Source organism: Lepidochelys kempii, chromosome 7, assembly GCF_965140265.1.
Source record: "Lepidochelys kempii isolate rLepKem1 chromosome 7, rLepKem1.hap2, whole genome shotgun sequence".
NCBI lineage: Eukaryota > Metazoa > Chordata > Testudines > Cheloniidae > Lepidochelys > Lepidochelys kempii.
Window position 1 is genome coordinate 57,434,210 of NC_133262.1, and position 71,899 is coordinate 57,506,108.

At 46.2% G+C, this 71,899-nt stretch overlaps 1 protein-coding gene and 1 pseudogene across 4 annotated transcripts; both read right to left on the minus strand.

Annotated features, from left to right (window-relative positions):
- Window positions 1-16,948: 16,948 nt before the first annotated feature.
- LOC140915177 (cytochrome P450 2H2-like) lies at window positions 16,949-40,067 on the minus strand (annotated as a pseudogene).
- A 9,280-nt stretch (window positions 40,068-49,347) lies between these two features.
- On the minus strand, window positions 49,348-63,109 carry LOC140914639 (cytochrome P450 2H2-like). Of its 4 annotated transcripts, none has more exons than XM_073352988.1 (9): window positions 62,735-63,108; window positions 61,286-61,448; window positions 58,789-58,938; window positions 57,506-57,666; window positions 56,394-56,570; window positions 55,871-56,012; window positions 55,198-55,463; window positions 52,477-52,618; window positions 49,348-49,914 (listed from the first exon to the last, which is right to left on the minus strand). In XM_073352988.1, exons 1-9 carry the CDS (start codon window positions 62,912-62,914, stop codon window positions 49,733-49,735), a joined length of 1,563 nt encoding a protein of 520 aa, XP_073209089.1. In that variant the 5' UTR covers window positions 62,915-63,108; the 3' UTR covers window positions 49,348-49,732. The 4 variants fall into 4 exon arrangements, with proteins under 4 accessions (XP_073209089.1, XP_073209090.1, XP_073209091.1 ...); XM_073352989.1 differs by having other exon boundaries at window positions 55,198-55,385; window positions 62,735-63,107; XM_073352990.1 differs by lacking the exon at window positions 61,286-61,448.
- Window positions 63,110-71,899: the final 8,790 nt, after the last annotated feature.

The following is a 71,899-nucleotide window of genomic DNA, read 5'->3' on the forward strand; positions in this document are numbered from 1 at the left end:
CCTCATGGGGCTTCCTCCAAGCTCACGTTGATGTTTGGCCTTGAGGAAGGTGCTTTACGACTCTCTTGCTTTGCAGTTTATGTGCAGGGGCAATGACATCGCATTGTGCTCTATTCTGTAATATACCCAGGCATGAGTCATATCACTGCCTTGGAATTGCATTATTGGCACTTTGTTGTAGGTATCATAGATAGTAGCTTTTATAACATAAAATTAGCCAGGTTTGTACTGTTGCCTGTCTGCATCTGCCTAAGCAGATATTTTGCAAAGTGGCAAAAATTTGGCAATTTGCTTGGAAGCATGTTCTTTACAAATTGTCTTAAATGTTATTCATTTAATGACAGAGAAAATTCATTAAGAGGTTGACCATGTGGGGAAGGGCAGGGGGACCAGCCCACAGCAGGTGACCCCGGCAACAGCCCAGCCACGGCAGGGGAGGACAGGGACCCCGTGCAGCAGCCCTGTTGCAGTGGGTGGTGGGGGACGGCAGGGGGACCCCACAGTAACCTAAGCGCTGTGGGTGCTAGACCCTCCTCCCTCCCCATTTTGTCAGGGATATTTTTAGTAAAGATCATGGACAGGTCCATGAATTTTTGTTTATTGCCCATGACCTGTCCGTGCTTTTTACTAAAAATATCTGTGACAAAATCTGAGCCTTAGTTATCAGTAGTTCATAGTCAAGCTGGAAGGGCATATCCAGTGGGGTCCCGCAGGGATCAGTCCTGAGTCCTGTTCTGTTCAATATCTTCATCAATGATTTAGATAATGGCATAGAGAGTACACTTACAAAGTTTGTGGATGTTACCAAGTTGGGAGGGGTTGCAAGTGCTTTGGAGGATAGGATTATAATTCAAAATGACGTGGACAAACTGATGAAACGGTCTGAAGTAAATAGGATGAAATTCAATAAGGATAAATGCAAAGTACTCCACTTAGGAAGGAACAATCAGTTGCACACATACAAAATGGGAAATGACTGCCTAAGAAGGAGTACTGTGGAAAGGGATCGGGAGGTCATAGTGGATCACAAGCTAAATATGAGTCAACAGTGTAACACTGTTGCAAAAAAAAAGAAAACCTCATTCTGGGAGTGTTATAAGCAAGACACGAGAAGTAATTCTTCCGCTCTACTCCACGCTGATTAGGCCTCAGCTGGAGTATTGTGTCCAGTTCTGGGCGCCACATTTCAGGAAAGTTGTGGACAAATTGAAGAAAGTCCAGAGATGGTCCAGAGAAGAGCAACAAAAATGATAAAGGTCTAGAAAACATGACTTATGAGGGAAGACTGAAAAAATTGGGTTTGTTTAGTCTGGAGAAGAGAAGACTGAGGGGGGACATGATAACAGTTTTCAAGTACATAAAAGGCTGTTATAAGGAGGAGGGAGAAAAATTGTTCTCATAAACCTCCGAGGACAGGGCAAAGAAGCAATGGGGTCCTGCAAAGGTAAGTTGCTCAGGTTTTGGCTTCAGCCCCAGATGGCAGGGCTTCAGATTTCTGCCCTGGACCCCAGCGAGTCTAACACTGGCCCTGCTTGGCGGCCTCCCTGAAACCTGCTCATGGCCCGGTAGGGCACCACAGTCCTCTGTTTGAGAACCACTAACCTATCAGATAATAGCCTGTGCATACAGAGGTAGATAGAAATATGTTTTTATTTAGAAGGTTATATTTAGTTAAGTACAGTTAGTAGTAAGTGTGACAGGGTCGGGCCAGGTGGCTACGGAAGAGTAATTTTTTTATTTGCATAACACACTTACAAAACAAAACAACAGCATATGCAATGTGTAACACAGCAACCAATCACAATTGTTTTCTCATTAGCTTCAGGGGAGGGAAGTGTTCAAGCTTGCCTGGGCCCAGAACGGGAGGCTTCCTCGACTCTCGGGGTCTTCCACCCTTCCGAGTTACCTGGTGGTCCAGAGCGAGGGGGCTTCATCGACTCTCAAGGTCTGCCACCCCCTCAAGTTACCTGGCGCCACGCCCGAGTGTCACCAACAATTCCCTTCTCTGAAAGCACCCAACAAAAGAGGCAGGCTGTGGGGTGGACAACCCGGGGAGGGGGGCACGTGCACCCATGTGTGAAAGGACCCCTCTAAGGTGGTGGTGTCCGCAGCAGCAATGGCTGGGGCTGGGGCCCCTTACTCTCTCCCCCAATCAAAGGGTCAAAACAAAGGGAGCCGGACGGGGACACCGAGCAGAGAGCCTCGGACAGCGCCCACCACTCCTCAAAAGCATCAAGGGAGTTGGTGGACGCCGCCTAGAGGAACTCCGCCCGGATACGTGACTGTACCGAGGATCGGAAAACGGCCCCACAGTCACAGGAAACTCCATCAGCCAACCTCCTCTCTCTGGTTTTATAGATGGCCGTTTTAGCCAGGGCCAGGAGGAGGTTAACTAGGAGATCCCGCGACTTTGTGAGGCCACGGATGGAGAGTGCATAAATAAAAAGGTGAGGGGACAAATGCAACCAAAAAAGTAATAAAAGATTTGTGAGGAGCCAGAACAGGGGCTGCAGCCTGGCGCACTCCAAATATACATGTGCCAGGGTTTCCCTCACACCGCAAAAGGGACAAGTATCTGGGATGGGGTTGAACCGCGCCAAGTACGTGCCCGTACTCACAGCTCCGTGAAGGAGCCGCCAACTGATGTCCCTGACAGGCCTTGGAACCAAGGTGGAATATAGGCTGGCCCACCGGGGCTGCTCACCCTCCAAAGGTGGCAGAAGGTCTCGCCACTTTCTGTCGGGGCGGGACACTAGGGTGAGGGCGTGAAGGGTGTGGAGCACGAGCATGTATAGATGTTTCCTTGGCGCGGTTTGGAAGCATACCGGCTTCAGTTCATGCAGCCGGCTCACCGTAAAGGGATGAGGGAGTCGATTGGGTCTACGGGGCAGGGTCCAATTAAAAAGTCTGGCGGGCCTGGGGTAGAGGGTGGGCGGGGTGTGCACTCGAGCAGGACCTGATCGAGGTAAGCTCTAGCAGCGGGCGGCAAAGCGGCCTTCACTTCCTGAAGTACGCACCAGGGGGTACGAGGTCTGGAGAGCGCCATGCGCTGAGCGAGCGTCAGGGGATCCAGCCAGTCTCCCCGGTCTTAGTCCAGGAGGTCTCCAACTCTTGTGACTTCTGCCAGGATCAAGCTCTGGTGCACCGAGCGGGACTCCACCACCTGCGCACGGAGCTGGGGGTTGTGTAGCAGGGGCTCTGCGAGGAGATCTGCTCCCTCGGTGGCCGCCAACGACCTGGTCATTAAAAACAGTTTCCAAGTCCGGAGGAGGTCCTGGTAGAAGGCCGGCAGCCCAGAGAGGTCTTGCGGAAGACCTCCCGGACAGAGATAAAAGAGCTGCCGGTCATATAGGAGCCCTCGGATGCGGCGCAGGATGCTCCACACCAAACTGCCTGCACCATAAAGGAGCCTCTGTAGGGCCTGGAGGCAGAAGACGCAGACCTGAGTGTGCAGACACTTCAGGCCCTGTCCTCCTTCCTTCAGGGGTAGATGAAGAACCCCTACAGGGGCCTAGTGCATTCCTGACCAAAAGAACCCCAGAATCGATGTCCGGAGGTTGGTCAGGAAACCTGAGGCCGGGACCAGGGTGTTGAGCTGGTACCAGAGCTTGGACAGAACTAGTTGATTAAGCACCAGCGCTCTCCCACGAAGGGAGAGACATCGGAGTAGTCCCGTCCATTTCCGGAGCTGCTCTATCACCCCGCCCTCTAAATATTCCCAGTTCTCCGGCGGAGAGGGATGCGTGGCAGAAAGGTAAACGCTGAGGTAGAGCAGCGGACCCATGCTCCACCGGATGGTCTGAAGCACGGGTAGGAGGGAGCTCGCCTGCCGCCAGTCTCCTACCGCCAAGCCAGAGCTCTTGACCCAGTTGACCCGGGCAGAGGAGGCTGCCGAATAGATGGCCTGGCAAGCCTCCACCCGCGCCAAGTTGCCCAGGTCCTGGACCACGAGGAGCACGTCATCAGCATACGCTGACAGGACCAGCCGCAGCTCCGGCTCCCGCAGCACCAACCCTGTCAACCTCCTGTGGGGGAGACAAAGGAAGGGCTCGATCGCCAGAGCGTACAGCTGGCCTGAGAGGGGGCACCCCTGCCGTACTCCTTGCCTGAAGTTGACCGGTTCGGTCAGGGTCCAGTTGAGCTTAATGAGACACTCTGCAGAAGCGTACAGCACCCAGAGAAAACCCACAAACTGGGGTCCGAAGCCAAACGCCCGCAGAGTGCTCAGGAGGTACCCGTGGTCCACCCTATCGAAAGCCTTCTCCTGATCTAGGGACAGGAGGGTGAACGACAGACCGTCTCTACGCCCAAGTTCCAAAGGTCCTGAACCAGAAATAGGTTATCAAAGATACTGAGGTCTGGGATGGTGTAGGTCTGGTCTGGGTGGATAACGTCCGCCAGCACAGACCCTAGCTGCAGCAAGATTGCTTTCACTACGATTTTGTAGTCCGTGCTGAGGAGCGAGATGGGACGCCAATTTCGTAAATCACGGAGGTCCCCCTTCTTCGGCAGTAAGGCGAGCACAGCTCGCCTGCACGAAAGAAGGAGGACCCTGCTCTGCAGAGACTCGGCCCAGACGGTGACTAGGTCTGGGCCGAGGACATCCCAAAACACGCGGTAGAACTCCACGGTCAGCCTGTCCATGCCTGGAGACTTATTAGTGGGCATACAACGGAGGGCTTCTGAGAACTCGGCCAGAGTGAGAGGCAACTCTAGCTGGTCTCGGTCGCTTGCGCTGACCGTAGGGAGCTCCTCCCAGAGCACTCTGCAAGCGCCAGGGTCGGTCGGATCTGGGGTGCCGTCTTCTGCCAGGAGGTAGGTGACGTGTTTCTTGGCCCCCCTCATTTTCTCCAGGGCATAGAAGAAGAGGGAGCCGCAATCCATCTCCCAAACGAGGCGGATGCGGGATCGAACAAAGGCACCCAGGCCCGATGGTCCTCGAGGGCCTGGAGCTCCTCCCGCTTTTCCCGGCACACTCCGCAGAGGAGCGGGTCCTCGGGGCTGGCGGCCAGATGCCTCTCCAGCTCTAAGACCTCCCGTTCCAACTGCTCTATCGCCTCCTTTCTCCATCGGCTGGTGCCCCGGGTATAGTCGCGGCAGAAAAGCCGGTTGCGCACCTTCCCCAGGTCCCACCATCGCCGCGCCGAGGGTAAGGCACGCCGCTGTCCTCACCAGGCCAGCCAGAATTCCCGGAAGGATGTCACAAAGCCCTCATCCTCCTACAGGCTATTGTTAAAATGCCAGTAGGCCGGCCCCGGCCTCTCCGCACAGAGGGAGGCTGTCACGGTGGCTAGATGATGGTCAGAAAATGGGGCCAGCCAAATGCTGGAGGAGTGGGCTCGTGAGAGATGGAAGCATGATAAATAAATGCGGTCCAACCGGGAGTGGCTCAACCAATGGGCTTCCACCCGGACAAAGGTGAACGTGGAGGTGTCATCCGGGTGGTGGTCGCGCCAGATGTCCACTAAGGAATGATGTTCAACTATCTCCCAGAGGGTGTCCATGGCGGCCGGGCTCTGCTCGGTCCCCAAACGGTCCTGTTCATAGAATCATAGAATATCAGGGTTGGAAGGGACCTCAGGAGGTCATCTAGTCCAACCCCCTGCTCAAAGCAGGACCGATCCCCGACTAAATCATCCCAGCCAGGGCTTTGTCAAGCCTGACCTTAAAAACCTCAAAAGAAGGAGATTCCACCACCTCCCTAGGTAACGCATTCCAGTGTTTCACCACCCTCCTAGTGAAAAAGTTTTTCCTAACATCCAACCTAAATCTCCCCCACTGCAACTTGAGACCATTACTCCTTGTTCTGTCATCTGCTACCCCTGAGAACAGTCTAGAGCCATCCTCTTTGGAACCCCCTTCAGGTACTTGAAAGCAGCTATCAAGTCCCCCCTCATTCTTCTCTTCTGAAGACTAAACATCCCCAGTTCCCTCAGCCTCTCCTCATAAGTCATGTGTTCCAGTCCCCTAATCATTTTTGTTGCCCTCTGCTGGATGCTTTCCCATTTTTTCACATCCTTCTTATAGTGTGGGGCCCAAAACTGGACACAGTACTCCAGATGAGGCCTCACCAATGTCGAATAGAGGGGAACGATCACGTCCCTCGATCTGCTGGCAATGCCCCTACTTATACAGCCCAAAATGCCATTGGCCTTCTTGGCAAGAAGGGCACACTGTTGACTCATATCCAACTTCTCGTCCACTGTAACCTCTAGGTCCTTTTCTGCAGAACTGCTGCCGAGCCATTCAGTCCCTAGTCTGTAGCGGTGCATTGGATTCTTCCGTCCTAAGTGCAGGACTCTGCACTTGTCCTTGTTGAACCTCATCAGATTTCTTTTGGCCCAATCCTCCAATTTGTCTAGGTCCCTCTGTATCCTATCCCTACGCTCCAGCATATCTACCTCTCCTCCCAGTTTAGTGTCATCTGCAAACTTGCTGAGGATGCAATCCACACCATCCTCCAGATCATTTATGAAGATATTGAACAAAACCGGCCCGAGGACCGACCCCTGTGGCACTCCACTTGATACCGGCTGCCAACTAGACATGGAGCCATTGATCACTACCCGTTGAGCCCGACAATCTAGCCAGCTTTCTATCCACCTTATAGTCCATTCATCCAGCCCATACTTCTTTAACTTGCTGGCAAGAATACTGTGGGAGACCATGTCAAAAGCTTTGCTAAAGACAAGGAACAACACTGCCACTGCTTTCCCCTCATCCACAGAGCCGGTTATCTCGTGATAGAAGGCAATTAGATTAGTCAGGCATGACTTGCCCTTGCTGAATCCATGCTGACTGCTCCTGATCACTTTCCACTCTAAGTGCTTCAGAATTGATTCCTTGAGTACCTGCTCCATGATTTTTCCAGGGACTGAAGTGAGGCTGACTGGCCTGTAGTTCCCAGGATCCTCCTTTTTCCCTTTTTTAAAGATGGGCACTACATTAGCCTTTTTCCAGTCATCTGGGACCTCCCCCGATCGCCATGAGTTTTCAAAGATAATGGCCAATGGCTCTGCAATCACATCCGCCAACTCCTTTAGCACTCTCGGATGCAACACATTCGGCCCCATGGACTTGTGCTCGTCCAGCTTTTCTAAATAGTCCCGAACCACTTCTTTCTCCACAGAGGGCTGGTCACCTTCTCCCCATGCTGTGCTGCCCAGTGCAGTAGTCTGGGAGTTGACCTTGTTCATGAAGACAGAGGCAAAAAAAGCATTGAGTACATTAGCTTTTTCCACATCCTCTGTCACTAGGTTGCCTCCCTCATTCAGTAAGGGGCCCACACTTTCCTTGACTTTCTTCTTGTTGCTAACATACCTGAAGAAACCCTTTTTGTTACTCTTAACATCTCTTGCTAGCTGCAACTCCAGGTGTGATTTGGCCTTCCTGATTTCACTCCTGCAAGCCTGAGCAATATTTTTATACTCATCCCTGGTCATTTATCCAATCTTCCACTTCTTGTAAGCTTCTTTTTTGTATTTAAGAGCAGCAAGGATTTCACTGTTAAGCCAAGCTGATCGCCTGCCATATTTACTATTCTTTTGACACATCAGGATGGTTTGTCCCTGTAACCTCAATAAGGATTCTTTAAAATACAGCCAGCTCTCCTGGACTCCTTTCCCCCTCATGTTATTCTCCCAGGGGATCTTGCCCATCAGTTCCCTGAGGGAGTCAAAGTCTGCTTTTCTGAAGTCCAGGGTCCGTATTCTGCTGCTCTCCTTTCTTCCATGTGTTAGGATCCTGAACTCGACCATTTCATGGTCACTGCCTCCCAGGTTCCCATCCACTTTTGCTTCCCCTACTAATTCTTCCCGGTTTGTGAGCAGCAGGTCAAGAAGAGCTCTGCCCCTCGTTGGTTCCTCCAGCACTTGCACCAGGAAATTGTCCCCTACATTTTCCAAAAACTTCCTGGATTGCCTGTGCACCGCTGTATTGCTCTCCCAGAAGATATGTTCCTCGAGGGTGGTATTAAAGTCCCCTCCCAGGACCAGGCACTCATGAGAATCTAAGGTGCCGAGGAAGGCGGACGCCCGCTGGTAGAATTGCAGCTGCTCCGGGCCCGATGTCTGGGCATAGACGTAAACGAGGTTAACCACGAGCCCCTCCATACGGACACGGAGATGCAGCAGGCGACCCGGCATGGCCTCGGCGACCCCTAGCACCTCGGGCCGTAGGTCGGGGGAGAACAGGGTCGCCACTCCAGCCTGTCGAACCGTGGCATGGCTAAAGTAGACCTTGTCCCCCCACTCCAGCCGTCAACTGTCTTCGGTGGTCGGGTCTATATGGGTCTCCTGCAGGAAAACCACAGAATACACTCCCTCCTGAAGGAAGGAGAGCACCTGGGACCTGCAGAGAGCCATCCTACAACCCCAGGTGTTCAACGTTGCGATGGTGAGAGGTGTCATGGGGAGGGTCGGGGGGGTCCTCACTGGCAGGGACGCTCGCATCTCCCAGCGGGCCGTGCAGCAGTCCGTGACCCATCCCGTAGGTGGGTAACTGTTCACGGAAGACGCGGACCCGCCAGTAGGCCGCGGCATCCTGCTTCCCTGTCCCTTTACCTTCCTCCATGAGGGCCCTTGTGGCCTGGAGGATTTGAGAAAAGTCCCCTCATTGCTGGAGAGCAAGCTGTACCTTGTTGCGGGAGCCACAGACATCCTCTAAAAACTTCCGCAGCTCTCGTTGCAGCTCATGGGGGGGTGGGGTTACGGTTTCCCGGTCGTTCCACGGCGGGGCCCTTGGTGCAGCCCTGTGGTCCAGTAAAACGGAGAAGCAGGGTGCGGACCCCCGACAGGGTGCCTGATGGGCTGGAGCTTGTAGGCCTGCCTCAAACCCTGGGGTGATAGGGGGCGGTGGAGGGAAAATAGCATCTCCTAATGGGTCGGGGCAGGAGAACACAAAGGCTGCTCCCTGGGGGTCATCAGTTGGGAAAGGGAAGGAGACAGCCCCGGGGGAGGCAATGACATTGCAGGAGGTAAATTGGATGGGGTAGGGGCAGGGGCAGGGCAGAGGTGAGGTTCTGGGTTTTGAGAGGCAAGCAGCTGGACGGTGGCACCTCCCAATCAGGCTCAAGGGTTAAGGGGGTGGGGAGGGAGCTCTCAGTGACACTGGGCATGCACTCTGTGGTGGATTTAGCGGCCACAGCATCAGGAGGTGGATTATCTTCTGTAGGGCCTCCGCCCGGGAAGGAAGTCGATTGCTCCGCACCAACGGGGGGTGCCCCTGGCGACTCGTGTCCCAGCTGCGTGGTGCCAGCTTGTCACCTGAGCAGGCTCGGTGGTCATCAGCGGTGTGCCATCAGCGGCTGGGTCGGTGGAGGAGTCCAGGGGCTCCTCGGAGGTGGGAGTGGAAGCAGCAGTTAAGGGGAGGGAGCATGGGGAAAAGAGGGGTGGAGTGAGGTCGCCCAGATCGAGATTTGCTGGCAAAAGGTCGTCCTCCCCTGGGCGACCGGGGTCAGATCTAAGGCCTTGATCTCCTCGAACATGGAGGAGAGGAAACTTTCTGCCGCCCCGGGGTTCTCCCCGCTGGCACCTGCCACGACAGTTGCCTCGGGGTTCACGGGGGCTTCGGGTAGCGTCAGGACAGAAGGGGCTTCCTCGAGGGTCTCAGAGGGAAGGGTCTCCAGTGGAGGGGAGACACTACCCTCCGGTGCTGCCACGTCTTTCCCTGCTGACACCGGTGGATGGGACGCATTGGTGGGCAAAGCGGAAGGTTCGGCATTGGTGCCCCCCCTTCCTGGTCTTCCCGCGGGCCTCTGCCTCAGGTAGATGAGGCGGAGCTTGAGCCTTCCGCTTGCCTCGCTTCCCCTGGACTAGGGCCCAGCCCTCCATGGCATCATCTGGGGGCTGGTTAGCAGGGGTTGTGTCAGAGGGTAAAGGCGATGGCTCAGGGACTTGGGGGGGGGAACGGTGGGGCGGCATAAGGGAGGGAGGATTCTCCCTGGGGCAGGCTCTCTCCCATGCCTGGTGGTATTTCTGCCACACCCTCCTCCATAGGCCCTGCTAGATTGTCAGCAGTGAGGGTGGGGCTCTCCCGTTCATCTGGGCATTGTAGGGGAGGTGCCCCTTGGGCCTGAGCGGGAGTAGCGGTGGTCTGAAGAGCGGGGGCGGGTTCTGGTACCGGGTGGCCAGGGCCGTTGGCAATGACGGGGCCGATGTCCTGCCGGGTCTTGGGGATCCCAGGTGCCCCTCCTTGCCAGGCTAAGGGGCAGTCCCTCCGGACATGCCCCAATGCCCGGCAGAGGTAGCACTGGGCTTCCCCCGTGGAAAAGTACACCCGGTAACGGGCCCCCTGGTGGAAGACTAGGAAGGACCCTTCGAGCACCACTCCATCACGCGCCGCCGACGGCAGTAAAAGTTGCACTTGCTGGCGGAAGGAAAAAATGTGATGGAGGGTGGGGTCCTTGCAGCCCAACGAGAGAGGGCTGATAACGGAAACAGGTTTCCCCAGGGTGGAAAGGGCAGGTAGCAGGGCAGCACTGGGGAGAAAAGGAGGGCCAGAGGTCAGGACCAGGCGGATGCCCAGGTCCTCTAGCGGCTCTAGGGGGACAAACGCCAGGCCCCTCTCCACCGCTTCCTGGGTGGCAGCCTCCGATGCTAGGAAGAAAACGACCTTCCCGGACATTTTGGAGGCCGCCACAATGGCCGAGGGCCCCACCACCCTCGCTAATGCCCGCACGTAGGTCTCCACGTGGGGCGAGGCGGGCACCAGGAGGCATCGGACACTGCTTCCTTGTCATGGTGGGAAAGGGGCCCCGGCCGCTATTGATGGTGGCGGAGGTGGTCGGGGGGAGAGATGACGAGGCGGCAGGTGGGGGGGCTGCCACCACCCGGGCATAGGTTCTGGGGGCTGAGGGAGGGACACCCGCAGAGCTGGTGGAGGGGGCAGTGGGGGAGGACACTGTGGTCGGTGGTAGGGCTGCAGCAGTGGGGGTGGCCCCTGCCATGGAGGGCCCGGTGGTTTTAGTGGGGCCCTTCCCGTTCTTCTTGCCCTGGCCTTTCCCGCCGGCTGGGGGGGCTTCCCTAGAGTCTGGGGAGGCGATGGGCATAGCAGCGGCAGAGGTCACCCCGGTGCCCTCCATTGTCCATGCCCCACCAGGGGCAGTGGCAGATGATTAACAGGAGTTGGGGTGAGGTAAAAAGGGACAAGCTGTGGGGTGGACAATTCGGGGGGGGGGGGGCACATGAACTACCATACACTTGTCCAGAGAGTCCTGTTTGGTTGGCTGGTGCTTCTGGCCCACGCGGTGGAATCAGGGCAAGCAGCTGAGTCTACAGGCAGATGTTAGACAGCCAGCAAAGATGGTGGCGTGGGGGGGTGAAGATTTTAGTGAGGGGGTTGGGAGGACACAGATGGATCGGGGGGCAGCTCCATGCCACACCCCCTATGTCCCTACAAACACAGTTAAGACACAGTCAAGGCCTTCCCGCACACAAAAGCACAGTTTAAAAGTTACTCAGTCTTAGGCTCCCCTCCATGGCAATTTGTAGATTCCCCGGGTGGTGTTCCTCCAGTGGACAGCTTTTTCTCTGTCTGTTCCGGGCTTTCTTTTTTGCACTCCAGAAATGCCGGAGCAAGTGATAAGAGTCCTCTCGACCGGAGACAGGTCCGCAGACAAACAGCAAGTGGCTGGGTCTAGGGGCTGGGTCCTTCCACTCTCCCCCTCTGGGGAAGCAGGCCAGCAGGCCCCTCTCTTGGGGGGGGTTTCAGCTGGAGCGGCAGCAGCGTCTGAGGGCGGGCGGGGCGGGGCTAACAGCCAGCCGGCAGCCGGCCAGCACTCTAGCAACAGCAGAGAAAGAAAAAAACAACAACAAAAAGAAAAGAAGGGGGGAGAGCATCTGGCCTGGTCGGGGTGTGGGGGGAGCCGAAAGCCGCGGCAAAAAGCAAGGAAAGCCCAGGCCAGAGGGCAGCAGCAGGAGAGCAGGCTAAGTAGGTCCCTTTTCCCTGGGTAAGGTAACAGGGAAGGTAATCAGGAACCTTCTGGAGACAAAACAGACAGACTGATTAGAACACCTGCAGCCAATCAAGAAGCTGCTAGAATCAATTAAGGCAGGCTAATCAGGGCATCTGGGTTTAAAAAGGAGCTCACTTCAGTTTGTGGTGTGTGTAAGGAGTTGGGAGCAAGAGGTGCTAGGAGTGAGAATGCATACTGTTGGAGGCCTGAAGAGTACAAGCATTATCAGACACCAGGAGGAAGGTCCTGTGGTGAGGATAAAGAAGGTGTTGGGAGGAGGCCATGGGGAAGTAGCCCAGGGAGTTGTAGCTGTTGCACAGCTGTTTCAGGAGGCACTCTAGACAGCTGTATTCCACAGGGCCCTGGGCTGGAACCTGGAGTAGAGGGTGGGGTTTCCTCCCCCCCCCCCACAAACCTCCTAATTCCTGGTCCAACACAGAAGGAGTTGACCTGGACTGTGGGTTCACAAAAATGGCCAAACTGAGGGCTGCCGTGAAGCTCCAAGGTGAGCAAATCTGCCAATAAGCACAAGACCCACCAAGGTAGAGGAGGAACTTTGTCACATAAGTTATAGTGTGTGTGTGTTTGTGTGGTGGTTTTTTTTTTTTTTTTTTTTTTAGTATGTATATTCTTCATATATTTAATGTGTAAGCAGAGTCTGAATGAATTCTCCCCTGACAGCTAGCTGGAATGGGGAGAGACTTCATGTAAATACAGTTTGTTCCTGAACCCACCTGTTCTGCTTAAATATCCAGCAGATAGAGTGGTGTTGCTCAAAGTAATCAACTTTGGTTGGTGTTGGGTTATAAATCACTTTGGTATTGAATGCAGGGGTAGTGAAATGCTGTTACCAACACAGTTGTCATTACCATATGAATAAAGGGGAGCAGAATTGTGCTTAACCTGTCCCAAATGAGGGGGTCACCTTCAGCTGAAAGGACCTTGTTAAGCCAGGGGCTCGAATAAAAGGGGTGGGGACAGGTGTCCCAGCCAGGAGGTATGGACTGTCCCCAAGGGTCCCTGGTCTGGTTTAACCTGTTTCTCCCTGCTGATCAAAGACAGAGATAAATAGGCTTCACTAGGAGCCTCTGTTATTTCAAATGCTCAATCAGAGCTGAAATCAGTTGTGGTGGGACTGTATTTCTGCCCAGGCTGCTAAGAGCTAAAAATCATGAACAGACTGACCTGCAGAGGTCACAGCAGAGAAGAAGGTGACTGACAGGTCAGTGGGCAGCTAGCAGGAGCAGCCAGTGGGAGCCTGGCTGGTGGCGCAATGAACCGGTAACCAGGGCAAGCATTCATATGGCAGAGTAAGCAAGGTGCCTTCTTCCCTAGGTGGGAGGTGAACTCACACAGATGCACCATTGAACCCTGGGTCCTCATGGATCAAGAACAACCCCCTGTGAGGGGGGTCTGGTGAGGGAGCAGAATTGGGTACAGTAAAGGAACTTTTGGTTGTAGGATTCAAGAACATCAGGCAGAAAGCACTGCCTCACGCACTCTAGGGTGAGTGTCCTGCTCGCAGTTTTATGTTTATGAATCCTGCTTGTGGCATTTTCCCTAATTGTCAGGTGACTTCTCCCCTTTCATTAACAGTTTCTTGTCTACACTGAGACTCTGTGCTTACGAGTGGGGAAGTATCGCCTCTCAGAGGCGCCCAGGGGTGGTGTGTAATTTCCCCAGGTTACTGGGTGGGGGCTCGAGCCAGTTTTGTGTTGTATTTTTGAAGAGGAACCTGGCCCTGGTTGCTGCTGGCTCCACCTGGCAGAACGGTTAAAATGTTATTCTAGGTAGGTGGAATCCAGTTGTCTTTGTTCCTTGTTTAAATAAAATCCCTGTTATATTCTTTTTTTTTTTTTTACAACCAATTCTAATACCTTCCCTACCATTAAACAACCTTTTATCACTGTGTAACACCTCCCTCATGCCCCCCTCCTCCCCAGTTCTCACCTGCTGAGTAAATTATACCACCGCTGTGATGGATCATTGCTAAATCTTGGTCAGTGGTTTGGGGATAGGGTGCCCCTTGGATGTATTTTGAACTATAACACAATAAACCTACTCTGAGAGGTCAGTTTACACAAGGTGGGGGTTTCGGTGTCAGCATCCCCTCAACTGGGAGGAGCAGGCACAAGCTAAGGGGGACAAGAGCTGTTGAGTGGGGGCAGCAGGGGCTCTTGGGGAGAGAATGAGGGGTTAATGGAGGCAGGAGGGGCTCTTGGGAAAGCAGAAGTTGAAATGTGGGGTTAAGCTTGGACCAGGGACTGAACTTAAAGGGTTGATGTGCTGGAGGGAGTAGGCCCAGCCTACAGGGGCTGATTAGGGGAGGCTAATGGGAAGCAAAAGAATGAGAGAGACTCCACCAAACCCCACTCACCTCCAGGATTCCCTAGGCCAGTTTTAGGGCAGGTGAACAAAGTGGTCGCCCTGGCCACCAATTACTGGGGAGGTGGCGGCACCATACTGCTGTGCTGCTCAGCTGGGTTTTTTTCCCCTGCCACAGCTGCTCTGAGTAGGGTGACCTGATTGTCCTGATATTAGGGGCTTTGTCTTCTATAGGACCCTAGTAACCCCCACACTTATGCTATGTGGTCACCCCAGCTCTGAGGGGAGTGCTGAAAACTTTTCTGCCTTGATTCGCAGAACACCCAGGCCCAGTCCTGAGCAACCTCCCAGCATTCCTCCAAACCCATAGCCACGCCCACTGCAAACACCACAGGGGTCCAATAATTCTCAGCCCCCCTCCTGCCCAGACACCACATCTGCAGTTACATCTGGTTCCCCACAAGACCTCCACCCCCCCCCACACCCTTCTGAGGGAAGCAAGGAGTCAGGTCCTGCCTCCCACTGTTTGAAGGGATCCTGTGAGAGAAATCTGCGCCACGCATGATGCTGCATAAATCCTGGCAGCTGTGCAGGGGTGGGGGATGCTGATGAGGAAAAGCAAAGATAAGGGATTCCTCAAAGGGAGGAGCAACAAAAAGAGATTGGAATGCGGAAAGAGGGGGCACTTGATGAACAAAGGTGTAGGGAATGTTCCTTCAGGGACAGGGTAGAGGGCATGAAGCTGACAGTTGGGGAAGGAGGATGATGGGAGAGGACAGAGAAGCTAATTGGAAGGGAGGTTCTAACCTATCTCCTAAGGGTGATGTATGTACAAGGCCCCTTGGTGTAAGGGTCTCTAAACGCAGGGTAACGGATCACACTCATCATCCACCTTTCCATCTTCCCATACCCTCTGCGTGTAATGTAAGTGGGTTTTTTCCTTGCATTAATCCTGTCAGAAGGGGTCCCCTTTGTGAGTCATCTCCCTCCAAAGTGTTCTGTTCAGTGCCATATCCCTCTATCACACCACATGCTAACATGCCTCCTTTTATGACATCCCATGACTACTTCTTGGGTCAGCTTTCTGTCTTTTCCCTTCAATCTTGATCTCTTGGACTTTCTTACCCACATAGTTGTCAGGACCCAACCCATCTGAGCCTGCACGCCCTCATTTTTTCATTCATGGATGTTACTTTGAGCATGTCTCTAACATACACATTCCTCGGGTAGTCTTTATCACTTAGACCACTCGTCGAGCTCAACATTGACATTTCTGGGGAATGGATCATTTGCTCATATTTCTTCTTTGTTGCCCAACACTCAGCGCTGTATGGTAAAAGTCGACGAACCAGTTTTATAGACCTTCTCTTTTAATCTTACTGGTATCTTCCAACTGCATACTTCTACATGTTGTAAAACTGGGTTAAATAGTGACATTAAATAAATACGAGTAGCTGAAAGCCTGTGCTGTTGCACAGGTATAATTCCTAATCTTGCTTGCAAAAAAAGCCAAAAATGGCTGAGAACTTAAAAAGTGCACTGTAACAGGCTGATGACTGAAAGTAGAGATACTCTAAACATGAAGAGCTCTCAGCCATGCTTGTAGCTGTTTCCTTCACTTCACAGTGACTCTACAGACATTCTCGGCTTGGATGTGATGTTTGGGGTTATTGTGTATGCTAGCTGTGTTGCCGTGTTGATTTGTGTGTGGTTGTGTTGTGCTGGGAGAGCTGTGTGGATTTGCGCAGGGGGCAGCTCAGCCTACAGGTGTGGCAGCTGGCCCAAGTAATCTACCCTCTGTGCAGTCTTCCTCATACAATCAATGAATGTGTTGCACACAAGTTAGCTATAGAATAAAGGTGGTGACTGGTTGAGTTTCCCTGGATATCACAATGGTTTAAGACTCTTGGCAGGGCCTAAATACATGCCTTACTATACCCACGGGAGTAATTCATAAATTCAAAATGACTGAACTTAAAAACTGGATGGTAACAAACCACAAAACCTAATGATTATTCAAACGGGTTTGATATTCTGAACAAAAGGAACTCAACCATGCTTGTAGTCACTTCCCTCCCTTCCCACTGACTCAGCAGACATTTTAGGTTTCAGAGTGACACACAGTGACATTCCTGGAATCTTATTTTATAGATTTAAGACTCCAGAGGTGAGTTACAAAAAATATAGAAAGAATCTTTATGAAGAGTAAAAGATTAATCCTACTGAATTTGAATCTGAACCTGCCTGGGTAAAGCAGAGAGTGGGAATGCCAGTTCAGTCCCCTGCCACAGAAACTCTCCACACCCAAGCAGGACGTCATCATCACAATTCACTATCATTGGCTGAACAGATGCAAAATGCTGGACATTGTCACTAGCTCCTTGTGAATACAGCAGCCTTTACAGCTGTCAAAGACGCTTTCATAGTTGTCAACTAAACCACAAATGAACTAAAAACATACCCAGCTTATGTTGAGAATAGATTCTCACCTGAGACCATTTGAGTACACTACAGGATTTGTACATGCCATTAGAGTCAATTATATAGTTATTTTATGGTATAACACTTAATTTTGTTAAATCCTAGTTACTTAAAAAGTTGACTAATTTGTGCATTTCATGGCAATTAGTTCATTTCTGTCACTGTATTAAGGAGTTCAAGATCACAGACAATCCAATTAATCATTTTTCAAGGTATTTACAGAGGAATAACAATGAACTGGTAAGACACTGGGGTATTGGAGGTGAAGTTCACTGGAGTTATATCAATATCCTTGGGGTCAATGAGAGGCTTCAAGATAAAGTTCTGCAAAATCGTTGTCAGTAGCAAAAATAGCTTCGTCCGAGCCAGACCCTCTCCCACGCAACTCTGTTTCCCTGCAATGAAAAAGGAATATTGAAGAGATGCTGGAGATCTTTCTTTCCAGCATTTTACAGGCTGTTTCTATACATGGAGGATAATGGAAGTCACTTCAAGTTCAGGATGGTAGGAAAGCATTTGGGGCTTAAGAAGCCATTCAAAGATTGTTTTAAGGTCTGAGTTCCATATATTAAGCAATCTTTTTAAATCCAGTTTGGGGAGAGGGTTGGAAAGATTATGCACTTCCCAAGTTAGCTAATAGGTGTTAAGGGGGGAGTAATGTGGTTATTGAGTAACAAGTAAGGAGGGGCAGGCAGGATCATGAGTAGGTGGCTGAAGGAATAATTCATCATGAATTCATTGACACCAGACACCCACCAGAAAAGCATGAAGTTGCCAAGCAGAGCAAGAAAGGAGTATGTGTAGTGCGTCCGAAAAGTCACTTCAGACAGCTAGCGGGAAGTAACACGGCTTAAAGGCTGATAGATGTTATACCAGCGTGAGAGCTTCATGGACCACCTGAAAACACTCTGCAAACAGTGTGAGCCAGCAGAGTCGTCAAGGCAAAACTAGAAGACAGTCTGGGAGCTGAAACAAACATGGATACCTTTACCTATAGAAAAAGGCATGAAGAAGTCACTCTTCTTGAAGGCACCATTTTCATCCAAGAAATGCCCAGGGTTAAATTGCTCTGGCTTTGGAAATGCCTTGCTGTCATATAGGACTGATTTCAGGGCAGGGAATATCATGGTGCCCTAAATTAGCAAACACAGATAAACAGAGTTAAAGTGGACACTGTCCAAAGCAGAGAAACCTTCAAAGTTCAGAGCTGGACAGTGGGCCCCATATTGGTTTTTCTTTATTTCCTTGCAGCTCCTGAACTTCACGTTTTCAACCAGAAGAAGAAATATTAAAATTCCATGAGAAGAGCTAATCCCACTGAAGTCCACAGGGAAATCCTGAAATCTCTTCAGAGGGGTTGCTCCTATTTGATTACCATCCTGAATTCAACATCAACAAGTTTGGGGAGTTTGGCTAAGATCCAGAAGTTTCACTTGCACCTCTGAACTCGTGCTCTGAAGCATTTGAAGTTTCCTTGTCAAGATACTGTATTCATCACACCGACAGTTTCCCTGTAATTTGTAATGAAGCTAAAAGCCCCATGCAATTTTACAGTGCAACTCACAGTCAGCAACTCCGCCCCTGAGTATAGTGAGTTCTGGTCATTTTAACTCCTCAACAGGTTCAGAGTTTGGTGGAAATTAGAACTGGGTAAAATTGATCAGACAAATACAGTTTATACACCAGAAATGCAGTTTCAGCTGATCTGAAACTATTTGCAAATTTAGCCCAATTAGTTTTGGCTGGGAAAAAGTTATTCGCTTCAGGTTTCAGAGTAACAGCCATGTTAGCCTGTATTCGCGAAAAGAAAAGGAGTACTTGTGGCACCTTAGAGACTAACCAATTTATTTGAGCATAAGCTTTCGTGAGCTACAGCTCACTTCATTGGATGCATACTGTGGAAAGTGTAGAAGATCTTTTTATACACACAAAGCATGAAAAAATACCTCCCCCCCACCCCACTCTCCTGCTGGTAGTAGCTTATCTAAAGTGATCACTCTCCTTACAATGTGTATGATGATCAAGTTGGGCCATTTCCAGCACAAATCCAGGGTTTAACAAGAATGTCTGGGGGGGAGGAGGTAGGAATAAACAAGGGGAAATAGGTTACCTTGCATAATGTCTTAGCCACTCCCAGGCTCTATTCAAGCCTAAGTTAATGTATCCAATTTGCAAATTAATTCCAATTCAACAGTCTCTCGCTGGAGTCTGGTTTTGAAGTTTTTCTGTTGTAATATCGCAACTTTCATGTCTGTAATCGCGTGACCAGAGAGATTGAAGTGTTCTCCGACTGGTTTATGAATGTTAAAATTCTTTTACGTAGAGACTGTCCAGTTTGACCAATGTACATGGCGGAGGGGCATTGCTGGCACATGATGGCATATATCACATTGGTGGATGTGCAGGTGAACGAGCCTCTGATAGTGTGGCTGATGTTATTAGGCCCTGTGATGATGTCCCCTGAATAGCTATGTGGGCACAGTTGGCAACAGGCTTTGTTGCAAGGATAGGTTCCTGGGTTAGTGGTTCTGTTGTGTGGTATGTGGTTGCTGGTGAGTATTTGCTTCAGGTTGGGGGGCTGTCTGTAGGCAAGGACTGGCCTGTCTCCCAAGATTTGTGAGAGTGTTGGGTCATCCTTCAGGATAGATTGTAGAATGATCACTTTAGATAAGCTATTACCAGCAGGAGAGTGGGGTGGGGGGAGGTATTTTTTCATGCTTTGTGTGTATAAAAAGATCTTCTACACTTTCCACAGTATGCATCTGATGAAGTGAGCTGTAGCTCACGAAAGCTTATGTTCAAATAAATTGGTTAGTCTCTAAGGTGCCACAAGTCCTCCTTTTCTTTTCTTTATTTGCTTCAGAAAACACATATGAGTAGGGGTGTGTGTCTCCCTATAACTTTTAGGCCAGAGGCTAAGGTACTTGGGATGTGAGAGACTCATGTTTGAATCCCCAATTTGGAGCAGCAACTTTAACTCAGATCTCCCCCCTCCTCCCCCCACCACCACCCCCATCTAAAATGGGGATTCTAACCTCCAAGCTCTCAGATATTGCAGGATAGGCTCCTTTCAATCTCTCCTTATGAAGCTGTTCCACTTTTTATTAACATTTAAATATCCACTGAGCCAGCGAGAATGACTCTATAGCCTGGTGAGAAAGGCACTCACCCTGGTGGCAGGAGATGTGGATTCAAATCCCTCGTCAGAGTCAAGCAGAGGGAAAATTTCAATCCACATTTCTTACCTCCCAGGTTTTTGGCCTAATGAAAATAGGAACAGCTTCACCAGGAGGGCTTGAGAACAGAATAACCTAAATGCTGGTGATTAGGGCACTCAGCTGGTAAGGGGAAGACCTGCACTTGAGTTCCTGCTTCACTGAATATTTAAAGTATTGATACAAAACAGAATAGCTTCAGCGAGAGATATTGAGGACTCTCCCCAGCATAGTCTGTAGCTTGGTGCTTAGGATACTTACTGGGGAAATCTGAGTTCAAATCCTTGCTCCAGAGTGGGGGTGCAAATCTAGGTCTCCCACATCCAGGGAAAGTGCCCTATCCATTGGGCTAAAGCTTTAAAGAAGGGGGATAAAACCCACACCAAGATTTCTGAAGTAGACCAGATTTTTCCAACTTGCTGACAAATTGCAAATATTTTCAGAAGCTAAATGAATATTTTTTCCGGGTGTGTGTATTTTTTTTTTTTTTTTTTTTGGGCAGTAAGGGGTGGGCGCTTGCTGCCTGAACTGAGTTCAGTAAACTAGGATCATCTGACTAACAATAAGAGCCTGACTCAATTTTACAGAAACCTCAGCTTTGAAGAGTGGTTTGTTTTGTGGCGTGTATTTATCTGTACCGGTTTGCATTCAATTCCAGTAATGGGCAAAGGTGTGGGGAGCTCTGATCCTTTTTAAACTTATTCATTCATTGCTCATTTGTGTGTGCCATTTTGTTTTCATCTGAACGAACAGTGTCAAGAAGTTTCCCCAGAAACACTCCCCTTTCCCCTCAAAAAAGAGGGGAATGATTGCACGCGTTGGTGTGGTACCAATATCTTAGCTGCACATCATTGCTAAAGTTATTCTCTATTCCATATCTTACTGCTACACAACTAGGCTCTCAAACCCTCTTTTGGATGGAAACCCTAACCTGCAGACTACCAAAGTCTTTTCAGCTGCATACAGAGGCTTGGAAAGTTTCAATATAATTGGTACATTCCTGGCAATTATTTAAAATTCCTACCACACAAAAACTGGCCAAACTATTTCCATTGTGAACAACTCAAAATTAAAGAGAGAAAAAGGAGGAAGAACTGGCCCTTTCACAGAAACACCGAGAACTGACCTTAGGGATAATGTATTGTCTAGTCACAGCATGTGGGGCACCAAGAGGGGTGAGAGAGATGAATCTTTGGATCTCATGGACCACAGCATCTGTATAGGGCATCTGGCTTCGATATGCCATGCAGGGTCTCCGGCTTCGGCCGATCACACAGTCAATCTCTACATGAACCTTCTCTGTCATGAAATTAATGAGGTTTAACACCAAGACTAAAGAACAGGATTTGCATAGATTTGCCCAACAGTCTGTTGCTCTGCCCGCAGAACACAAGTCTCAGCAGATGGACATTGGGAATATTAAAAAAAAGGTCAAATTTTGTGTTACAGAAACTACTGTACTTCACAGCTATGACAAAGGGCCAATAATATAATTACAGGGCAGTGATATTGTTCATACCTGGTTCTGTTACTAACTAGAGCACAATGTAAAGTTATCACCAGTGCATCTAAATATCTATTAAGCAAGAGAGTCCCAAAGCATCTCCCCCCCCCCGTCAAGGCCATTTGCTAATCTGAAGTTGGAAGCCCACGAGGTGGGAATTAGCACTGGATACAGCTGGTTTTTTAGCACTGGCAGAGCTTTGATTTAAGGCCTTACATAATCCTGTCCTCTACAAGTCCATTAAATCCAAAGACAAAACAACTTTGCCTTCATTCAAGGGGAAGGGGCCTGTTTGACAGCCCTGGAATGTGAAAGCATCTGTTACCCACAGAACAGGCACAGCCTGGTCCGTGGCAGTGCAGGCTTTTCTTTTACTAACACTGCAGTTAAACACCCACGGCTGGCCATGTTTGCTGACTCAGGAAGAGGGAGGGTCCCAGAGCCTGGGCTCCAGCCCAAGCCAAAACATCTACACTACAGTTAAACAGCACCGTAGCCCAAGCCCTGTGAGCCAGACACAGTGGACTCGGGCCAGCCACAGATGTTTAATTGTAGCGTAGACATGCAGATACGCTTCCCTTATCAGAGAACCTGAACACTGATCTGGATTTGAGAGAGGAATTCAATCACAACAGCCCAGTCAGCTTTGGATCCTCTCCTCAGATTACTTGTCCCCATATTGGCATTGGCATGGGGACAAATAATGTCTATTGTACTGGTGCTTTTTTGGATGAGAACTTCTGCCTGCAGGGAACTGGAGTAAGAAAGTCCCCCAACACATCTTCAACTCACTTCACATGAACTCACAGTCACACAGGTCACTGCCAACCCAGGCCAGATGTGATCTGGTGATTTAAGGGGGGAGGCTCTGCTTCCATTTACTGATCTATAGAGCCATGCACTCCTCACATCTCACCAAGACTTAACATTGTGTGTGTGTTACCTTCTATTTCTGGGTATTTCATAAGAAGCAGGAGTCCATGTTTCAGGATGGCACTGGTTGTCCCTGTTCCAGCAAAGAATAAGCTTAATGTTCTTCTTAACAAGCTCTCAGTGGTAAATTCTGACTGGCTGTTCTGTTGCTCCTGCAAAAAAGTTTGGTACAGATGGCTGATAATTGATTGTAAAAGCATTGGATCTATTGTTACAAGCTAAAGAAGTCTCATTTTCTACCCAAAATGTGACCCACCTGGCATCGTTATACAAATCGTACAGAAATGGGCCATAGTACTGGAGATTACAGCAGCATTATTGCAGTGTTTTGGGCCATTTCTGTTCACTAAGTTGGTTTTAAATGAGGTGAGTAGGGCTTCCCCCTTTATATTATAATTTCCTTGTCACCCTTTAGGGGCTTCTGAAAAGCCACGTACTCTGTTGTTCCTTAACAAATAAATAGCACTGATATGTATAACCCACTCCACAGTAAAGGGGAAGGGCTGCAGCTATCACCTACCTGTTTTATTTTGATGAGGAAAGCATTGATGAAGTCTTGAGTGCCACTGGGCTCCAGAGAGACTCTGTGCATCTCCACTCTTTCCAGAACAAACTTTCTCAACTCCTCAAAGTGTTTAAAGATTCTCTGGTGAGGCCCAGGAATGTAATCCATGAGAGTTGGGGAAAAAATTGTACAGCTGTAAAGATTGAAAGAAAAATACATCTTGGTTTTCCTGGGCAGAGAAGCTTCCTTCATAGTATTTACTCAAATGACTTAACTACAGCAGCAGACTCTTCTGTGACACCTTATTTTCTAAATGGATTCTAAAGAACTTTGAAAACTTTACCAACCCACATTACCCAATGCATATATATTCCACACAAAAAGTGCAGTGACATTCAGTTACATTAGCTAAAAGACTCTCCATTATTTTCAAAATAAAACCATCCACAATAGACACATCCTGTTCTTGAAAAATCACACTGAAGTGCACTATCTTCACCCTTTTATTTTTATTAGCGAGTGGTAGCACATTATAGATTTTCAAAGGGAAATTTACTTTAGTTGTGCTGAGGTTGAATTTCAGAGACCCACATTCTCTGCCAATGTAACTCCATTGATTTCAAATGAGTTATGCCAGCAGACAGTTTGGCCCTTCATTTGGTACATTTAGTGAGGTTTTCTGGAAGGGGGCATGGAGGTGAGTGACTGTGAGCTGGAAGTGAAAAGGAGTTTATTTTGGAGGTGAGGAATATAATCACATTCACTATCATGCTGCTTATGTGATAAGGCATGTGACATGTGATTGGTGTGGATGTTAATATTTTAACTGGCAACTTCCTTGATTTTTACCGATAATGTTGATAGTGTATATCCTTAAGCAAATTTAATTCTGAGCTAATGATGTGTTTTGTGTGGGAATTTAAACTATACTTAGAAACAAGTTTGAGGCTGGGTTTGGTAGTAGCTACAGCCTAGCAAGAAGGAGACTATTATGGGAATCTGAAATAACACTTTTTTATGGAAAATTAATAGTTAAAGAAAAATCTCTGTCCTCTCCCCCAGTACAAAGGAGAAGAATGGAATAAACCCCTGAACATACCACTGTCCAGCGGGAGCGCTGGAGCTTGTTACTTTCCTCTATGAGATTTCTTAAAGTCACAAACTTCTTATCTTCGTAGTCAAACCGGTCCCCAAAGACGATGGCGCAGATGATGTTGGAGACGGCGTGGGTGAGGAAGAGGGTGGGGTCAAAGGGCCGCCCTGGAACAAAACAAAACTCAAAAAGAGCCAGTTTTAATTCAGTGTCTTCACCCTCAGCATCAGAGTCAGTGGCAGCACGAGGACATTGTGGATCTCCAACCACATGGCAAGAGTCAAAGTGGGGCTGACAGCAATATTCCCTGAGGAGGGTGGGTTAGGGCTGCCCCAATCCCCCCTCTTACCTCTCACATGCTAAATTAAACACGTGCCACTTTTTTTTCTTGGCAATCAGTTTTCACTCTGTCTGCTCTGCTGCTCTCTGCTGGGCACACTCTGGTCTGACCAGGGGCCATCAGTGCCTCTCTGGGTGACACATGCCTGTCTGTCTTGGGACCCATTTCACAGAAAGGATCCCAAACTGTTCACAACAGGATCCTGCTCAGAGGGCTCTGCCTGAGCCATTGCTTGTGTTGTTGTAGCATCATCACTAACTCCCAGAGCGCAGCAATCTCCCCTTGGCACTGCCAGCCCAGGCCGTGCAGCGTAAACGCACGATTGCTGTGCTAGGGAAGGAATAAAGGCTCCCAGCACAAGAGCAGAGGGGATGGGGCTGCTTTCTGCCCTCAGTGTCCACTAAGCAGGCCCCACAGCTCAGCTAACACAGCTGGGGAGGCTGAATTTCCCACTGGCTCACCAGTGACATCTTAGCTTCCATTTCAGGTTCTTCCTTCCTCAAAAGCACAAGGAACACACGGGGCTGGTAACTGAGAGCTAACCTGGGGCTGCAGCATCAGAGGGACCAGCACAACATTCCTGGGAATTATGGGCAAGAGATCACCCCTCTGACTTGAGGCCACAGTGCTCATGGGGAACATCCAGAAGCAGCATTTTCTTCATGCACCAGACCCCTACTCGTGTCCCTCATCCGTCGATTCTCTTTGACTCATTCCCAACAGCAACAGCTGCCCTTGGTTCAGGTGCCCAAGTAGCAGCACTAATGTGATACCAGGGGTGGGGAAGGGGCTCAGTGCATTCTCTTCTCCCACTCACAATTCACCAGATGGGCAGAGCCAACTTCAGTTTAGCCCTTAGTGTTGCATTAAATATTGCAAAGAGGCAGGATGGTCTGTGGTTAAGGCAGTGGCCTGGGTCTCAGGAAATCTGGGAACAACTCCCAGCTCTGCTGCAGACATCCCAGGTGTGACCTCGAGCAAGTCACTTCATCTCTCTGTGTCTCAGCTTTCCATTTCTTAAATAAGGGAAACAATCCTGTAATTATTTGGGTTCCTCAGAGCTGGAGTACACCAAAGCCCCAAGGTACCAATAGTGCACCAGTCATACTATGATTCAGAGGCAAGTGCTTTAGGCCTTCAGCAGCTAGGCCTTGTAGGTGCTAGCCCTGGTGGGGGCCCAACAGCCACTCAGACCCACGGCTCAGGAAAAGGGAATGGAGTCAGGGCTGGCAGCAAAGGGTGCAGATACCCTAGTTACAGAGGTTTAAACAGTTACAGTTCCCAGTGAGGCCTAGAGGTTGTTGTTTGGCCCTGGGGCAGTCCAGGCGGGAGTCTGGGTCCTTCAGGGCTCGTGCCTGGCACACCCTCTCCAGCGCAGTCTCTGTTCAAGCCAATAGGAGCTTTCAGGTTTCCAGGCCAGGCTCCGTTAGTATCTCTCATTGGGCTCCTCTGCACTGGCTCCCTGCCCAGCTGCTGCTACTCCCCCATTGACTAGGGTTGTTGACTTTCTAATCACACAAAACCGAACATCCCTGTCCCAAGGCCCCACCCCTGCTGGCTCCAACCCTCTCCTTCTGTCGCTCATTCTTCCCTACCCTTACTCATTTTCACTGGGCTGGGGCAGGGGTGTGGGAGGGGAGTGAGGACTCCAGCTGGGGGTGCAGGCTCTGGGAATGAGGGGTTTGGGGTGCAGGAGGGTGGGGAGGATGTGGGAAGGGGTTCAGGGGTCCTGGCGGCACATAGTGCTAGTCCATGTGGCAGTCTTGGTGCCAGCAGGGTGCTCGGTGCTCTTCCTGTGGCCTCAGATTCTCCTGTATCACTGGATCCTTTTTGTTTTGCTCACTCATTGGCTCGCCTCAGCCCAGACTACAGAATTCCCTCCCTGGTACTGTTACAGGTTCACCTCCCACTGTTGGTGATTCTCTTTGTTGTTCATTTCAGTTCCTTCTGATAAAGCCACACCTGGCTATGCCATATGATGGTTTGCCGCCAATCAATGAGACACATGCTAGTGTTCGCCCTGGCCTGGTCCTCTCCAGTGCTCTGGGAGTCAACCTCTCAGCTGACTGTGGCTTTCTCAATCATTGCTTCGGCTCTGCTGTGGCAAGTTGATCATATCTTCATTTCAGTAAGGACCCAAGTAGGTTTTAGCCTGTTGTAATGTAGCACAAAACTGTTTCCACTAAAGACAATGGATTGTATCCAAAATACCTTTGATGCCTGGCTGACCACCCTGTATGAGCCCCTGTACTTTTGCTGCAACTTAGCACTCAAACTCCTTTTCCTTCTGTGGACCCAAACCCGTTCACCCTCCTGGTATATCTGAGCAGTCCCCTTTAAATCTTAGGGCTCCTTCTGTCTCTAGGTGGCCCTGATGAGGCTTTATTGCTTGGACAGCAGTGCTGAGGATGCCTGTCAAGTGCTAGGTACTCTGTGGGGTTAGTATACTCATCTGTCATGGCTACCCCATCCAGCAATTCTGCTAGGAGGGTGGCCACATGCCCAAACATCACATTATATGGTGTGTAGCCCAGGGACAACTGCACCTTCGTCCTGTAAGTCATCATGACCCAGAGAAAGAAACCTGTCCCAGTTCTGTTGACTGGCATCTACAACAGAGCTGCAAACGTACAGTTCAGATGCTCCACCTGGCAGAGACCTGGGTGTGGCTCGTCATGCCTACTGCTCAGAGCAGGAGTTAGTAGCCAGGATTAGGAGACTAGGAGTCCAGGGTCCAACCCAGAGGTCGGGAGCCAGGTTACGTGGAATGAGGCAAGGCAGGAGCTATCACAACCGTGGGCAAATGCTTTGAGCAGCCACCAACGTGTTGCTGCAGAGGGGCTTGAGAGCTAGGCCGCTGACTCTTCCCACTGGGGAGGTGGTGTAGCTAATCAGGCAGCCTAGCACAGGCCAGCTGCCCTCGCTAGGTTGCCCAGAGACTGACTCTGCTTTAGCCCCTGATTCCTGACACCAACAGCCCATCTGTCCGTGGGTGGTAAGGTGTAGTACAGGTCTTATTTATCTCAAGGAGGTCACGCACCCCTCAGGCTAAGCACGATTCAAAATTTCCGCCATTGGTCAGTATGCAAGGAGTGAGGTTAGTGGATCAGGCAGTGGATGAGCCTCTGCCCACTCAGAGAAGTAGCCTGCTCTCACAAAGGCATACTGACTGACTCTCCCAGAATAACCATAGCTACCATTTCCAGAGCGTGGCTGGTCTGTCATAGGTGCTCTGGGTGTAGGATGATCGGTCTTATGAGCCCCACAGGTATAACAAGACATCCATGGTCCCTAAGTGACCTGCACCATCCAGGCCAGTAGCATCAACTTCAAACCATTTGGCTAAGCTTCTCCATCCCCAAATGTCCCTGAAAGGGGGTCAGCACCCGCCTCTCATGAGTGCCCCCTTTTCTCTGGCTAATATGCCTGCGATCACAATCTTTTTTCAGGGCAGCACCCTCCTCTCGCAGGCGGCCCCCTTTGCTTGGTTTGTTGGGTGTGAGCCTGCTTTTGTTCTTATCTCAGGGTGGCACCCACCTCTCATAACCGCCCTCCTTGCAAGCACTGTCCAGGCTCAGTATCCTGGACAGAGCATCAGCATTCATGTACTGTTACCCTGGACAGTGCCTCATCTGGTACTGGAACTGAGCCAGCTGTTCCAGCCACCAGCACAATTGTCCTTGGGAACCATGGAAATTATAAAGCCCCCGGAGGGAACCATGATCTGTTCTTCACAGGAATTCTTTCCACAGCAGGAAGTGGCAAACATATTTTGTGAAGGTCACCACTGTCAGCAGCTCTGCATTAGCCATGGAGTAGGTCTGCTCTGCTTTGTTCAGCATCCTGCTGATGTTTGCAATTACTCTTTCCTTGTCTCCCTATGGTTGAGTCAAGACAGCACCAATACCAACTTCATTGCCATCTGTGTCTAGAATGGATGGTAGCTGGGGATCTCAGTAGGCCCATATTGTTACAGACATGACCCTCCACTTTTGTTCTAGAAAGGTTTCTTGGCAGGACTAGTCCACTCAAACATCCACCTCATCTCTGCCAACTTGAGCAGTGGCTGTGCAATTGTGGCAAAACAAATAATGACTCTCCAGTAGTATGAAACCAGGCCAATGAAATGCTGCTCCTCAGTGAGAGGACTTGGCACTGACCAGGACTGGGTGGATTCACCACCAACATTCCTTGAGATCATATGCCCCAGGTAATTTACTTTGTCACAGAAAAAAATTGCATTTTGCTGAATTCACATTTAAGTTGGCTTGGCGTAGCCTCTCCAGCACAGCTCCCAACTTCTGCGGGTGCTTCTCAAATGACCTCCCAGTGATGATGTCATGAAAATACACCGGGCAAGAGGTTTCCTGTATGTCTGCCAGGATGGCATCCATATAGTCCCCTGCTTAGCAGATCCATTACACTTCCTTCCTCCACTTTTTATTTTTCATGTCTATTTCAAATGTATGCTGCTTGCAGTACAGAACAGTCCTTCCTATCTGTTAGTATAGCATACACACAATAAAGCCCCAATCTTGGGATCTGTACTCACTACTGGAATATAAATAGTAATAATTAGTGGGTCACTTATAAAGCACTGTCCATTTACACAGTGGTTCCCAATCACTCCTGTGGGAGCCCATCATTATAGAATGTAGGTGCCAAATTTGTATCAGACGTGTAGCAGAGATGAAAATGAGAATAAGCAAACTCTAGGCCTGGGTGTCTCATTAACACAGCAGACTGAAGATAAATGGATCCACTCTAACCTGGTTCACTGTCTTAGCTTCTGAAAACTCTAGACAAACATTTTCCCATTTGCTCACTAGCCATAGATCAGTGGGTAGAAAACATGGGGAACAACAGCCAGAAAAGGTCATCTTTAGATCTTTGGCCACATACTTTTGTATTGTGCAGCTAAAGGCTTTAGTTAGAAAAGGTTTGAACCAAACAGTTAATATCATGAAAAACAGAAAGACTTTAACTGACTCTTTAATTCTAATTTCCAACAGACATAAAGTTGATCCTCACCGTGAGTGTTTTGAGCCTTTCCACCAGGAAATGGGCTTCCTCCAGGATTCGCTCTTCAGTGCTCTTATTCCCCATCCCAAAATTCTTCAAGGTGGTGAGGGTAAATTGGCGTAGCCACTTCCACGGCACCCCATTGTTGAAAGGAATACCTGAAAAAGGGAAGAGAATGGGAAAGAAAGGAGGGAGGGGCCAGACTTTCAAACCCATCCAAACATTGTTTATTCAAAGTTTCAGAGGAACATAAGATTGGAAGGGACCTTCCGGGTCACTGAGTCCAGTCCCCTGCTATAGCAGTCAACGCTGTCATACAATCCTGTTCATAAACTTTTGAGTTTATGACCTTGAACTCAAATTTTATTTGTATCTGTGTTCTGCTTGGGAGACTGTTACACAGTCATCACTTCCTATTTTATCTGCTTGATATGTTTATTAACCACAATATTCTACATATTAAACTCATTGCAGTTTCAGAGCAGTTATGAGGAAGAAAAATAATTCAATTCATTACTGTCATGAGGTGCAGCTGGGCCCCTCTAGCTTCTGCTCCTGCTCTGCAGACAAACCAGCCAGAGACCTCTGCATTGGTGTAATCACGGGTGCTCTTTATTTACAGGTTATTTTCCCACCACCTTGTAGCTACAAACAGCTTCAGTCTTGCAGCCAGCAGCAATGAGCTCCTACTCCCTCTATTCTCTGGCTCCTCCCTTTCCTTCTCCCCTTGGCTTCCTTCCTGCCAGCCTTTATGTAGCCCCTAGCTAATGAGGCCGGCAGCTGTTCCCCATTTACTACTCAGGCCTGGGCTTACTCAGCCAGTTCCAATTCCCCTTTCTTGATTGGAGTGGGTATGACAGAGGCCTGGCTCAGAGTTTCTTAGCCAATACCCTGTCACAATTAACATGTCCAATACCTGTAGTTTGTTCTCTAACAGAGCGTGGCCCATCACAGTAATGACATTTCTTCCAGTCACAGTAATTAGAGCAATGTATGTGTATCGGTACAAACTAAAAATATGAAGTAAACTGGGAAACACATTAGTTTGCCAAATTTTAACGATTTGGGCTAAAATTTTTCTCTCTGTGTCTCAGGTTGAACGTTTTTTGAATATTTCAGCCGAAGTCTTCAGCCATTTCCACGAACAAGGTTAGGGGAAAATATGTTGTTCTGCCTATGTTAAAAAATGCTGGGACCTTTTTTTTGAGAAACTCTAGCACTCCCATTTGTCAGAGGTGGGATTTGAAATTTGGCTAGGGGCTGGCCTTTGCGTCAATGTGTGACTTTGCCATCCCCATGAAAATCTACCCAAATGTCACTAAGTTATAAGCCCTTGACAAATCGCATTTCACACATTGTCAGTAGAGACTTAGAGTTTAGTGGCTAAAGTCTCCAAAGATACTATCATCACTGGACATACACCAGCACCACTCAGCTCCTAGTGCTGGTCCACATATAAAGATGACAACCTACTACTGTTATCGGTTACTCCATTAGCTCAAGTGGCAGAGGTCTGTGCAGTGAATCTAAAGGTTCCAGCCCTGCTGGTGACCCATGTAGGTGTCAATATGATGCCACATGATGGAATTTTTGTTTTTTCAGTTTGCTATTTTAAAAACCTAGGGAATTACACACCAAAAACTATTTAAAAAAACATTAAGGTTTGCACATACTCAGTAGAGACCTTAGGATTTAGTGCAGGGGAGGGCAAACTAGGGCCCGCAGGCTGGATCTGGCCTGTCAAGGCTTTCAGTCCGGTCCACAGGACTGCCAGCCCCATGTCACTGCAGGGCTAAGGCAGAGTCCCTGCCTGCCCTAGCCCCTCACCGATCCTGGAAGCAGCCGGCACCATGTCCCTGCGGCCCCTGGGAGAGGGTGTGGCAGAGGGCTCCGTGCGCTGCCCTCATCTGCAGGCACTGCCTCCTGCAGCTCCCATTGGCCGGGAATGGGGAACCATGGCCAATTGGAGCTTCAGGGGTGGTACCCGTAGGCAAGGGCAACACGTGGCAGAGCTGCCTGCCCCACCCCACCCCACCCCAGGAGCCACTGCTGGACATGTTGACCACTTCCGGGAGCGGCACAGGGCCAGGGCAGGCAGGGAGACTGCCGGAGCCCGCACCCTGAACCCTTCCTGCACCCCTCACCACAACCCCCTGCCCTGAGCACCCTTACCCTCTACCTTGAGTCCCCTCCTGCACTCCGCACCCCTTCCTGCACCCCAACCCCCTGTCCCTGCCCTACATTCATGGCCCTGCATACAATTTCCCCACCCAGATGTGGCCCTCGGGCCAAAAAGTTTGCCCACCCCTGGATTAGTGGCTAAAATAACAGAACATTCTGTCCTCTCAGCTCCTAGTGTTGAGCATTCTATGCATGTACCATGTTCACAGAGCAACTGAGCATGCTCTATTCCAGGACTAGAGGGGAAAGCCAGACTGTCCCTCTAATTGCAGCTGGGAGTGGGGGGGTCAAGGAGACTGGGACTAAGAGCTGGGGGAGGGAGAGGAGTCTGGGTCTGAATGGGTCAGAAGACTGGGACAGGGAGCTGGGAAACAGGGGGTATTGGGACCCAGTTGGCAGGGATGGAAGGAGAACTCACTCAGATCAGATGAGGAACGGGGGCATGAGTGAGTGCTATGCAAGGAGACTGGGACCGTGAATCAGTGCAAGGGGGAAAAGGGAAGATGGGCAACCTATCTGACAAGGAGCGAGGGTGCAGGGGGAGAACTGGGACTGGCTTGGCAAAGAAACTGGGACAAGAGCCGGTGAAGGGGGAGACTAGGAGAAGGAAACTGGATGGGATGGGAATGACGAGAAGCCAGAGTGGGAAATTGGGACTGACTAGACAAGGAGATGGGCTCTGGGGGTAGGGAGAATGAGACGAGTTAGAATGAGGGCAGTGGGGAGCCTGGGCCTTGGACAGGGAGCCCAGAGGGGAGAAACTGGGCAAGGAGACTGGGGCTGGGATGAGAAATATGAATAAGGAAGGCAAGGAGAATGGGACTGGGAAGAGGAGGTAGGGGTGGGACAAGAAAGGACTGGGGACAGGGATATAGATTGGAGAGGACAGGGCAAAAGTAGTCAAGCTTGGGGGGAACAGGCAGAAGGGTCTGTAACTACTAGAAAACACTCCCCTTAGAGACTGGAATGGAACCTGACATTCCTGAGACTCACCGCTTGTCTACTGTCAACAAATATCTGTGAAACCTACTGGCAAAGTCTATATCTCATCTCCATCTACCACTGTTCCATACAGAAAACACTATTGCTATCAGTTCCTCCATTAGTTCAAGGGGCAGAGGTCTGTACCAGGCAGCTAAAGATTCCAACCTTGTTGATGAACCATGCGGGAGTCAATATGAGGCCAGATGATGGAATTTTTGCTTTTTGAAAATGCTAGGAAATTACACACAAAAAACTACTTTAAAGCAACATTAACATTGCAAAGTCAAGCACTCAAAAGTTAGGAAATGCCAGAATTAAGATTGTGGGGACAACCCTATCCTGTGCCTTTATGATGCAGTCATGAAATCTATGAGACACACATTATTTTTTCTACAGGGTGCCCTGTCTCATTGCAGAGCAGAGGATGAACCTGATTTGTCAATGAATCGGGGTACCATAGTGGAGGAGTCTGGTGTCTGTGCCTTATTTGTTGCGGAAGCTGGGAGAAGTGCCATGAATGAGGAAGAGAACTGCAGGAAGAGAAAGGATGGTCTCATGAACATGCAGTAGAATGCTGCCCCAGAGAACTGGATACTACCCTTCTACCTGCCACCGCATTCCTATGTGATGCTACTAGACAGGTCTCTTCAACCAAATTTTTTTCAGGTAGTCACTATCCGTGTGTTCCTCATTTTCCGGGTGACCAGCTTGAGCCCCTGGAGTGCTGAGCACCCCCACAGCTACTCAAGTCAATGGGAGCTGTGCTTTGGACATCCATAAAGCTGACCCCTCTGAAAAAATCAGGTCATAGAAGGCTAGGGTTGGAAGGGACCTCAAGAGGTCATCTGGTCCAATCTCCTGCTTGAAGCAGGACCAATCCCCAATTTTTGCCCCAGCTCCCTTAATGACCCCCTCAAGGATTGAGCTCACAACCCTGGGTTTAGCAGGCCAATGCTCAAACCACTAAGCTATCCCTCCCCCCTTTAAACAGACCAGTCCTGGGCATCTCAAAATGGGACACCCAAAATGAGTGGACATTTTTTTAACTTTAATCTCTCTGCCTCAGTTCCCGAGCTGTAAAATGGGGATGATAATACCCCCTCATCTCCCAGGGGTGTCGTGAAGATACATTAATAAATATTTGTGAATCTCTCATGTGCTACAGTGATTAACTCCATAAAAAAAAGCCCATGAGGAAGTTAATAATTCTGCCACAAGACATCAGATTTAAAGTCACACAGGTCACCTTAATTTTGCATTTCCTTACATTCAAGGACTTGACTTTGCGGCCTGCTTTCTTTTAACATAGTTTTTAATGTGTAATAAAGTAACTACACGAGCAGGTTTTTTCTCAGGCATTGTAACTGTAATGCACGAATGAAACAAACCACTTTCCGAAAGAGGACATCTTGGTGTTCCCTTAGTTATTACTCCCTCACTGCCAAAGAATCTCAAAAAACTGAGAGCCCCACGTTGTAGCCCAGTGGGTTAGGTTGCCTTTCTTATATTCACTGCTACTGTAGCCCAGTGGGCTAGCTTGCCTTTATTATATTTACTGCTTTGCATTATATTCTGCTTCGCATTCTATTCAGCAGTAATGCTAGAAATCTACAGGCCTAGATCCTGTAAGACATTAGCTTCAGCAAGTTAACATAAGGCTTGAGGCCTATGAACTTTGAACGGATAAACTTTGCACAGATAAAGGGCACAACAGAAAACCCCAAGTATTTGGGGAGCTGAAAATAGAGTTTAAAGGGAAGCTCTGACCTCAGGTAAATATTTCAACCACAGAAGTGTCCTGGTAATGAACTGACTTACATAACAGGTACACGAGATACATCTTAGGCTAGCCTGCTTGCTTGCCTGCCTATATATCTTTTCTTATTTTCTTATGGGTTTGATTATTTGTTTTATTATAATAGATTTATAGGTCTATATTAGAGTATACTTTGGCTGTAACACAAGGGACCTGCAGGCCACATCCTGTATGTTGAGCTAAGGCAAAGTTAGCATACAGACGTTTGGGACCTTTCACCTTGATAGACTGTGATGAGCTAAAGCATAAGCTCCATGTATGGCTGTGACCTTTAACTTAGAGGATGTGTTAAAGCAGATTGGCATAGGGGCTTTCCTAAATTCAGACCCTTTTAAACGTAAACAGGTACACCACAACTTGGAACTTGGAAAGAACCGAAATAACCAGTTAGGACAAAAATAATAAATGTGATACCTAATCACAAGAGGCCGTGGTAACGAATGGAAGTATAGGATAATAAGTTGAGATCACTGATAAACCAACCTATACGAAAAAGACACTCCAACATTAGTAAGGTGAGGAAATACAAATTAGGAAAAGGGGAGAAATCCCCTACTGAATATACGTCAAACATAGCGGCATTAGCATAACACATTATAAAAGTGGCATCCCAGCCTAGGAGCAGTAGGAGAGAGAGATGTAGTCCTTAGGAGGTGCCAGAATGATGGCCACTGGTGATGATGAGGGAGGTGATGAGGAAGATGATGGCTAACATTTCAGATTATTCTGCAAGGGATGGTGTGAGTATAGGGGTGTGCAGATGTACATTCTGTAGTATCTCTATCTACCTTACTGAGCTGGGGTGTTTGTGACAGTACTAACTGTATTAATAAACTATATTTGTAAATATAAAAGAGTTCCTAGAGTGTGAGTGTTGCAACTGTGCACATCAGGGTTCCCAACTGTATAATAATTTTAATAATTCTGGGCCTGATCTTGGGGGGAAGAACCTGGCAACCCTCAAAGTGATAACTGGGAATTCTTAAGTAATCTATATAGTGAATACATAATCTAAAGATCAGGCAACAAAGTGAAACAATAATAAAAACAATCCTCCACCGCTCCTGGGACGTACCTAGTCTAGTGAGGACAGGCAGCGGCACAGCTACAACGGCGCAAGTGGTGCAGTCACCAGGGCCCAGGAGTATATGGGGGCCCAACCGGATGGAGCAGTGCTCCAGCATGGCACCTGGAGCATGGGGTCGGATGGAGGAGCAGCCGGGCCAGCTCTGAGTGGCACTGCGACTGGGCACTCAGGTTTGGACTGGCTGCCCTTTGTCATGACAAAGGAGTAGCCAGCCCAAACCTGAGTGGTGCTGCAACCCTGTGCACCAAGTCTCAACCCCACTCATCACTCCAGTTGGATTCAGGCCACGTGAGTGTGGGGTGGGAGATGGGCACCCCTGGGCAGCCAGGATTGGGAGGAGCAGCCCTAGCCTCGGATGGCAGTGGAACGCTGAACTGCGGGGGCACCGGTGAGTGGCCAGGAAGGTTTCGGGGCAGTAGGTGAAGGGCTGGAGGGCCAGTTGTTGAGGTGCTATAGGGTGAGTGGGGAGCGTCCGTGAGCTGCAGGGTAAGGGATTAAGGGCAAGTGGGGTGAGATGTGAGGGATGTGGGGGGAAACAGGGGATTTTGGGGGTGATGAGGTGAGTTGTAGGCTGGGATGTTAAGTGGGCAGTGAGGGAAGTTGGGTGCTATGGCCAGTTATTGGAAAAAGGGCATCCGAATCTATTCTTGGACCAGGACCCTCTGGGGCCTTGTTACACCACTAAGCAGGGAAAGAAGGGGATAGGAATTCATGATTTGTTCTGACCCTCTTGGCCTGTCCAGCTCTGGTCTCCTGGCTGTATTCTGGCCCTTCTTTTGTGCAATGGCCTAGTTACTGCCTCTCACTCACCTTTAATGAGATGTTATGACCCATTCATGTCAGGGAGCTAGCAGAGTAACAGGGAAGGGAACCAATCTTTGCTACTGTTCTAAATCAAACTCCAGCTGCTTCCCCTTTTGTCTCCTCAGTGGTGTTCTCCACATACAGCGAACATCGGCTCTATATGCTGAAGTTACTGGAAATTTACCTTTTTCAAATACTGGCATACGTCCTCTTTCACTGAACTCATCCCCTTGATCAACGAATGCTTCCCTCACAACCTCATGTCCATAGAGCACCACAACCCGCTCTGAGCCCAAATATATCGTGAAAATCGGGCCTTACTTTGCACTGAGCTGTCAAAGTTAACACACAAAGCCAGCACGTTTTAACATAAATCCACTTAATTAAAAATAAGAATGTAAGAGCTCATATGCGGCTAAGATAATACTAGTCAGAGTTTACTATTCTGACTTGGGAATTGCCTGACTTTTGCTTCAATTTCTAATCTTGATGTTCTGTTAACACTGTGTTTTTCCTAGAGAGATAGAGTGAGTGTGAAAGAAGGGTCATTCTATCTGTGTTAGATAATTATCTCATACTGCTGGTAGTTGCGGGTCCTTTCTTTTGTGAGCTCTAGCAATTTGCATTATTTAACTAATGACAATTCAGTTCTACTCTGAAAAATGATTGTGTACAAATGACACTTCTAATGCCACAGAACTCCTGCCTCCATTTATTCATAGTAACATCGGCTGACTTTATAATGACAAGACAGTTTTTCCTTATTCCTGTCAGCCCTGCAAAACCAGAGAGAGAGAGAGAGATTCTGGTTCCCCTTTTACATTATCAATAGACTTACTGCCTAATTTCCAATCCCTTACACCTGTGCAAATCAACCACAAAGGAGTTACATATCATAGAATCATGGAATATCAGGGTTGGAAGGGATCTCAGGAGGTCATCTAGTCCAACTCCCTGCTCAAAGCAGGACCAATCCCCAACTAAATCATCCCATATCTGTAACTCTTTAGGGTAGGATTCAATGAGAATGAGGTTGAACAGATGTAACTGGGGGCAGAGTTTCTCCTGTTTAACTTTTATTATTTGCGATGGTGAGCGAGAAGGAAAGAAATCAACGTGGCCGTCAGATCCCAGGCTGTGGATTGCCTTTCGCACGTGAGACGATGGTATTTGAGATTATAATTATAGTGAAACAATAGCATGGAGCAGAACGAGGCTATTTTTTCAAAGCTGACCTGCAGCTGACACCTTACCGTCCCCTGTGAAGCAGGCAAATATTATAACAACAATTTTACAGATGGGGAAATTGAGGCAGAGAGCGCTTAGGTGACTTACTTGGATGCACACATGGGCTACATCTGCACTTGGGGCCAGGGGTTTGATTCCCAACTCGAGCAGACCTACTCATGCCAGCTCTCATTGAGCTAGCTCACTAAGAACAGTAGCCTAGCCATAGTAGCACTGCGAGTGGCACGGGCTAGCTGCCCCGCATACATACCCAAGAGGTAGAAGTAGATTTATGCTTCGGGTGGCTAGCCCATGCTTCCACAGCTATTACTATTTTTAGCACACTAGCTTGATGGCTAGTCCATCCATGTGACTAATGTGACTAACTTATCCATGTGGATAAGTCCATCCATGTGAGCTGGGAATCAGACCCCTAGCTCCAAGTGTAGATGGAGCTGGAGTCTGTTGCAGGGGTAGGAATAAAAACCAGGTCTGACTGCTGTTTCTCGACAGAACCCACTACTAGACCACTCCCCCAACAGTGTGATTGTCTATACAGATTGTAGTGAAGCTGGGGAGGTATATTCTGGATTACCTGTGACTAAGACACCTATATTAAAAGGCATATGTTAACATGAACAGTTTATATCTATCATTCAAGATTGATTGTTTTTGTGGGAAAAAAAATTAAGACTGAACTTTGAGGAGCTAAGTGACATGGGATTGCCACTGTGTAAACGCCAGACATTTCACAGAGTTCTGCTTGAGCTAGGCTCTACTTAACCTCCACCTACAAACAAACAATGGATGAGAAACAAGCATTTTTACCTCATGGACTGATCGGGGCAAGTTCTTTGTATTCAGCTGCAGCGCGTTTCCTATGATGGGAAAAGCAACAGGGCCAGGCGGCAGCTTCCCACTTCCAGACATCTTTTTTCCATGCTGAAAGGAAAAGAAGGCAAGAGATGCACATTGCCAGGAAAATAGTTGTTTCTCCCAGAGGCTCTATTATAGAGTGTAGCAATTATTCTGGGTTCTAGCAGGGAGTTGACTGGTATTTCAGAATCCACACTTTATATATTGTACAGTGAAACAGAGCATGCAAGCAATAGCCGATCTCAATTTCTCTTGGTAAACTAGATTAGTCACTGTCCAGCAAAAGATACCTAATATCAAAATAGGAATTATCTCCTTTGAAACTTTATTTGTATAGCATGTGTGTTTGCACGTCAAGTCTTTGTTCCCCAGGTATTTGTCCAAAGAGGACAAAAGTTAATCATAAAGTGAATCTCTCTAAAGCTGTCCAGACTTCCATGGACTTCTCTAGTTTTGATAAATATTGCATGGAGGCATGCTGTTAGCTGAAATATTACATACTTATACTGTCAAAAAACTTGGTTAACACATAGTTAAGGTTGTCCCAAAGTATACTGTTGTAGGATATGTAATATTTAGAATGTATATTTTAGATGTCAGAACATATCAAAAGATGCCAACTTGTCTGGCAATTAAAGAGAACAGCCAGGTGAAAAGCTGAGCTAGCAACTTCATCATGTGGCCACCCGCATCAGAAGTTTGATCAGGAAAACAACCGAGTTAGCAAACTAATCATAGTGTTAGGCAGAAAGATGATTACCCAATATAAAAGAATAGCTTTGTAAAATGTATGTAAAGCAAACACCTGAAAATGGGGATGCACTTGCATTTAACCCTATGTTATGCCCTATTTCATGGACTGATCACTCACTGAAGCAGCAAATAAATGACATACTTTCTTCAGCTCAAGAGCCGGTCTGTGAACCTGTATGGGCTGGACAGTGGGGAAAAGAACCAGTGAACAATTGTGTCCTTCTAGCACACTGAGTTCAGCGAAACTCAAACTTCTCAAAAACCTGACACTGAAGTGTATTTTAAATGCAAACTTGTGAAAACCAGGTAATTTAGAGTTAAGGTATCACCCACAAAATCATAACTGCCTCCCTGGGGCTGGGAATCATCTATATTCGCTCCAGCTGCAGTCACTGAGGTTGGGGCTAACTGTATGGAATGGTGGAAGGGTTAGCTGGAGCAGCTGGCCAGAGCTGTGATTGTGATATGAAATGAATGGAGGGGGGGGGGGCATGCAAGCCCCTCAAAGCAAAACAGTGCGTGTGTCCACCTTGAGAGAGCCAGTATGCCTCACATTAGCACTGCCTTGTGTAGACTGTGGCCATGTCTACACTACAAAGTTTTGCCAATGCGCGTTACATTGGTGTACAGCTGCCGGAGTTAGTACGTTGATTGTGTGTGTGCGTACTTGGCTCCCTGTGTCAGCTCCGCACGTACCAGCCAAGAGTGCTTGTGCCAATGCATGGGGTGATGAGCTATGGGTAGATCTCCCACTAAGCAACCCACCACTGTTCAGCGCACTGTTGTTTGGGTAGTTTTGGCAATGCATGGCGGGGCATAAACAAGTCCTATACAGGTGACGGGGCTCAAGGCGACAACATCCCATAATGCTGTGTTCTCCATCCCATAATATCATCTCTATCCCTATGATTTTCATGCCTACTTTCGCTTTCCCACAAACCTGTGTGGGACTGGTTGCTGTTCGCCATCTCTGACAGAAGCACGGAGCCTGCACAGTTCTACACGAGTGTCATGAGTGTTGCAAGCACAGGACTCATAATGCTCCGGTATTTGCAGAGCCGCGTGAAGTACTGCGGGGAAGATGATGATTTTCTGGGAGGCAGTTTGCGGTGAGACATAGGGAGAATTAATTCACGGTGATTGTTGGTGTTCATGGAGCAGCTGCAGATGGTGGCACACCACTTCTGGGCCCAAGCGATGAACGCTGGCTGGTGGGATTGCATGGCAGTGCAGGTTTGGGATGACAAGCAGTGGCGGCAGAACTTTCAGATGCACAAGGCCACATTCCTGGATCTAGAGTAACAGCCGTGTTAGTCTGTCTTTGCAAAAAGAAAAGGAGGACTTGTGGCACCTTAGAGACTAACCAATTTATCTGAGCATGAGCTTTCGTGAGCTACAGCTCACTTCATCCGATGAAGTGAGCTGTAGCTCACGAAAGCTCATGCTCAGATAAATTGGTTAGTCTCTAAGATGCCACAAGTACTCCTTTTCTTATTCCTGGATCTGTGTGCCGAGCTCGTCCCAGCAATCCAACATGGGGACAACAAACTGAAAGCCATAGACAGTGGAGAAGAGAGTGGAAACTTGCAACACTGAACTGCTACCAGTCAGTGGGAAGTCATTTTGGAGTGGGGAAATTCACTGTGGGGGCCGTTGTCATGCAAGAGTGCACGGCCATTAATCGTCTCCTGCTACGCAGGACTGTGACTCTCAGCAATGTGCAGGACATAGGGGATGGCTTTGCAGCTATTGGGTTCCTGAACTGCAGTGGAGCAATAGATGGCATGCATATCCCTATTTTGGCCCCAGACACCTTGCCACAGAGTACATCAACAGAAAGGGCTACTTTTCTATGGTTATGCAAGTGCTGGTGGATCACCGGGAATACTTCACTGACATCTGTGTTGGCTAGTCAGGGAAGGTGCTTGACGCTCGCATCTTTAAGAACACAGGACTGTTTAGAAAGCTACAAGGAGGGACATTCTGTCCTGACCCGCCTATTTCCATTGGCGAGGTTGAAATGCCAATAATGATGCTGGGAGATCCAGTCTATCCCTTACTTCCCTGGTTCATGAAGCCATACACTGGCCACCGAGAGACCCTCAACGACAGGCTCAGTGGGTGCAGAATGACAGCTGAATGTGTATTTGGTAAATTGAAAAAATATCCCAATGGTTATAGCTGCCTGTTGGGTCCTGCATAACATCTCTGAAGCAAAGGGGGAAAACTTGCCTCAGGGTGGAGGTGGAGCAGCTGCCTGCTGAGTTTCAACAGCGGGACACAAGGGGAATTAGAGGATCTCAACGCAGAGTAACAAGGGTTAGGGAGACTTTGGAGGGGCACTTTAACAGCGAACCAGAGTAAAGTGCTGTGATGCACTGTGCTCAGCCTGGCGCTGCAGGTTGGGGGCCTGTTAGGAATTGTGTGGTGCTTGCTGCACATCTGGGCCCATATCACTGCGAGTGATGCTAACAATGTGAGGGTACTTGCTGTACAGTTTGCTTTGCTGTTTGCCACTGATCCTATAGGTTGGGAGTGTATAAGACCACTACTTTCACTGCCAGCAGGCACTGTAAGCCATGAGTTGTAAACTAATAAAGATTAATCACTTTCAAAATAAAAGAGTTTTAGTCAGTTACAAAAACAGCACCTAACGAACAACCTGAAGAACTTAAAAGTGAATACGTTTTAATTTTAAAAAATTTAGGAACCTTACTAAATAAACAAGGGACAGGAACATCCATGTCCATTGTAGCTATACATAACATCAGCCGTGACTCTCTTGGGTTAGTGTATGTGAAGCTGTGGCTGTCCATGCTTTCCCCTGGGGTGGAGTGGTGCGGGGTAGGCGTGTGGGCCCTGAGGCCATGTGGAATGCTTGAGGGGTGGATTTAGGGAGGTGCTTTGCTGCAGTTCTCCACTGACTGCAATGGGAATCAATACTGGGATTGTTGGACTTGGCAGTCCACAAGAGTCTGCAACATCTGTGTTTGCTGCTGGAGAAGCCCCAGTATGTCCTGGTGCATCTCCCTCTTCTTTTCCTGGTGGTCCTTTCTCCTTTCCACGCATTCCTTCTCTTGGTTGCCTGCAACGTTCACCCTCCATGCTTCTCTTCAAGGCATGATGCAGCGCTGGCTTTCAGGATCTCACAGAACATCTCTTCCCACATCCTCTTTTTTTCTCCTCATCTGGATTGGTCATTCCATGGGTGTGGAGGGGGAAGTCCTCAAGGCCACCATGGCCCCAGATGCAGATAAAACACACAGAGGTGCCATTGCCAGTATAATAGGAAGGGAAAGCAAAACTTCTTGGACGTTTTAAGTGGGGGGGCGAGAGTGGCTTCCAGTCTACATGACCACTGGGCAGTGGAATTCGCAATTGTGACAAGAGCAGCCAGTATCGGGCATTGTGGGACAGTTGCTGGCGGACTGTTAGGGTCAACTCAAGCTGAATTGACATATGTACATCAATCATGGCTCAATGCCAGTTGGGGAGGTGGCATTACTATGTCAGCGTAACAATGCGCATACATCAGTGGGAGACCACTTGAAGTGGAGATCTGTGCACAATAAGGTCAATGCACAGCAGCTTTGGCACCTGGGAAAGAATGCCCAATTGTAACTCAGAGCCCTCCCCATCTAGTGTCCCATCACTGTCTGTGGAACATATTTGCTGCTAGCAGTCGCAAATCAGCTATGTGCCAGAGTAGCCAGTCCCCTCGTACCATTCCTTCCATAAACTTATCAAGCGCAGTCTTGAAGCCAGTTAGATTTTTTGCAGCCCACTGCTCCCCTTGGAAGGCTGTTTCAGAATTTTACTCCTCTGATGGTTAGAAACCTTTGTTTAATTTCATGCTGAAACTTGTTGATGGCCAGTTTATACCCATTTGTTTTTGGGTCCACCTTGGGTACTTAACTTAAATAACTCCTTTTCTGCTGTGGTATTTATCCAATTGATGTATTTTTAGAGAGCAATCAAACCTCCCCTCAGCCTTCGTTTGGTTAGGCTAAACAAGCCAGGCTCTTTGGGTCTCCTCTCATAAGGTAGGTTTTCCATTCCTCTGATTGTCCTTGTAGCCATTCTCTGCGCCTGTTCTAGTCTGAATTCATCTTTCTTAAACATGGCAATCCAGAACTCAGTATCAGAGGGGTAGCCGTGTGTGACGCTATTGACGCGAACTGTGGCCATATAGACCATTGTTGTAACCAAGGTCATATAGTGGCACCAAATCTTGTACAAGGGAGGTCAAGTGAGGTGTCTAAGAAGAGGTTATGATTTGCTGGTTATGACTGTACTGTCTGTATGCATGCATCATTTTTGTGTTTAGAGTTATAAGTATTGGCTCTATCCTGTATGTTTTTCAAATTTGTGCTATGCTTCTGGGCGACACCCCAGACAATTTGGCATCAGCACTGCCTAGCCTGCTTGATGGCCCATTAAGGACCATCAGCTATACAATTGACCCATTGAGAAAAGGCAGATACTTGACTCAGCAAGGCATGCAGGGACATGCCTATGGACAGAACTCTAAGGTTTTTCCATGCCATGTGCTGGGTGGCTTGTGGTTGGAACAAAGAAAGCACAAGCCATGGCAAAAGGGCTATAAAAGGTGGCATCATCATCTCCATTTTGTCTTCAATCCCGCTTCTAACCTCTGGAGGAACTTTGCTGCAATGAAGCTCTGAACAAAGAACTGAATGACCCATCCAAGCTGTGGATGTACTCCAGAGACTTGTTTTGAGCCTGCAGTTTATTCCATCACTGCTACAAGCCTGAACCAAGAACTTTGCCATTGTATGTAACTGATTCCATTTAACCAATTTTAGCTCTCATCTATATTTCTTTATTTTATGAATAAACCTTTAGATTTCAGATTCTAAAGAACTGACAACAGTTATTGTGATTTCTGGGTAAGATATGACTTGTATATTGACCTGGGTCTGGGGCTTGGTCCTTTGGGATCAGGAGAACCTTTTTTCTTTTACTGGGGTATTGGTTTTCATAACCATTCCTCCCCATAACGAGTGGCACTGGTGGTGATACTGGGAAACTGCAGTGTCTAAGGGAATTGCTTGTATGACTTATGGTTAGCCAGTGGGGTGAAACCAAAGTCCTCTCTGTTTGGCTGGTTTGGTGTGCCTTAATAGTAAAGGAAACCCAGCCTTGGGCTATAACCCTGCTCTAAGCAATTTGTCCTGAATTGATACTCTCAGTAGTGCCACACCAAAGGCAGCATCGTTACACCATGTTAGTCTGTATCCACAAAAACAATGAGGAGTCCAGTGGCACCTTAAAAACTAACAGATTTATTTGAGCATAAGCTTTTTTTAGGGTAAAAAACCCACGTGCATCTGAACAAATGGGGTTTATACCCACAAAAGCTTATGCTCAAATAAATCTGTTAGTCTTTAAGGTGCTGCCGGACTCCACGTTGTTTTAATACAGAACTACACACAGTATTCCAGGTGAGGTCTCACCATTGCCTTGTATAATAGTACTAACTCCTCCCTGTCTCTACTGGAAATACCTTGCCTGATGCGTCCTAGGACTGCATTAGCCTTTTTCACAGCCACATCACATTGATGGCTCATAGTCATCCTGTGATGAACCAATACACCCAGGTCTTTCTCCTCCTCTGTCATTTCCAACTGATAAATCCACAGCTTATAGCAAAAATTCTTGTTGTTAGTCCCAAAGTGCATGACCTAGCACTTTGCACTATTAAATTTCATCCTGTTTCTATTATTTCAGTTTTCAAAGTCATCCAGATCTTCGTGCATGATATTCCAGTCCTCCTCTGTACTGGCAATACCTCCCAACTTTGTGTCATCCGCAAATTTTATTACCACACTCCCATTTTTTGTGCCAAGGTCATTAATAAAAATTTTGACTAAGGTTTTCCCAAAGACTGATCTCTGAGTAACTCCACTAGTAACCTCCCTCCAGCCTACGGTGACCAGATGTCCCGATTTTATAGGGACAGTCCCAATATTCAGAAATATGTCTTATATAGTCACCTGTTATCCCACCACCCCAGTCCTGATTTTTCACATTTGCTATCTGGTCACCCTACTCCAGCTTGACATTTCACCTTTTGGTTTGATCCTTTGTAGTCTCCCTTTTAATCAGTTCCTTATAGAATCATAGAACTGGAAGGGACCTCGAGAGGTCATCTAGTCCAGTCCCCTGTTCTCAAGGCAGGACTAAGTATTATCTAGACCATCCCTGACAGGTGTTTGTCCAACCTGCTCTTAAAAATCCCCAATGATGGAGATTCCACAACTCCCTAGGCAATTTATTCCAGTGCTTAACCACTCTGACAGTTTGGAAGTTTTTCCTAATGTCCAATGTAAACTGCCCTTGCTGCAATTTAAGCCCACTGCTTCTTGTCCTGTCCTCGGAGGTTAAGAACAACAATTTTTCTCCCTCCTCGTTTTAACAATCTTTTATGCACTTGAAAGCTGTTATGTCCCCTCTCAGTCTTTTCTTCTCCAGACTAAACCAATTTTTTCAATCTTCCCTCATAGGTCATGTTTTCTAGATCTTTAATCATTTTTGTTGCTTTTCACTGGACTTTCTCCAATTTGTCCACATCTTTCCTCAAACTTGGTGCCCAGAACTGGACACAATACTCCAGTTGAGGCCTAATCAGCGTGGAGTAGAGCAGAAGAATTACTTTTTGTGTCTTGCTTACAATACTCCTGCTAATACATCCAAGAATGATGTTTGCTCTTTTTTTGCAACAGCGTTACACTGTTGACTCATATTTTGCTTGTGATCCACTATGACCCCCAGATCCCTTTTCACAGTACTCCTTCCTAGGCGATCATTTCCCATTTTGTATGTGTGCAACTGATTGTTCCTTCCTAAGTGGTGTACGTTGCATTTGTCCTTATTGAATTTCATCCTATTTACTTCAGACCATTTCTCCAGTTTGTCCAGATCATTTTGAATTTTAATCCTATCCTCCAAAGCACTTGCAATCCCTCCCAACTTGGTATCGTACACAAACTTTATAAATGTACTCTCTATGCCATTATCTAAATCATTGATGAAGATATTGAACAGAACTGGACCCAGAGCCAATCCCTGCGGGACCCCACTCATTATGCCCTTCCAGCATGATTGTGAACCACTGATAACTACTGTCTGGGAACAATTTTCCAACCAGTTATGCACCCACCTTATAGTAGCTCCATCTAGGTTGTATTTCCCTACTTTGTTTATGAGACGGTCATGCAAGACAGTATCAAAAGCCTTACTAAAGTCAAGATATACCACACCTCCCACTGCCCCCCATCCACAAGGCTTGTTACCCTGTCAAACAAAGCTAGCAGATTGGTTTAACACAATTTGTTCTTGACAAATCCATGCTGACTGTTATTTATCACATTATTTTCTAGGTGTTTGCAAATTGATTGCTTAATTATTTGCTCCACTATCTTTCCGGGTATAGAAGTTAAGCTGACTGGTCTGTAATTCCCCAGGTTATCCTTATTTCCATTTTTATAGATGGGCACTATATTTGCCCTATTCCAGACTTCTGGAATGTCTCCCGTCTTCCATGACTTTTCAAAGGTAATTGCTAGTGGCTCAGATATCTCCTCAGTCATCTCCTTGAATATTCTAGGATGCATTTCATCAGACCCTAGTGATTGGAAGACATCTAACTTGTCTAAGTAATTTTTGACTTGTTCTTTCCCTATTTTAGACTCTGATCCTACCTCATTTTCACTGGCATTTACTATGTTAGATGTCCAATGGCCACCAACCTTCTTGGTGAAAACCGAAACTAAGAAGTCAGTACTCACCTCTGCCATTTCCACATTTTCTGTTATTATCTTTCCCCCCTCTCACATCTCATATTAATCCTCATCTTCTCCAATTTAACTAAAAAATTCCCATGTGGAACTGTAGCAAATGCCTTACTAAAATCCAGGTATATTAGATCTACAGCATTTCCTTTGTCTAAAAAAATCAATTATCTTATCAAAAAAAGAGGTCAGGTTTGTATGGCACCATCTACCTTCAGTAAAACCATGTTGTATTTTATCCCACTTACCATTAACCTCTATGTCCTTAACAACTTTCTTTCAAAACTTTCAAAATTTGTTCCAAGACCTTGTGTACAATTGAGATCAAAGTAACAGGCCTGTAGTTTCCCAAATCACTTTTCTTTCAGTTTCTTAAAAATAAGTACTATATTAGCAATTCTCCAGTCCTAAGATATGACCCCTGAGTTTACAGAGTCATTAAAAATCCTTGCTATTGGGTTTGGAATCTCATGTGGCAGTGCCTTTAATATTCTTGGGTGGAATTTATCTGGGCCCCCTGATTTAGTCCCATTAAACTGTTTGAGTTTGACTTCCACCTTGGTTGTGGTAATTTCTACTTCCATATCTTCATTCCCATTAGCCAACCTGCCACTACCCCGAAGCTTTTCATTACCCGTATTAAAAATGGAAGCAAAGTAATTGTACAGATGGCTGGACCCAGGGCCAGATTAACTCTCCTGTGGGCCCGGGGCTATTAGATTTTGTGGGGCCCCTGAATACAAGTCTTTTTCCTAATTTAAAACAAAATTATCACAATTATGGCATCAAGGCTATTAATGCGATACTAAACTTGCCTTTTAATTAACATAAAGCTGTTCTGTTACATTTCAGTCTTAAAACATGTAGAATATAGTTAAGTTAATTCAAAATAGCCTATTTATCACCTTAGAACAGCTGTTATATTAGTTTCTTTCTGGGAGGCAGTTTGGGTGCAGGAGGGGGCACCAGACTGGGGCAGAGCATTGGGGTTCAGGAGAGGGTGAGGGGTGCGGGCTTTGGGAGGGAGTTTGGTGCAGGCGGGGATTCTGACCTTGGGCAGGGGATTGAGGTGCAGGAGGGGGTGCTAGCTGCAGGCTCCGGCTGGGAGGCGCTTACCACAGGCGTCTCCCAGCCGTCGGCACAGTGGGGCTCAGACAGGCCGCCTGCCTGCATGCCGTGGCCCCATGCTGCTCCCAGAAGCGGCCGGCTGCTGGCACATCTCTGCATGCCCCTGGAGGGAGAGGGACAGCGTGTCTCCATGTGCTGCCCGTGCCCGAAAGCGCCACCCCTGCAGCTCCCATTGACTGGCTTCTGGCCAATGGGAGCTGCAGGGATGGTGCTGGGGGTGAGGGCAGCATGCAGAGCCACCTCCCTCCCGCCCCCCGCCAGGGGCTGCAGAAACGTGCCAGTAGCCGGCTACTTCCAGGAGCAGCATGGGGCCACGGCATGCAGGCAGCCTTCCTGGGCTCTGCAGTGCTGGGGCCCCCCTTAGCCCGGGGCCCTGCGCTGAAGCCCCTAAAGCCTGTTAATCCGGACATGGCTGGACCACACCTAGATTATCTTCATTCTCTGCCCCCATCCCCCATCCTCAGAATTTAGCGGTCCCACTTCTTTTTTCATTGTTTTCCAATTATTATTATGGCCGAAAAAACCTTTTACTATTAGTTTTAATTCCCTTTGCAAGGTCCAACTCTGCTTAGCCTTTGGCAGTTCTCACTTTATCCCTACACTTTCTGACCTCCAAGAGGTAGCTTTCCTTGCTGATCCATCCTATCTTCCATTCCTTGTCGGCTTTCTGCTTTCTCTTAATCACCTGTTTGAGATGCTTCCTCATCCAGCTTGTTCTGGAGCCCTTTCCTACAAATTTTTTCCCCTTGGTTGGGTTGCAGGCTTCAGATAGTTTTTGTAACATTGACTTAAAGTAACTCCAAGCCTTCTCCACATTCAAATCCTTGAGTTCTTCAGTCCAATCCACTTCCCTAACTAATTGTCTTATGTTTTTAAAGTTAGCTCCTTTGAAATCAAGGGCCCTAGTTGCAGATCAATTTCTGTTTTTCCATCCCTTTAGTTTAAACTGAATTAGCTCATGATCACTAGAACCAAGGTTTTCCCCTACAACCAGTTGTTCCATGAGGTCCTCACTACCCCCCAATACCAAATCTAAATTGGCATCATGTTTTGTTCGTTCAGTGACTATTTGGTGAATGAATCTGCACCTCCCAGCTTGGTCCCAGACCTGGAATATGTATCACAAAAGTACATAAATATGTAAATATATAGAAGTGTTTAGGTGAGTTGGAAAATTAATGAGGAGCAACTTTATTAACACTGTGCTTAGTTTAACTTGCATGAATGAGCAGGAGAGGGAGAACTCTAGTTCGGTCCAATGCTACAGAAACTCTGCCTATCAAAGTAGGATATTGAGCCAAAAGCATTACATCATCACAATTTATTCTCATTGGCTGGTACACTGTTACCAACTCTTTGTCAATAAAGAAGCCTTAGAGCTGCCTAAAGAAGTTTCCATAGATGTCAACCAAACCACAAATGAACTGAAAACATAGCCAGGTTCTGTTCCAACCTGAGCCCTTCTGAGAACACTACATGATTATTGTACATGGCTTTTTGAGTCAATTGTATGGTTATTTTTTGATACTACACATAATTTTGTTAAATCCAAGTTACATAAAAAAACTAGTAATTGATCTGTCTGTCTGAAGACAATGAGTTCATTTCTGTCACTGTGTAAATGAGTTCAGAATCAAAGACAATCAAATTAATGCACAGGTCTAAGGTATTGAGGTGACTTTTCACTATCTTTATCGAGGAAGAACACAAAGTTGGTATGATTTTGGTGCATTTGACATGAAGCTCGACTTGGGAGTTATATCAATATGTTTGGGGTCAACGACAGGTTTCAAGGTAAAGTTCTGCAAAATCGTTGTCAGTAGCAAAAAGAGCTCCATCCGAGCCAGACCCTCTCCCACGCAAATCCGCTTCCCTGCAATGAAAAAGGAATTTTGAGTTGATGCTGGAGATCTTTCTTTGTAGCACATATTAAATATGGTTATTAAGGAAGCAAAACCTCAGGATTAAAGTTAGATGCACAGAGTGATTCAGGGCAAGTGCATGGAGGATAATGGTTGTCTCTCAGAGTTCAGTAAGGTATGAAAGTGTACGTGGGTTTAAGAAGCTGCTCACAGATAATCTGAGGAATTGAGTTCCTTATATTGCCATTTTAAAGGCAGTTGGGGGTGAAGGGTGGGAAGATGTGGGGTTTGAGGAATAGATTATCCACTTTCCAAATGAGCTAAACAGTTTTCTGGGGGAGTGACATGGTGGTGACTGAGTAGAAGGAGAGAAGTAACAAGTAGAGAGGTGTGGGTGTCCTGAATAGCAGGGTGGAGGAAGAAGGCTGAAAGGCACTGTTAACAGAGTGGCAGGGAGGCTCAGTAGCTTAGATTCAAGTAGAGAAGTTAAGTAGTCCCTTGATGACATCAAGAAGGCTGAGGTATTTAATGCACCTTCTGCTTCTGTCTTCACTGGAAAGGTGAATGGTGACCACATACTCAACACAATTAATATTAACAACAAGGGGAAAGAAACACACTCCAAAATAGGGAGAGAACAGGTTAAAGAATATTTAGATAAGTTGGACATATTCAAGTCAGCAGGGGCCAATGAATTTTAGGAACTAGCTGAAGCAATCTCAGAATGGTTAGCAATTATCTTTGAGAGCTCATGGAGGATGGCTTAGGTCCCAGAAGACTGGAAATGGAAAAACATAGTACCTAGCTTTAACAAGGGGAACAAAGAGGACCTGGGGAATTGTCGACCAGTCAGCCTGGAAAGATACTGGAACAAATTATTAAACAATCAATTGGTAAGTACCTAGAAGATAATAGGGTTATGAGGAATAGCCAGCATGGATTTGTCAAGAGCAAATCATGCCAAACCATCCTGATTTCCTTCTTTAACAGGGTTACTGACATAGAGAACAGAGGGGAAGCAGTAGATGTGATATATCTTGGTTTTAATATGGCTTTTGTCACAGACCCACATGACATTCTCATAAGCGAACTAGGGAAATGGTGTCAAGATGAAATTACTATAAGGTGGGTTCACAACTGGTTTAAAAAAAAACGTATTCAGAGAGTAGCTATCAATGGTTTGCTTTCAGACTGCGAGGGTGTATATAATGGGGTCCTGGAAGGTCCTTTCTTGTGTCCAGTACTAATCAATATTTTCATTAATAACTTGGATGATGGATTGGAGAATATGCTTATAATATATGGACATTTATAATGCACAACTATAAAATGGGGAATAGCTGGCTAAGCAGTAGTACTGCTGAAAAGCATCCAGGGGAGTTACAGTGGATCACAAATTGCATATAAGTCAACCATGGGATGCAGTTGCAAAAAAGGCTAATAACATTCTGGTGTGTATTATCAGGAGTGTCATATATAAGACAGGGAGGTAATTATCCCACTCTGCTCAGCACTGGTGAGGTCTCAGCTGAAGTACCCTGTCCAGTTCTGGGCACCATGCTTTAGGAAAGATGTGGATAAATTAGAGAGAGTCCTGAAGAGAGCAACAAAAATGATCAAAGGTTTAGAAAACCTGACCGCTGAGGAAACTAACAAAACTGGGCATGTTTAGTCTTGAGAAAGACAATTGATGGGGGACCCGATAATAGTTTTCAAATATGTGAAGGGCTGTCATAAAGAGGACAGGAATCAATTGTTCTCCTTGTCCACTGAAGGTACGACAAGAAGTAATGGGCTTAATCTGCAGCATGGGAGATTTAGTTTAGAAATTAGGAAAACTTTTTTAACTATACAGGGAGGTTGTGGAATCCCCATCACTGGAGGGTTTTAAGAACAGGCTGGACAAACATCTGTCACAGATGGTCTAGATTTATGTGGTCCTGCATCAGCTCAGGGGGCTGGACTTGATGACCTGTCAAGGTCCCTTCCAACCCTGCATTTCTAGGATATCTCTCCAGATGATTATGCAGTTGGCTTTGTCTTACCATACATTTGGTACTCTATTCAGTTTTAGTGTTGTCTGGCCATTATATCAGGGATTAATTTATACCAGACAGACACCGCACAAGCTAGACATGATGTTGCCAGGCAGAGTGAAGAGAAGGAAGGGAGTGCGTAGTTAGTCAAAAAATTGACTTCAGACAACGAGCAGGAAGTGACACTCTTTAAAGACTGACAAATTTATTTGAGCATAAGCTTTCGTGAGCTACAACCTCACTTCATCGGATGCATCCAATGAAGTGAGCTGTAGCTCACAAAAGCTTATGCTCAAATAAATTTGTCAGTCTCTAAAGGTGCCACAAGTACTCCTTTTCTTTTTGCGGATACAGACTAACACGGCTGCTACTCTAAAACCTGTCTTTAAAGACTGATAGATGCTTTGCTAGCGTGAGAGACTCTGCTTCATAGGCCACCTGAAAACACTATGCACTAAACAGTCTGAGAGCCACTAGGAAGTTCAAGGCAAAGCCAGAAGACAGTCTGGGATCTGAAATAAAAATGGCTTAATTTACCTGCAGAAAAAGGCATGAAGAAGTCACTCTTCTTAAAGGCACCATTTTCGTCCAAGAAATGTCCTGGGTTAAATTGCTCTGGGTTTGGAAATTCCCTGCTGTCATACAGAACTGACTTCAGTGAAGGAAATACCGTGGTGCCCTGAATTAGCAAATGCAGAAGAAAAGAGTTAAAGTGGATACTATCCAAAAGAGAGAAGCCTCCAGAATTCACGGAGGTGGACTGTGGGATCCGTCTTTGTTTTTCTTCATTTCCTTGCATCCCCTGAATGTCATGCTTTCAACCAGAAACAGAAATATTAAAATTTCACGAGCACAGCTAATTCCACTGAACTGCAGTCCAGCCTTTGTACTACTCATTGGCAGAGCTAGGATACACTGAGTGACTTTAGGCAAGTCACTTTTGGTGTCAGAGCCCTTGTTGCTCCCCTCTGTAAAATGGGGATAGCAATACTACTTCCTCTTGGTAAAGTGCTTTGAGATACAGGAGATAAGTATTATTATTCAGCATATCAGACCCAGCAAAATACCGCTGCCAGTGAGAGAGAAGCTATATCAAAGACATTTTTTGGGGAGGTTCTATGGCCTGTGTTATACAGGTCAGAGTAGATCATCACAATTGTCCTCCTGGCCTTTTATCTTTGTCCATTAGTATCTTTGGAGGATGTTAAGCAGAAGCTACTGAAGTTAGATATTTTGAAATCAGCAGGTCCAGGTAACTTGCATTCAAGAGTTTTAAAAGAGCTGGCCAAGGAGCTTGCTGGACCATTAATGTTGATTTTCAATAAGTCTTGGAGAAGTGGGTAAGTTCCAGAAGACTGGAAGAAAGCTAATGCTGTGCCAATTTTTAAAAAAGGTCAATGGGATGAGCTGGTTAATCACTGGCATATCAGCCTGACATCGAACCCAGGCAAGATAATGGAGCTGATGTTATGGGACTAGATTAATAAAGAACTAAAGGAGGATAGTGCAATTAATGCAAATCAACATGGGGTTATGGACAATAGACTGTCAAACTAACTTGATATCCTTTTTTGATGAGATTACAAAGGTGGTTGATAGGGGTAGTAGTGACGACATAATACACTTAGGCTTCTATAAGGTATGACTTGGTATTGCATGATATTTTGATTAAAAACCAGAACAATATTAAATTAATATGGCACATATTAAATGGATTAAAAACTGGTTAACTGATAGATCTCAAAATTTAATTGTAAATAGGAAATTGTCACTGAGCGGGTCTGTTTTCAGTGGGGTCCTGCAGGGACTGGTTCTTGGCCCTATTGTATTTCACATTTTTAACAATGACATGGAAGAAAACAGAAAACCACCACTGATAAAGTTTTCAGAGGACACAAAACTTGGGGGAGTGGCAAATACTGAAGAGGACAGGTCACTGATTCAGAGCAATCTAGCTTGCTTGGTAGAATGGGCGCAAGTAAACAATATGCATTTTAATACAATTAAATGTAAATGTACATCTCTGGGAACAAAGAAGATGGGCCATACTTACAGTATGCGGCTTCTAGCCTAGTAAAATAATCACTTTTCAAAAGATTTGGGCGTTGTGGTGGATAATTAGCTGAACATGATCTCCTAGTGTAATGCTGTGGCCAAATAAGCTAACGCTATCCTGGGATGCAAAACAGGGGAATCTCGAGTAGGAGTAGCGAGGTTATTTTACTTCTGTATTTGGCACTGGTGAGATCCCTGCCAGAATACTGTGTCCAATTCTGGTGCCCAGAGCTCAAATGATTAAAGAATTAGAAAACATGCCTTATGGTGATACGCTCAAAGAGCTCAATATATTTAGTTTAATGAAGAGAAGGTCAAGGAGTGACTTGATAATGGTCCCTAAGTATCTATAAGTGCATGGGGAACAAATATTTAATAATGGGCTCCTCAATCTAACAGAGAGATGTAACATGGTCCAGTGGCTGGAAGCTGAAGCTGGACAATTTCAGACTAGAAATAAGGTGGAAGTTTTTAACGGTTAGAGTAATTACCCGTCGGAACAATCTACCAAGGGTCGTGGTGGATTCTCCATCACTGACAATTTTTTAAAATCAAGATTGGATGTTTTTCTAAAAGATCTGTTCTTGGACAAGTTCCATGGCACGTGTTATATAGGACATCAAACTAAACAATCACAATGGTCCTGTCTAGCATAAGAATCTATTAGTCTATTTAATATAAATCCAAGTCTATTTTTCATTATTTAGTAAACAAAAACCAAGAATTAACTGTGTAAGTTTGGCTCACTATTAAAAATACTTTAACCTTGAAGTATAGTTTTTGTTTTGTTTCATATTTGTATTTATTGGCTTGCATTCCGTTCCAGAAATAAGCAAAGGTTGGGAGGGCTCTCATACTTTTTAAACTTTCCTATGTTGTTTTGTTTGTGAACTAACTGTACCAAGAAATTTCCCCAGAAACAAAATCCCTTCAGCCTCAAAAGAAAAAAATGGTTCTGCATATTAGCTAAATGCCACAGCTAGGATCTGGAAACCCTGTCCTGGAAGAAAAGTCCAGCCTGCAGATTGCAAACTGCTGTTCTGCTTCATGCAGAGGCTTGGAGGGATTCAATAATTGGTAAAAGAGCAAAAAAAAAAAACAAAAAACCATCACACAAAATCTAGTTGAAGCATTTCTATTGTGAATAATTCAAAATTAAAAGGTGAAAAAGGTAAAAGAACCCAACCTTTCACAGACACTGACCTTGGGAATAAGGTACTGTTTGAGATGAACATCTCTAGTCACAGCACGTGGAACACCTAACGGGGCAAAAGTGAAGAACCTCTGGATTTCATGTACCACAGCATCTGTGTAGGGCATCTGGCTTCGATCCGCCATGCAGGGGCTTCGACTTTGGCCAATCACACGGTCAATCTCTTCATGAACTTTCTCTGTCATCAGATTAATGAGGCTTAACAATAATGGTAAAGGAGGATTTCCATAGATTTGCCACCATTGTATCACACTGTCTGCAATTTGGGATTATAACAAACCTGGTCAATTTGGGGTTACAGAAACTACACTGATCTGGATTGAGAGAGGAATTCAATCACAATGGCCTATTTAGCCTTTGGCCCCTTTGCTCAGACTGTCAATACGGGGACAAGTAATGCCCGTTATAATGGTGCTTTTTGAATGAGAATGTGTGCCTGCAGGGAACTGGAGTATGAAACCGTCGTCCCCCACCCAACACATCTTCAACCCACTTCACATAAACTAATGAACCATCACCATGTTACAATAACATGGGTCACTGCCAGGCCAGGCGCTTCTGGTGACTGAAGGGGAGATGCTCTGTATCCATTTACTGGTCATGTATTCCTCATGTACCCCTAGGACCTAACATTTTGTGTGTGCAGGGAGGGGAGACTGCTACCTTCTATTTCTGGATATTTCAGAAGAATCAGGAGTCCATATTTCAGAGTGATGCTGGTTGTCCCTGTTCCAGCGATAAATAATTCTACTGTGCTTCGTATCAAACTTTCCACATTAAATTCTGACTGGACATTCTTATGCTCCTGAAAAAAGATTTGGTGAAGATCTTTGATTATTGATGGTAAAACTGTAGGATATATTCAGATATATATTCTTCTACCCAACAGGTGACCCACCTCTGATCATTATAAAAATCCCACAAAAATGGCCCATAGCACCTGACATTACAGCTGTATTACTGTGGTGCATTGGGTCTTTTCTGTGCAATAAGGTGATTTTTTTTCTTTATATGAAGGAGGAGAGAAGAGTTTGACCATTATAATGTATATTCCGTGGGCAGAGACCATGTCTCCCCTTTGGGCCTTCTCCAAAGCCCTGTCCTCTGTTATTGCTTAACAAATTAATCCCCATGATACATATAACCCATTCTACAAGAAAGGGGAAGTGCTTCTGCCTTCACATACCTCTTCCATTTTGATGAGGAAAGCATCAATAAAGTCTTGAGGGCAGTTGGGATCCAGAGACTCTTTGTGCATCTTCACTCTCTCCAGAACAAATCTTCTGAACTCCTGAGCATTTTTAAATAACCCCTGGTGAGGACCAGGGATGTAATCCATAAAAGTCGGGAAAAAAACATACAGCTATAAAGGATGAAAGAAAAACACAGCTTGATATATCTGGACACAACAGATAATCATCGTGTTCACTCAAATGATTCAAGTACAGCAGAACAATACAATATTTCTGTGGCACCTTCTTATGAAAATGGATTCAACAGATCGTTGCGAACTCCACTAAGTCAGGCTATCGAACATACATAAATTCCTCACAAAAACAGCAGTGACATTCAGTTATATCAGCTAAGGTACATTCCATTTTTCCCCACATAAAACCACCCCCAGAATACACATCCTTTTACTAAAAAACAAAACAAACAAAAAAAACCACTCAAGTGTCCAATCTTAGCTCTGACCACAGATTTTCTTAAGCAGCAATAAACAATTATAGTCTTTAAAAGGAAAATATACTTTAGACTTCCTGAGGTGGCAGTAAATGGGTCAAATTCTCTCTTGTGGTGTAACTCCCTTTATTTTGACTGAGTTATGCCAACAAACAGTTTGGCCCTTCATTGTGCAATTAGCGAGATTTTCAGGAATGGGAATGTGTCTGGTGGTTGGCTGTGAGCTGGAAGTGAAAGAAAGTTTGCTTTGGAGGTGAGAAATATGATCACATTCACTATCATGTTGCTTATGGGATAAGGCATGTGATGTGATTGGTGTGGATGTCAACATTTTAACTGGCAACTTTCTTGATTTTTTACCAATAATGTTGATAGTGAATATCCTTAATCAAACTTAATTCTGAGCTAATGAAGTGTTTTGTCTGGGAATTTAAACAAGACTTAGAAACAAGTTTGAGGCTGGGTTTGGTTGTAGCTGCAGCCTAATGAAGAGAATAAGACCATTATGGGAATCTGAAATAACACTTGTTTAAGGAAAATTAATAGTTAAAGAAATAAATCTCTGTTCCCTCCCTCAATACAAACGAGGAGAATAAAATAAACCCCTGAACATACCGCTGTCCAGGGAGAGCGCTGGAGCTTGTCATTTTCTTGTACAAGACTAATTAAAGTAACAAACTTCTTATCTTCATAGTCAAACCGGTCCCCAAAGATGATGGAGCAGATAACGTTGGAGACGGCATGAGTAAGGAAGAGGGTGGGGTCAAAGGGCTGCCCTGGAGCAAAACAAAACTAAAAAGAATCAGTTTTAATTCAGTGTCTTCACCCTTAGCATCAGAGTCCCTGGCAACACGGGGACGTTGTGGATCTCCCACCCTAGGGCAAGGTGGGGCTGACAGCAATATTCCCTGGGGAGGGTGGGTTAGGGCTGCCCCAATCTCCACTCTTACCTCTCACATGCTAAATTAAACAACCACCACTTTTTCTGCTGGCAATCAGTTTTCACTCTGCTCTGCACCATGGCAAACTCTGGTCTGACCAGGGGCCACCAGTCCCTCTCTGAGTGATACCTGCCTGTCTGACTTGGGGCCCATTTCACAGAAAGGATCCCAGCCCTTGGGACCAGGTGGTGGGGAAGCAGCAGTATGGACCTGACCCCGACCCTGGATCCTGGACCCCTGCCACACAGGGCCTGCCGGCTGCCTGCCCCTGACCCCAAAGGGCTGGCCAGCCGCCCCGACCCTGGACCCTCGCCGCATGGCTGCTTCAGACTCCAGAGCTTGTAGGGCCAGGCGGCTTCCCCTGACCCTGCTGGGCCACCTGGGATCCCTGGACCCCCAAAACTCGTGCCGGCAGCCCAGACCCCTTCACTGGGCGGGCAGCCAGGAACTCAGGGGACCTGGCATGTGGGCCAACCTTTAGCAGACAGCTGAGCTGGGCTGCAGCTGTGTGCTAATTGGGCCGAATGTGGCCCGTGCACCACAGGTTGAGAACTGCTACTATAGAATGAAGGTGCCAAACATGTATCAGATATCTAGCCGAGAAAAAAATGAGAAGAAGCAAACTGTAGGCCTGGGGGTCTTCTTAACCCAGCATACTGGAATTAACTCGCTCTAATATGGCTCACTGTGTTCGTGTCTATGCACTCTAGACAAATATCTTCCATTTGCTCATTGATCACAGATCAGAGGGGAGAAAAGGGGAGAAAGAAACAGCCAGAAATGGTCCTCTCTGGAAAGTTGCACACATCCTTTCCCATTACATTAACGCAGGTTATTATATGTGCAGTTAATGGCTTGAGTTACAAGACGTTTGAACCAAACAATTAATATAATGAAAAACAGAAAGACAAGAGTCTTTGACTCCTCAATTTCCAATGGACATGAAACAATCCCCACCATGTGTGTTTCTGAGTCTTTCCACTAGAAAACGGGTTTCCTCCTGGATACGCTCCTCAATGCTTTTCTTCCCCATCCCAAAATTTCTCAGATTAGTGAGGGCAAATCGGCGAAGCTGCTTCCACTGCTCCCCATTGCTGAAAACAATTCCTGGAAAAGGGAAGAGAACAGGAATGAAAGGAGAGAGGGTCAGACACAGTTTGCCGATTTGAAAAAATACCCAAACATTGATGACTCAACTTCAACTTAACCGATATTGTGCCTGTTTTCTACTAAGGAGACGACATTACTGCTACATTGCAATTACTGTTCGCAGTATTGCTGTTGCCATGTCGGACCCCGGACATGACGTAGACAAGGTAGGTGAGGTAATATCTTTTATTGGATCAACTTATGTTGGTGGAAGGACAAGCTTTTGAGCTGCACCGAGCTCTTCCTCAGGTCTGCAGCAGTTAATTGTTGTGTCCAAGCTAAAAACATGATGGGACAGACTGCAAAAGAGGTTCACTCTTAAAGAAACACTGTTTTTATGGCCCATTACAATAGTTATAAGATACCCTGCTGACTACTAACCCTTCATTATCCCACCACTGCGGAGGTGTTAATTGGCCATTATAGGCCACTTCATTTTCAGTGGTTTCCCACAATGTGCCCAAGTTACAAGCCTTTGAAAAAAATCATATTTCACACATGCTTAATAGAGACTTCTTAGAATTTAGCAGCTAAAATCTCCAAAGGTTCGGTCTTTACTGGGCATGCACCAGCACCTCACAGATCCTGGTGCCTGTTCACGTGTGAGATAACAAGCTACTGCTGCTATCAGTTATTCCATTAACTCATTAACACTAACTGTCTGTGCAGTTGCATAGGGAATCTTAATTCTAGCAATTCCTAACTTCTAGTGCTTGACTTTACAACCTCAATAACGTTCCTTTCAAGTGTTTTTTTTTTCTGTGTAATCAAGTAAATATACTGAAGGTTGTTTTCACAGTCACTGTGATTGTAATGTAAATATATTTCACTTAATGCGGAAACAAGATAAAAGACTTCCTGAAAAGGACTTCTTGGTGCTTCCATATTTATTAATTCCTTACTACTAAAGAACCTTAAAAACTGAGACACCCAAGTAAAACAATAATACAAATAATCCTTCACTGCTTATGGGCTAAAAGAAAAGGAGTACTTGTGGCACCTTAGAGACTAACCAATTTATTTGAGCATAACCTTTCATGAGCCAGAGCTCACTTCATCAGATGCATACTGTGGAAAGTGTAGAAGATCTTTTTATACACACAAAGCATGAAAAAATACCTCCCCCCACCCCACTCTCCTGCTGGTAATAGCTTATCTAAAGTGATCACTCTCCTTACAATGTGTATGATCATCAAGGTGGGCCATTTCCAGCACAAATGGGCTATACCTATACTTGTGAGGACAGGGGAGGAAGAGGATAGAAATTCATGGTTTGTTCTGACCCTCTTTGCCTCTCCAGTCCTGCTTTCCTGGCTGTATTCTGGACCTTGTAAGGTAGATTGGCCTGGCTGTTACCTGTCATAAACCTGTAGTGACATGCTCGGAACCATCCATGTCAGTGAACCAGTGATGTTACCCAGTGTTTTCAGAACCCAAAACTGTGGTAACTTAACTGTTTCACTCCAGGCAGCGTCAGGAATAAATCAATGAGAACACAGCAATTCCATCTGATAAATTATTGATATAAGCGTGCTTTTATCTAAATCTATGATTTATTAGATATTAAGCACACACAGACATAAGCAATAGGTTTGGAACATCCCAGATATAGTTACCCACAATCTGAGATGATTTTGAGTAATCACCAGTCGGACTTCCAGGGGCCCTCTTTCTGTCTGGCAGATAGGGAGTTTAGATATCAGCTCCTTTCCCAAAGAAAAGCTCCCTCAGACTGCTCCGAGGTATTTACTTTTACCTAATCTTTTATAGCTAACTTTAACAAAGCACATAAACTATAGTGACTCCTAGTGGGTCAGCATAATAATCTCTACTGGGTCCTCAATTCTCCTACTTTCAACAAACCACTCATTAGCTCAAAACATTTCTGGTATTTCTAGCCATAACAACAACATGTTAGGGGCACCTAAAAACCAAGGTCGCTATTCACTCACTTTCCTCCATAACTTTCTATCCCATCCTCCCATTCTGATTAATAAACTGCAAGTGTGCAGCTGTCTGACCTTGTCTCACAAAGGCCTAAGACTATTCCTAGCTATGTGATACTTGGTTTTCAGCTGGCAGTGGCTGAACGTACATTATGGCTGACTGCTGTACTGTCAAGTTCTGGGGTACACGCATGAATGTCGAATTCTGGGGCAACAGTGGCACAATAGGGAATGGGCTGTTTCCTGAAACCAAGACTATTTATCCAATTTTTACTACTCTATGAATGAAACTTCAGCTGTTTCCCTTTTGTCTTTGCAGTTGTGTTCTCCTCTATATGCTGACGTTACTTGAAATGTACCTCTTCCCTTGGAGATTCTTTCAAATATTGGCATACTTCCTCTTCCACTGAACTCGTCCCCGAGACCAATCAGAGCTTCCTTCACAATCTCATATCCATACAGCACCACAACGCGTACTGAGCCAAAGTATATTGTGAAAATTGGGCCATATTTTGCACTGAGCTGTGAATGTTTAACACAAAAGACCAGTAACATATTTTGAACTTAGATCCACTTAATTACAAATAAGAATGTGTGTAGATCAAATTACAAACTGATGAAAGTGCTCTCATGCCACTGAGCTAAACTGCTCACCGTGCAGACTTGGCCATTTCAGCCCAGATCCTCCAAGGTACAGTGTTTAGGAGCCTAACTCCATTGATTTCTATGAGAGTTAGACTCCTACATATCTTAGAGGATCTGGGACTTCCTGATCTTTCAGTGCTTCACTTTATCTTAATACATTTTTGACATTTTTTCCTATAGATGTGTTTGTGCCTTTCAAAGATAATTCTATATGTGTTATACAATTACCTCATTATAAGAGCAGACTACATTAATATGGGGCCTTTAAATGGTGATCTTGAGTGCTATGTAAAAATGACACTTCTAACACCACAGAAATGCTGCCTGCGTTTATTCAGTCATGTCAGCTGATTTTATAATGACAGGACAGAGTTTCCCTTCGTTTTACTCTTGTCAGCCCTGCAGAGCCAAGGACAGAGAAAAGTAAGATTCTGTTTCCCGTTAACATCACCAGCAGAATTACTGTTCAATTTCCAGTTGATTACACCTCTGCAAATAAATGGACAAACACATCTGTATCTCAGGGCATGATGAGAAGAGAATGAAGGTGAACAGCTGTGACTGGGGGCAACATTTGTCCTGTATCACCCTCATTATTTGTGATGGTTTGCGAGAAGGAAAGAATCCAACCTGTCTGTCCAATCCCAGGTTGTGCTTGCTGAGCTGGCTAAAATGCCAGAACATGCAACACCACAACGTCATTTCTTCAAAGCTGACCTGCAGTTTCTGCCTTACCATCGTTTTGTGATGTAGGCAAATATCATGAGAGCAATTTTACAGATGGGGAAATTAAGGCAGAGAGAGATTAAGCATGGTGCCCAAAAGCACACCTGGAGTCTGTAGCAGAGGTAGGAACAGAACCCAAGGCACCTGACTGCCAGTTCCTTACATAACACAGTAGACCCCACCCTGCTATAATTTGTACCCATCACAGGCAGCTACAGGGGGCACTCTGGATCACTTGTGAATAAGACCCCCCTAAGAAGACCCGTATATTATCCTGAACAGTTTACATCTAGCATCCACAATTGATTGTTTAGTGAAAAAAATAAGTCAGAAATTTGAGATGAGTGACATGGAATTGCCACCATGCTCGGCTTGTGCCAGGCTCTGCTTAATGTCCACCTAAAACCCAATAACTGATACCAAGAAAACACCCTTACCTCCTCCACATGTTTGGGCAAATTCCTCATATTCAGCTGCAGCGTGTTCCCTATGATGGGAAAAGCTACAGGCCCAGGAGGCAGCCTCCCGCTTCCAGACACCTTTCTCCATGCCAAAAGGAAAAGAAGCGAAGGGATACAAATCACCAGGAAAACAGCTGTTGCTTCCAGAGGTTCCATTGCAGAGTGCAGCAGTTATTCTGGATTCTGGCAGGATAAAAGAAAGGAAAAGTAGATCCTCGCTTTTTATATTGTATACAGCAAAAGTGGGTGCAAGCAATTAGCCAAAAGGAGTTGTCAATTCCTCTGAATTAACAAGATAACCTCTGGACTAACAAAGGTGACCGGAGTCGTCATACTAGGAATGAACTCCTTTGAATTTTATGAATATATCATCTCCATTTGCTCATGTGGTCACTGACCGAGCATGAAAATTAATCATAAACTGAATCTCTGTAAAACTGCCCAAACCATCCTGAAATCCTCTTTTCTCCCCACTCATGTGGTTAATGTTTCTCATCGCCTTGGTGCCAGCTGGATCATTATACACATATAATGATCATTCCTTTTCATGCTGCTCTCTCGTATGGATCGATGAGCAGCAGACACTTAAGAAAAACACCAAGCTGAATGTTTGATAAAAATTCAAACCAAATCCTGAACCTTTTTGAATATTTCATAAAGTTTGATTAACCTTTAAAAGATGTTGTGACAGTCCTGCTCCTCTTATATTGAACCTGTACAACTCTTGGTTTCAAACTGAAACATTAAGACTCTGAGATGCAAGACTTGACATGACCTGGAAGTCAATGGAAATATTCCCATTTATTTCAGTGGGATTTGGATCAGGGTCCTGGAGAAATTAATGAAACAGGATGTGAAGGGACCAACTCCTCAGGTCAGCGTGGAGCTTAAAAGAAAACCAGTGGTTTCAAAGTTTGGAAATGCAGAACTAACATTGAGTCATAGATTTTAAGGCAGAAGAATCTAGATCCTGTAGTCTGATGTCCTGTATAGAACAGGCCATTCACCCAGTGAACAATGTTTTGAGCCCAATAACTTACGCTTGACAACCAGATCTTCCAGAAAGCAGGGGTGCTGGAACAATGTTTATAGTGGGTGGGAGGGCTGAGAACCATTGAACCAAACTGTAAATCCTGTATATAATGGAAACCACCTCAAGTCATGGGGTACTGCAGCATCCTCCGCACCCTTAGTTCCAGCACCCAGGGCCATCCTTATCCATACGCAAACTACGCAGCTGCATGCTGCTCCAGCGGCCAGCCTGATACCCAGGCCAGCTGAGCCAGCCAGGAAAGCTGTCCCCACTCTCGTCCTGCCCCCACTCCACCCCTTCCCCAAAGCCCCCGCCCCTGCTCCACCCCGGCCCCACCTCTTCCCACCCCTGCTCTGCCGCAGCCCCACCCCCACTCCACCCCTTCCCCTGAACTAAGTCCCAGGGGACTGCAGCAGGGGTCGGGCATGCCCTGCACTCACCAGGCGGCAGGTAGTGGAGTGACCTGGCTTGCTCCGCACCGCCGGTGAGTGCTGGGGGGTGGTTCCCCTCTGCCCCCCAAGGCTGGGAGCCAGGGGAGCAGAGCAGAGTGGGCTGGGGCTGGGACACTCCACTTCCCGCTGCCCCATGAGCGTGGAGTCAGGCCTGCCCTGCAATCACTGGGGGGCAGGTAGTGGAGTGACCCGGCCCCAACCCGCTCCTCCAGCTTGTGCTGGGGGGTGGTTTCTCCCCCTGCCCCCCAAGCCTGCTCCTGCCCCCCACAGACCTTGGGTGCAGCCCTCCCCCGCCCCCCCCACGGAGGCCTGGGGACACCCCCCCCCCCCGTGGATGCTACCTGGGGTTCTTTCAACCCAAAGCTCTTGGTAACTTTTACTCTGTGCGAGGTGGTGTCAGGAAATAAATCGGGAGCCACAGCCATCTGACCGATAGATGGCTGGCACAAACAGGACAACACAAGGTGCTTTCACTTAAAGCTAAACTTTACTTAGTCTCAAGCACTTACACACGGCCGCAACAGGTTAGTAAAACACCCCCAAGCCTCGATAATTACCGGAGCGGAGTGTGGCTCTCGAGTGGCACAGCGGCAGCCCGTCTGCCGGCGGAGAACACAAGATGCATCCAGAGGAAGCGAGCAGTCCCACCGGCTCAAACCTTTTCCCCCTCATTTGTACTGCAATGACTTGTCCCTTAAAGAAAACTTGTCAAGCAAGTGGTTTCAATGGTCCAGCAAGAGGTTTCCTTCTGATTATTAACCAGGTGTGGGTTTTTCCCAGAGTTTGCAGCCTTGAGGCCCTAACAGACACATTCCTGAGGGCACATCCTGCTCTTCTAAAATGCATGTATCAGCAACTTCAACACAATTCTTATAAGGAAGGATGTGGGGTCAAGCTGCCCTTTCTGTGGCACCCTAACACCCCTCCCCTCCTTCCTTGGACAAACTGAGGCTGCTGTATGGCCACTTTACAGCCTGGTGACTTGGCTGCTTTTAGCAATAAGCAGTAGTGGTTTCAGGCACTTTACTGGTTTGCCAAAATCTCCCCATACACAGAGGCCTGGGGCCAGCCCCCTTCTCCCCTCCCCCCAACGGGGGGCTGCGTAGGGCACCAAAATGTCTAGGGACGGCCCTGCCAGCAGCTATGCCAGAAAGGCAACAAATCTTGATGTGAAGATCTCAAGAGATGGACAGTTCACCACTTGGTAGTCTGTTCAGTGGTTAATCACCCTCACGGTAAAAAACGTGCCTCATTCTAATTTGGACTTCTCTGGCCTCAGCTCCCAGTCACTGGTTCTTGTTCTGCCTTTCCCCTCTACATTAAACAGCCTTTTAATAGCCGCTATTTTCTCCCCTTGAAGGTGCTTATTCCTTGTAATTAAGTCACCTCTGAGTCTTCATTTTGAGAAGCTAAACAGAATAAGCTGTTTAAGGCACTTACTGTAAGGCGTTTTCTTCAGCCGTTGAATCATTTTTGTGACTCTTTTCTCCAATTATTCAATATCCCTTTAAAAATGTGGCCACCAGACCTGTACACAGTATTCCAGTGCCAATCTCACCGGTGTCTTACACTAGGGGTTCTCAAACTGGGGGTTGGGACCCCTCAGGGGGTTGTGAAGTTATTACATGGGGGGTCGTGAGCTGTCTGCCTCCACCCCAAACCCCGCTTTGCCTCCAGCATTTATAATGGTGTTAAATATATTTTAAAGTGTTTTTAATGTATGGGGGGGTCACACTCAGGGGCTTGCTATGTGAAAGGGGTCACCAGTACAAACGTTTGAGAACTACTGTCTCACACAAAGGCAAAATCATACCCCTACTCCTATTCACTGCTTGCCTGTTTATACCTTGGAGGACCATACAAGACCTTTATGCCACAGAGTCACCCTGGGGGCTTGTGTTGAGTGGTTTGTCCACTGTGACTCCTAAATCCTTTTCATGCTAACTGGTTTCCAGGACACTGTCTCCCGCTCTGTAGCTATGGTCTAACATCATCCAAAGAACCTTAACTCTGCCTCTATAGGGATAAACCTTCATTTCTCCAGCAAAGGACATTTTCCCCACTCAAGTATTTCTGTCGATGTAGGACATATCACTGCAGAGCCTTAACTGTGCCACTGTAGCGCTTTTAATATAGACATACCCTAGGAGACTGTAAATGAGGGTTATTTAAAAGATCTTGCTGATGTCTAGAGCATGACCTAAACTGAGATATTGAAAAGATATTCACATCCAAATAACATATTCAGAACAGGATGCACCCTTATTCTTCTTCTTAATTATTTGTATTACAGTAGCCTGTAGAGGCCCCAAGTAAGATTGGACACAGTTGCGCTAGGGGCTGTACATACACAAAGTTGGAGGCAGTCCCTGCCTCAAAGAGCTCACAATCTAAACAGGTCAAACAGACAAAGGGTGGGAGAAAGCGGGCGTTCTTATCCCTATTTTACAGCTGGGGAGCTGGGCTGGTACACCCCCCAGCTGCCCTATCTGCCCCCTCTGAGCCGGCCCCCATTCTGCTCCCCACCTACCAGCACCACTGGCCAATCAGAGCCACAGGTGTGAGTAACAAGAGATGGGATTTGCTCTCAGCAGCCCCCCCCAGTGCCCCATAGGGGAAGCAGTAGCCAAGGAGGGCAGAGTCCACCAGCAGGCTGGACCAAAGGCCCCAGAGGGGCATTCACCCCTGGGGCTACGGTGACCAGAAAGCAAGTGTGAAAAATTAGGATGGGGGTGAGAGGTAATAGGGTCTTACATAAGACAAAGCCCCTAATATCGGGATTGACTGACTGACCCAGCTTAATTTGTCAACAGTCAGGTCAATTACTGGACCCTCACCTCCAGTTACATCTATCAGCCCTTCAATTTTAGGGTGTGCAATCTCCAGGCTGTTTTCTTGGACACAGCCTGGTACAGGGCTGTCATCCCTTTGCATTTCCCAGTCAATGTTCCCTCTAATTTTTGACAGGCCATATGCGCAAAAAATTTCTTCTGTGCAAATTTTTGAAGCAGAGTTCAAATTTGTGGGCCATGAGGCAAATGCGCCCAAGCGGGTAAAATGCTTATACATTTAAAAAGTTTTGGAATTTGCAATTTGTGATAATAATAGTTTTACACCATGTTATTTTATAAATGTCATTTTAAAATACTTAGAAAAAGGAAATTTAACCATTCTTCATGAAGCAGAAGTTAGTTTTAAGCATTGCGCTTTATGATCTTTTTTATAGATAATCATGAGCATATATCAAGCACATATTAATCATGATCATTATCAGTCCATAGGCTTCTGCCCATTGGTGTCCACTTTTATCTTTCATTCTTTTCACATGTCCAAAAAGATTTTGATAAACATATAATAAAGACAATTTAATAAGTATGCCATTATGTCAATTTATGTGGGACATCATAAGTAAAAGTAAAAAAAGAAAAACAAGAGTTTGTTTTAAATTTAAAATTTTCCTAAAAAATATCAATAAATGATTATCAGCCAAGAATAAGATATGTAATTACAAATGCATTTTAATTTCCTTATTGGTTGAAATGTCAAAGACTGTTAAACTAACCTTACTGTTTTTCCCTGTGATCTTTTTCATTTGCCCATTCAATATAAACTCTGTCCAGATCTATCAGTCCTCCATCCAGCTGGTCACTCTTAATACACATCAGCATGTCCAAATGATCTACTTGTAAACGATTCTGTAGTTTGTTTTTTAGAGTGTTCATTAAGCTAAAGCCACACTCACAGTCTGCACTTGATGCTAGGAATGTTCCTCCAATATCCATCTGTCATAAATATAAAGGGAAGCGTAACCACCTTTCTGTATACAGAACTATAAAATCCCTCCTGGCCAGAGGCAAAACCCTTTCACCTGTCAAGGGTTAAGAAGCTAGGATAACCTCACTGGCACCTGACCAAAATGACCAATGAGGAGACAAGTTACTTTCAAAGCTGGAGGGGAGGGAATAAAGGGTCTGTCTGTCTGTGTGATGCTTTGCCAGGAACAGATCAGGAATGCTCTTCAGAACTCCTGTAAAAAGTTAGTAAGCAATCTAGCTAGAAATGCATTTGATTTCCTTTGGTTTAATGGCTGGTAAAATAGCTGTGCTGAATGGAATGTATATTCCTGTTTTTGTGTCTTTTTGTAACTTAAGGTTTTGCCTAGAGGGATTTTCTATGTTTTGAATCTGATTACCCTGTAAGGTATTTACCATCCTGATTTTACAGAGGTGATTCTTTTACTTTTTCTTTAATTAAAATTCTTCTTTTAAGAACCTGATTGTTTTTTCATTGTTCTTAAGATCCAAGGGTTTGGGTCTGTATTCACCTGTGCAAATTGGTGAGGATATTTATCAAGCCTTCCCCAGGAAAGGGGGTGTAGGGCTTGGGGGAATATTTTGGGGGGAAGAAGTCTCCAAGTGGGCTCTTTCCCAGTTCTTTGTTTAACACTCTTGGTGGTGGCAGCAAAGTGTTCAAGGACAAGGCAAAGTTTGTACCTTGAGCAAGTTTTTAACCTAAGCTGGTAAGAATAAGCTTAGGGGGTCTTTCATGCAGGTCCCCACATCTGTACCCTAGAGTTCAGAGTGGGGAAGGAACCCTGACACCATCAACTTTGCAAGATCCTGAAACTGTTCATCCTAGTGAGCAAATGTCACCATATCCGGGAAACTTAAAACCAATTGGCTTTTGATTCTTTCAGCTACTGCAAACTTGAAGTCATTGTACTGACTGACTATAACAATCTCTTCAGAAAGATAATCTTTGTATTTTGAACATAGGGATTTGACCTGATGAATTCCAAAATTGAAGTAACACTTAATTATTGCTGCACAATCAAAAGAGGACCACTCCTGGACTTCATCCTCTGGAAACCTGTCTGCCAAATGTGCACACAAGATGTTTATGAAAGTTATTATTGAATTGGTATCAATTTCATTATTTTCTTGAGAGCTCATATCTAAGAGAGCCTTAACTTTGTCACTCCATAAGACTGAATCTCCTAAGTACTGTCTTCTGATCTTGTTCAGTTTACCTCGGGCAGCATGGATAGTGAAGCCAGCTCTGACAAAACATCATTCAAAACTTCTAATGTTATTTGGTATTCCATGGTATTCAGCTTTTTGTGGCAATATTTAGAAACTGGATCAGTATCTTTGTCTTGCTCAAAATATTCCAGAAGAGGATTATAGTTGCGAATAGTTGCTCGAAGTGCAAAGTGCCTCGATAACCAGTGCACCTCACTGAGTGGCTTGAAAGCCACTGACTCACAGTCAGAAGCATCCACTGTTTCCTGAAATTTGCATTTTCTCCCGGATGAGTGACAGAACACCGTGTACACAGTTCTCATTAAGGTTTCGATGTCTCTTATCAGCTTGACCTCTTTCCATGCATCGGAAATTCCCAAGTCTTCCCGGTGTGCAATGCAATGTTGCTGGACTAAGTGTGGAATATCACATTTCAGCTGAGCCGCCACACCATTGAGTTTGCCCAACATCATGGAGGCACCATCAGATGTGAACATCACCATTTTCATTAAATTAAGTTGGTGTTTTTTATAAAACTCTTTGATTGAAGACACTATTGAAACAGCATCACATTCTTGCAATTGTAATAGTCCACCAAACAAAGTTTTATAGTCTGCAGAATTTATGGATCTACATTTAAAGTAGAGTACCAAGTATCTGTTAATGGATATATCAGTGTTTTCATCAACAGCTAGAGTATGAAACATTGCCAATGCTATTTCATGCATGAGGTCATTTTGGACAATGCAGTTGATAATTTCAAGAAATTCAAAAGCATAATTTTTACTTTTCCACCTTGTTAGTATGCGCACATACTTTTCTATATGGTCATTAATATCCTGAACAGAAAGCATTGAGCTGTTCATTTTAATAGCCAATAACACACTGTCAATAAATTGGTTAGTCTCTAAGGTGCCACAAGTACTCCTTTTCTTTTTGATTTCTTCTGGGTTTAAGCGCTTTCATTCGAGATTAATTTGCCTCCTCTGCTTTTCAGCTGGACTTTCAAGAATCATCCTAAGCAATTCACTCTGTAAGGAAGGGTTTTTGTTTCTAAGTCTTGTTACACCATCTATATGAGACTTACTTGACAGATGACGCTTTAAGAAATCCAACTTCCATACATCGTTCCACATTCTTCCTGTTGAAAATTCTCCTGAAGATCTGGCATCTCAACAATATACACAAACCACTCCGTTATCCTCATCATATGTGAATATTTCACAAGTTTAACAAGCATTACACTATGTGACTTTGGTGTAACGGTCTCTATAGTCTCATTCAGCCATCCAGATTTAAATGAAGTCGCTGTTCTTTTACACTTTAGACCTCTAGACAGTGACATTTTGGGGTTGATTTTTTACCAGATTGGTTTATTTCAAATTAATACTTTTATTATATGGCTTCTATTTCAATGTGCTTAACAGCATGACTCGACAAAAGGGCAAATGGGAGATCATTCAGATCAGGATACCGGAAGTTTGTGTATAGCTCTGATCATATCCATTCATCGGCGGCAAAAAAACACGGGAAAATGGTAAAACATCACGAGTAAATGTATGAAGTCCAATGCCTCTGAAAGATTTCAATCGCACCCGAGCCATTCTTTTTTTTATCACAAATCTGAGGAACTGCCCCATAGTGAGGTGCCATTACAGGAGGTTTTGGAGCAAGTTTATAGATTACACAGTAATAAGTCACCCACAACAGGTGGTATTCACCCAAGAGTTTTGAAGCTCAAATATGAAAATGCAGAACTGCTAACTGTGGTATGTAACATCTCATTTAAATCAGCCTCTGTACCAGATGACTGGAGGACAGCTAATGTCACGCTGATTTTTTTTTAAATGCTCTAGAGGTGATCCTGGCAATTACAGGCTGGTAAGCCTAACTTCAGTTTTTTACTAGAGTTTCACCAATTTGCCTGGCATTGAATTATCAGGCACCTAGATGAACACAAAATACTGGGGAAGAGTCAACATGCCTTTTGTAAAGGGAAATCAATGTCTAACCAATCTATTACAATTCTGTCAGGGGTTAACAAACTTGTGGACAAGGTCCCTCATCAAAGGCTCTTAAGCATAGTAAGCTGTCCTAGGATAAGCAGGAAGGTCCTCTCATGGATTAGTAACTAGCTTTAAAGAAGAGAACAAAAGGGGAGGAAGAATTGGTGAGTTTTCACAATGTAGAGAGGTAAATAGCAGGTCAACCAAGGATCTGTCCTGGGACCATTTCTGTTCAACATATTCATAAATGACCTGGAAAAGGGGTAAACAGAGAGGTGTCAAAATTTCAGACAAAGAGAATTACTCATGTTGCAGTGAATTAATTATTAATTGCAGGGAGTGCTCAAAGAATCCCTTTACCTAACTTTCTGAACTGGGTGAAGGGACTGCTTGAGCATTCTCAGCCATTAAAGATCCTTCCTCCAAAGAAATGTATAAAGAAACTACAACTTCTCAAATAACTATTTAAGATAAAGACTTTCCAATAATTATTGAAATTTAAAAGACTATCACGGAGCACATCACTCACCGTGTTCCAGCACCTCCTTCTGGTCTCTTTGGGGATTAACTCTGAGGCTGATGTCCCCATCAGTGGTCCGTGCACCATCACTGCCTCTGCTTGCAGCCCT

Coding starts and splice junctions, on each gene's coding strand:
- LOC140914639 (XM_073352988.1), bottom strand. CDS start 62,914: ATGGAACCTCTGGAAGCAACAGCTGTTTTCCTGGTGATTTGTATCCCT. Junction 56,571..57,505: donor AGCGCTCTCCCTGGACAGCG/GTATGTTCAGGG, acceptor CATCCTTTATAG/CTGTATGTTTTTTTCCCGAC. Junction 56,013..56,393: donor TCCTCATCAAAATGGAAGAG/GTATGTGAAGGC, acceptor ATCTTTTTTCAG/GAGCATAAGAATGTCCAGTC.